Source organism: Juglans microcarpa x Juglans regia, chromosome 7D (genome assembly GCF_004785595.1).
Source record: "Juglans microcarpa x Juglans regia isolate MS1-56 chromosome 7D, Jm3101_v1.0, whole genome shotgun sequence".
Lineage (NCBI taxonomy): Eukaryota > Viridiplantae > Streptophyta > Magnoliopsida > Fagales > Juglandaceae > Juglans > Juglans microcarpa x Juglans regia.
In genome coordinates, this window is record NC_054606.1 from 19,225,418 (window position 1) to 19,297,506 (window position 72,089).

At 36.4% G+C, this 72,089-nt stretch overlaps 3 protein-coding genes and 1 non-coding gene across 4 annotated transcripts; 2 read left to right on the forward strand and 2 right to left on the reverse strand.

Annotated features, from left to right (window-relative positions):
• Nucleotides 1-4,452: 4,452 nt before the first annotated feature.
• LOC121238836 (bifunctional nitrilase/nitrile hydratase NIT4A-like) lies at nucleotides 4,453-17,088 on the reverse strand. Its single transcript, XM_041135888.1, has 6 exons — nucleotides 17,029-17,088; nucleotides 16,766-16,994; nucleotides 16,441-16,626; nucleotides 7,071-7,364; nucleotides 5,597-5,878; nucleotides 4,453-4,878 (listed from the first exon to the last, which is right to left on the reverse strand). The coding sequence occupies exons 2-6, from the start codon at nucleotides 16,905-16,907 to the stop codon at nucleotides 4,700-4,702; spliced, it is 1,083 nt and encodes a 360-aa protein (XP_040991822.1). The 5' UTR covers nucleotides 16,908-16,994; nucleotides 17,029-17,088; the 3' UTR covers nucleotides 4,453-4,699.
• Nucleotides 17,089-18,063: 975 nt separating this feature from the next.
• Nucleotides 18,064-29,514, forward strand: LOC121238838 (bifunctional nitrilase/nitrile hydratase NIT4A). Its single transcript, XM_041135889.1, has 6 exons — nucleotides 18,064-18,155; nucleotides 18,190-18,418; nucleotides 18,987-19,166; nucleotides 26,454-26,747; nucleotides 27,488-27,769; nucleotides 29,046-29,514. Exons 2-6 carry the CDS (start codon nucleotides 18,277-18,279, stop codon nucleotides 29,195-29,197), a joined length of 1,050 nt encoding a protein of 349 aa, XP_040991823.1. The 5' UTR covers nucleotides 18,064-18,155; nucleotides 18,190-18,276; the 3' UTR covers nucleotides 29,198-29,514.
• Nucleotides 29,515-32,104: 2,590 nt separating this feature from the next.
• Nucleotides 32,105-35,702, reverse strand: LOC121239736 (uncharacterized protein At5g41620-like). The gene is made up of 3 exons (XM_041137041.1): nucleotides 34,742-35,702; nucleotides 34,405-34,530; nucleotides 32,105-33,844 (listed from the first exon to the last, which is right to left on the reverse strand). The coding sequence occupies exons 1-3, from the start codon at nucleotides 35,192-35,194 to the stop codon at nucleotides 32,432-32,434; spliced, it is 1,992 nt and encodes a 663-aa protein (XP_040992975.1). The 5' UTR covers nucleotides 35,195-35,702; the 3' UTR covers nucleotides 32,105-32,431.
• A 13,229-nt stretch (nucleotides 35,703-48,931) lies between these two features.
• TRNAQ-CUG lies at nucleotides 48,932-49,000 on the forward strand. The gene has a single exon. It is a non-coding gene; the product is annotated as a tRNA-Gln (tRNA).
• Nucleotides 49,001-72,089: the final 23,089 nt, after the last annotated feature.

Here is a 72,089-nt window from a genome sequence, read left to right on the forward strand (position 1 = left end):
AGTTTCTAAACTCGAAATACATCTTAAAAAAAAAAATGAGATCATAAGCTTGTAGTTGTACATCTTTCTATCAAGATAAGATCATTTAGATTAGTGGTGGGCAACTGAGATTATAAAACCTATAAAATAAATATGAAAAAAATTAGAATATAAATATTATATACATATATAAAAAACTACAAATAATTAAGAGATAAAGCTAACAAAATAATGACACTATGAGATCATAAGCTTGTAGTTGTAGACCATTCTATCAAGATGAGATCATTGAGATTTGGGGTGGGAAAGTGAGATTATAAAATCTAAAAAAAAAAAAAGGAGAAAAATTAGAATTACAAACATTATATACATATGTAAAAACTTACAAATAATTAAGAGACAAAGTTAACAAACCAATGACAATGGTGGATCAAAGTCATATTGGGGCCAATGTAGATTGAGAAGTAGTTTCATTTTTCAAAGTAGTCCCTACAACAATTGAATATAACACAATATATTATAAGTAAAAGCAAACTAATGAATTTAGAGTAATTATCGGATCCAAGCTAATCATCACCTTCCTCTTCCTCAGCCTTCTCAAAGTCTACCACATTCGGAATATGAATTGACTTCCATTTGATCCAATTTTGAGTGCAAATCAAAGCATACACATTACTATGAGATAATGAACTCTAAATGAATCAAATATGCTCCCCAGGTACAAAAGGCGGACTCTGAGGCCATGGTGGAAATGGGGATGGCCAAAATACAGTAGGCTATCTCTCCAAAGATGAGATACTTGATGGCATTAACCTTCCACCAACCTAATATATCAAAATGCCATGTAAACGGGTGCATATCCATTGCCAAGTATCTACCCAAGTTTGATTGGCCGTATGAAGTCTTCTAATACTTGGAAACATGCTCATGCCTCTCGGCATACCTACGCCTTTTTGCCATCCTGATTTCGAAAGGAGATGATGCGATAGGTGTAAGTTCCGGAATATTAATACCCCTGAATGAGTCATCATACAATCTACCAAGGGTTTCTTTATTCTTTGACTCAATATGATCCGCTCATACATTCTTGTTGGTATTTTCCAAGTCATACACCATAGCATCGATTTTGTATTGTGATAAAAAACAATAGCTACATATAGGAAAATGTTGATCTTACTCAAATCTTCTCAATACTTCTCATAATTAAGCCTCATGCTCATTAATCCGCAAATTAGGATCAACACTCTCGCACATTTCATTCAATTGTTCTTTCACCTGACAAGCTTGCTGATAATATTCATTAGATGTAACGTACAAAGACTTGAAAATGGTGCATTTCACCTCATAGGAAAGTCTAAAAACTTTTACAAAGACTGCACATTACCCCAATCATCATTAGTGGGCTGCCCTGATCTCCCGTCATCCTCAAAGTGGTTAATATATTATATATCCTCGTCACCCATGAGGTCAAAGGTCTTTCTATACTGTTGGGTTGTCACCAATATCAAGAAAGTTGAATTTCATCTTGTACAAACATCAAAACACAACCCTTCTTGCATTCAATACTTGTAGCTCGAACAAACACCACGACTTTCTCAAGCCTAGCCAGTGAACATCTCACAGGCCTCACTGCACTTCTAACTCATGCAATCGACTCATGAACATTTTTCAAACTGCTAGTCATAATAAGATTGAAGACATGTGCAACACATTGAACATGTAAACACTCACCACCATTGATTGACTTATTGTCCTCTCTAAGCTTATTCTTAATATACCTAAATGTGATATCATTAGAAGAGGTATTGTCAACCGTTACTGTCAATACCCGCTCAAAACCCCACTCCTTTATTGCAATCTCCAACTCCTTCTCAATGGTCTCACCTTTGTGATTGAGAATTAAACAAAACTTGAGAATATTTTTGTATAATTGCCAATCACAATCTACAAAATGGGCAATCAAAGACTTATAGTTCAAGTTTTGGACCGATGTCCATGTATCAATCGTGAGACAAACTCTTTGACCCCTCAATTGGTTTCTCAATAAATCTTTTTGTACATCGTATAATTCAATAATATCATACACCACTGTGTAGCAAGAAAGATTGTTAAACATAGGTTCCAAGAACATAGAATATGCATGGAACCCTTCACCCTCCACAAACGAAAAGGGTAGCTCGTCTATTATGACTACAAGCTAAGTGACTCTGGCACGCCTCCGAATCATACATAGTATACCCCTTCAACGTTCCCCTAGTACTTCCATCCGCCATATTTTTAAGCCTAATCTCTAATCTAGATTGACTCTTTTCTTGTAAATAATGTCTAATTGGACTCTTCTTGCATTGTTCTTCTAAGTGGACTTTAAATTGGGATGTACTCTGTATTTTGTAAGAACATCCATACACTTTGCCATAATGGTTACATTTGACTTTTGGATTATTGTGTGAAGTAATTCCATACAATGGAAGGGGTTTTCTTCATTGGTGGGCCCATGTGTTTAGGGGTAGGGGTTGGTGTAGGGGTAGTAGTAGTGGTAGTGGTAAGGGTAGAGGTATGGGTAGGGGAGTTAACACTAGTCCTAGTATTCGTACTTGACTCACTATCCATGGAGTCACAAACTCACAAATACCTAACATGATGCAAAAATCACATAACAATTAAAATCATACAATCATATAAATTAAAATTGATTGGGGTTTCAATTTTGAAATAGTATGAGGTTTTAAAAGTGAAACCCTAAAATTACTTGAGGTTTCAAAATCGAAACCCCAAATCATATTACGTTAGGTATTTAGTATAAGCCCCTAACGTAATTTAGAGTTTCAATAAGAAAATCTAACATAAATTAGGGTTTCGAATTGAAACCCTTATCAATCCCAAATTCCAATCAACGATTCAAATCAGTACACACAATCCGATCTTCCACAGAGCACAAAACATAATCCCATTCTCCAAATCCATTGGACAATCTCATATTCTATAGTCCAATCCATTTCAAAAATATAAAATAAATCGAGACTGGAGTTTTGGAATACTTACAGAGATGGAGAGAGAAGAAGGTTCAGTGCTTGGAGACGGCTTGAGCTGTGGATGGGGATAGCGACAACGATGATGAGAGTGGCTGAGACTTGAGAGGAGAGTACAACAAGCAAGAGAGAGACAAAGACATAGGGGTCTAAGAGTGTGAGAGAGACTGAGAGTTTTGGATATGGGACTTGAGACACGAGGGGGGGGGGGGGGGGACATTAGGCTTAATTAAACAACTTTGTTTTGGGGATAGCTAAATAAACATCGTTTCATTATAAGTCTATTTATATATATATATATAAATATTTATATATATAAGTGGATGGACGGGAGGATTATACTAGTAGGCCTGGGCCTAGCCCCGCCCCCATCCCCCACTGGGCTCATATATATATGGGTGGATGCCTCGCCGCCTGCATCTGACAAATAGAGCCACCACCTGATCCACGTAGCCGGATAGTGGAGGGCGGGCAGAAAGGGTGCAAGGCCCTACCGCCCACCCCTGTCCTTTACAATATGGAAACTTCAAAACATATAAAATGCATGTATCATACATTAGTTTATGGCTATAGTATATGCATTAGTAACTCATGACTCTTTTAAATCCTCTTAAGTTCTTGCAATGAGTGTTTAGAATTCAAATCCACAACAAACTACTCCATCACCATCGTTAAGACCTCTAAAACAAGAACATGAACATGTGTCACAATCATTTTGTGGGCCTGCATTATTGAATGTGTGGACATGTGACAAAATATATGGCCAATGGCTACATCACACCATTATCTATCCTCTTATTTTTCCAAGTGATTGCACGAGATAGATACAAAGACAAGATTGCAATGTTGCGATGCTTTTATTAAGAACTCAATCAATACTGGTGTAATCAGCACACTGGACTTTACTAGTGTCTTATATATATTTTTCTCATCTGTTTTGTGGGAAATGGGAATACAGCTTTGATTAGATTCAACTTATCTAAGGTTATTTCTATCATTCATCTCGAACTTTGACACCATCTACCTTGACGTTATCGTATTAACACTTTACTGCACTCGGGTTGCGAATAATTATGAGTTGGACGCTTTAGACGTTCGTATCACTGCACAATGTTTTCTCCAAGTATCTTCATAATAATATCCAACCATAAATGAGTTTTGGAAATAGATCGATTGACATCTTTTATCTGCCTGATTATGGCTGGCATGGACAGTCTCTGTCATTAACCTCCACCAAAGCAAACATCAATTCAGATCTGAACCAGAATCTGTTCCATGAAAATTTACCAAAGATGGTGAAATTGTGTACGGCAGAGTGCTGCTGAGTTCTGACAAGTTGTCATTTATATGTGAATTGCATGAAGAGACGTTGGAACTGAATCAAACATGAATGGGTCCAAATTTAGACAAAGATATCCAAGCATGCATATGCTGCAAAGTTGCATTCTTCCATCCAAAGTAACTTATAATAATAATAATAATAAAAGAAAAACCAAACTAAATAGGTTCAGGGTTTAAGTTTTGAAAAGTGGTACATGTTGCAAAGGTTACAGGAAGTAAAACCATATCTTATTTGTTTATTTTTACCAACAGAATAACTTACGCCATCTGCAAGGAAGACATGTCATCTGTCGTGGAAGATAAAACATTGAACATATACATCTGCAAACGGTAATAAAGAGGTTGCCTTATCAGTGCCCGCCCTTCCTATTATTGATGGCAGGTGATCCATTATAACTACTTGTGAGCGCCTTCATGAAAGTAACCGGTTTTGTTGGATGGTCCCTCACAATCAAGCTTAGCACTTCTGGTTTTGAATAGTGTCCAACCACATCAAAATCAAATTTTGCCCGTGCTATTTCTCCAAGATCTGCATCTTTTTTTTTTTTTACCAATCCATTAAAATCAGCGCTAAGTCGCTAACCTTAACCTTTTGCACAACTAAATGTACCAACAAAAAGGGAAAAAAAAAAAAACCAGAACTGCACTTGTCTGGGTGTGGTATGATTGCGTAAATCAGATTGAAAAAGTTTAAACCATAAGAACTTCCATTAAGATTAAGATTAAGATGAATGATGGCGTGCTCCACCAAGGATAATAATGTCAACATTGGTCACTGCACCGTCCAACTCTAAGGTTGATATTTCAGAGGTTTACTGTTTTCTAAATGAAAAACCAAGAAGAATTGGAATGGCTGCAAAAAAGCACGCATCTTCCTCAAACACTGATGAACTAACCATCATCTTTTAAAAGCAGGTTGCTTGGAAAATAATTGTTTTCACCTAAAATAATATTAAACTACAAAACTTGCACACATGCATGCACTTATGGGCACACGAACTTGAACAAGATTCACCTCCAATGTTTTCTGAGAATATGCTTCTTATAATGGGAAAAATAACTCATGTAGATGCCATGCTTACAAGAAATAGAGATATTATTTTGGAGAATATATATATATATATATATATATATATATATATATATATATCAGGAGCCCAAAATGTTATTTATTGAGTGACGGTGTGAACTCTTATGAATAACACAAGAAGGAAAGTTTGAGGAAAGCATATACAACAGTGACATACCTAGATCTGCTGAGATGAGTGCCTCCCCATCATAATTGGGTCCTGCCAGAACAGCCCCTGATGGCGATATAATGACACTGCCTCCAGCACAGACAACAGAATCTGGTATGAGCTCCTCCTCTGTTCCTGAAAATACATACTCTGGAGGAGAGGGGTAATCTTTCCTTCGACAGAATTGGATGGCAGATAAAACAAAACATCCACCCTCAAGGGCAACATGGATCATTGATGATTGCCATATGGGACTGGCATCAGCCGTAGGTGCACAATATATTTCAATGCCTAGAAAACAAAGTGTTATGTATTCCACAGGGAAAAACATCATACAGTACGAATACCTACTTTCAGATTCAACATTTTCCACAAAAATTGCTTCAGATGGCATTCAATCATTAAGAAGAAATTACAAGGAGCTGGAGCACATGATTTAACAACATATATATCTGGTAATACACTTAAATAGGATAGACCTAGCCTGAGAGTTATTAATATTTGACCAAAAAAAGGCCAAGATTGGAGAGGGCAAACGAAGGTTGCACTATTGCCCGCATGGACCTGGGCAGAACAATGTTGGTCTCCAAAGTCGAACAACCCAAGCATGCAGCAAATTTGAGTCCCAACAATGTGACGTTCTAAAAATATTTACGTCCAAAGTACTTGAACACCTGGGATCTAGTTAAATCCAACAAATGCACACACCCAACCACATGCATATGTGAATGCTCATGTGTGCGTCCTTGTTGAGTTTTGTGGAGCCTCGCTCAGTCCGCTCGGGCAGAGCATTCAAGTCGCTCGAGCGGAGACGTTATCAAGAGTTCGCTCGTGAGCCGCTCCACAAATGGCTCGAGCGGATGCGATACAAAGAGTTCGCTCGTTACTCGCTCAACAGGTCACTCGAGCGGAGTTCAGACAGAGAGTTCGCTTGTGAGCCGCTCGAGCAAACGGCCAGTAGAAAGTTCGCTCGATGCGCGCTCGACAAGCTACTCGAGCAAATATCGCAGATTGTGAGAAATTAGGATTTTTCGACATGTAACCATATATATATATATATGTATTTTTTATACTGTGGCCATACATTGAGCACAGTAATTCGCCTCAAACACTGTACCTTGTGATTCCTCAAGATAATAAAATCCTCTACAACTCCATGGACTTAAGCAAGTTGCCGAACCACGTAAAATTTGTATCATGTGATTGATTGATTGTTTTTCTCATTTACTTTCATTATTGTTATCATTTTTCACAACAGTCCGAACACAGCATAGCCAGTAATTGCATCAACAAGGTGGCTAATAGTTTCTTGAAATTCTGCGGTTGCTCCAGGCCTCATATCAATTAATCTCTCTAAAATTGCATCGTCGTAAATAAACAATCAAACCAGCTATCGGTTACCAACCTATAATATAAAAAAATGATGAAAAAGAAGCTTGAAAAATGTGACAAAATATTCATATTATTGTTCTTTGCCACAAACCTTTAGCATACATGGCTGTCCTTAGAAGTGGCATTCTGTTTTCCCAACAAATGGCAGCTCCTATTTTTCCGATTTGAGTACTAAAAACTTGAATTGTCGATCCATCTCCAAATCCCCAGATGATACGCTCCAATGCTGCTGGCATAACCTTCCTGTGCTTTCCCAGGTAACCACCTTGAGAATCAAAGAATAGAACAGTACAATAGAGTGTATATCCATCTCTCTCTATCACACCCATTACCAAATGCACCTTATACTTTCCAGCCATTACTGCCAAACGATCAACTTCAGGACCTGCATTGTATCAAACAAATCAATGAAAATTGTGAATAAATTATATACACAGATATGACAAATAAAACTTAAGCCTCCAAAGAGTATCAACAATGAAATCAGCAAACAAGTCATGCTTATTATATATTTTTTCATTTAATAGATACGCTGCTACTTAATAGTGCCCGTTTGAACTACTCACTACTCACACATTCCATACAAGACCTGAATTCTTCGGCTTGTGATACTGACCAAAATCAAATCTTTAGTCACCGTACATAAACTTGAGCTAATTAATCTTATTCAATACTTCGCATATATGGCCCAAACTTCCTTCACTTGAGCTTGTGAAAAGTTCCTGAAGGAAACCTTTCACATCTCAAATGCACAGATACCATAACACCTTAAAAACTCTTGAAAACGCCGATGCTGGTTTGCATTTGTGGCATTGGCTACGGTTCTAATGACGTCTTCTCTATGGTTCCAATAACAGAATTGTCAGTAAACTTAGCTTGAGGGATAACAAAAGCCCATGTCTTCACATGATTTCCAACAAGGAACCTCGAAAAGTTACCCAACATATGACTGACTAATTCCTTAATTTACCCATCCTCCAAGAACCATTTGTTTTAGGTGTAAGCAAGACAGGGATAGCACAAGGGCTTTTGCTCTTGCACACCAAACCTATGGCAATCAACTCCACAACCTGCCTTCATGCTTCTGATGGATGACAATCCTTGGGGTACTTCATGATTCATCATTAACTAGCTCCAATGAGAGTATTGACATTTAGGTCCTGTTTTTTTTTTTTTTTTTTTTACAAGTGTAAAAAAAAAAACTTGTAAAAAAAAAAAAAAAAAAAAAAAACTCAAAAAGGCCCCACATAAGCTTCCCCATCCAATGCTTATAATAGGGAAGAGCTACAGTGCTTCCCCAAATTTAGGGAAGTGCAGTAGCTTATGTTAATATTCTTTTATGAATATTTAATTCATCCTCACTCTATGTGAACTGGCCTCTTTTTTTCTCTACTGTTAACAAGCCAACCCACGCTTCAAAAAAAGAAATTCCACATTCTCGTAATGCCCCCGCCCTCCCCCCCGACTTCCCTTTTCCCCAAGACTCCCTCTCTCTGTCTTGTATTCCCTTTCTTCTTCCAGCCGCCCCCCTCCCCACAAATTTCCACTTAGAAACCGCCATATATGAAAAGTTCTCTGAAGCTCGAACTAATCGAAAGGGTTTGAATCTTTATCATCATTGGTAAGATATCTCCATCTCCAGATTTATTCACTTATTCCATGTTGTATTTTGCGGCAAATTTCATCTCAGTGGGTGCTAATATTGTTCACTCTCTATAGAAAATTAGCTTGAGACTTGAGTTTGTTCATTTTCTACAATTGTTTAAAGAGGCTTGAAAAGGTAATTTTTATAAAAAGAATTATATCCAAAAGTATGTATTGCTGGTTTTGCAAGAGAAATTGGGTATTGTGATTTTACTTTGTAATTTAAATCAGCCTTCCAAGAGCCTTTGGTGACCAGAAAAATTACGTTCTAAGAATTAATAAGCGGGTAAGCAAGGTTATACTAAAATATTGGTGTGATTGGTATTATTTTTTTCTATGAAAGCAAGAGATGGAAAGTCTTGTTCTAAATTCTACCTTAGGTTGATTAGGACGCTAAGGAAATTTTATAAATAATTGATATAATAAATCTGATAATTACACAAACTTGTATAAGATTGAATATCAGTTTTTCAGTTGACATTCTTGATTGTTGCTAAAGTAAATCTTTGATGTTTGACCTAAAAATTGTGAAAAGAGTGTAAGGTTATTTCTAAGAAATTAAAGACTATATTGTTGCCTTAAGAAGAACTGATACTCTTAAAGTAACTAGATATTCAAATCCTATTTTGTAAGATTATTCTAATGATGGAAAATACAATTATGGTTATGTATTTTGCTATCTAATAGAATTATTTTATAGAGAAATATGAACCAAATCCCTTACTGCTTTATGTGCAATAGAGACTAAATTTGTGGTATGCTTTGAGACCATAGTGTATGGTATCTGACTGAGGAAATTTATCTTATGACTTGAAATTGTTGACTTATAGTCAAGCCGCTAAAAAAGTATTACAAGAATTCCTCATAATATTTTTTTCTAATTGATAAGTACTTAATGAAATTTTAAATATCTAAGTGTTAAAGAGAAAGTACAGAAACAAATATGTCCATAATAATAGTGTGTTAATAATTATATTTTAAAGGACATGTTGAAAAGATTGGTCATATGTTTATACCCAAGATGTGAACATGTTAAAGAAATCATTGATATGCTAAGTATTTTGTTACTGGACATTAAAATATATCTATTATGGTTGTTTCTGTTTTCTTGCCTTTCTAGTTTATATGTACATTAAATCGTGTAGATGAATGATAACAAGATAATGTCTACAATAGACATGAATTGGATCCCAAGGCATTACAGTATTAGCTTTAATTGTCACAATTAAAGATCATGTTGAATTATGTTACTGGTGTTGTGGTAGATAGAAGGAAATTTGTTAGTCATATAACAGAAGACCGTCATGATTCACATTGGTAGTTGGTTTGACATTGATATTACAGAACTTATGTAATGTATTCTGAGCTATAAAAGTTTTATGGAAATGAATTTGAGCATTATGGTTAATTTCATGTAATAAACCCATGAACGGAAAATATAATTTTATTTGCGTATGAGCCAAGTGAGAGAATGTAAAAGTTTTATTTAAACTCTATGTCTTATTCACCCATATCCTGATGAGTTTAGAATAACTCAATACTTATCACTTAATTGATGAGTCACAATGGCATAAGATTAACTCCCATGAGATAAGATTAATTCTATATCTAATCATAGTGGGACACAAAGTCTCTAGATTTCTTGATGGTCATAAGTCTATAAATAGTACTGGGGGGTTAAGGGTTGTCACCTACAACATCATTGTGCCTCTAGCCATTGGGAGACACTCGAAGAGTTGTTAGGGTGATCATTATCTCATAGTCAGTAAAATTCTTCATCGAATTAGATATAGAGAAAAGTACGTCTTTTAATTATTATTATTTTATTATTATGGATCATAGAAATCAAATATCCGATTATTAATGTTCATGTTAAAATATGTAACATTTGGTATCAGAGCTTTAGGTTATAGATTTTTTATAGTCTTGATAAAATATAGATTTGATATATTATCATATATTAATTTAACACCATAATACCATGTACTTCTTCCATTTTATGTTGATATATTATTGTAAAAGAAAAACTCTCATGTGATTGTTCACTATTCTACGAGGTATTGATGCATCTGCTTCAATCTTTGCTTGGGCTTTATTTTATTTTCTCCCTCATTGATTGCACTGTGTTGGTAGTTGAGGAGATGCTGCATGTGTTGAAAGTATTTGGTGTAAGATAGCCGAAGTCCCTTACTGGTGATTTGGGACGTATGACAGCTTTAAAAGGCAGCATAAAGGGGCTGAGAAGCCCCGATCGGCTAATGAGAATTTTCTTTGGGTTTCTGTTGATACAAAAAAAAAAAAAAAAAAATTAGAGAGATTGAGCCACTGAGTGGGGACTAGAGGGGGTGGCACAAGGTGGTCGGAGTGCCATGTTGGCACCCCGGGATGGGAAACCGCCACCACCACCATATAGATTCTCGGTATGGTAGCTAAATCCATCTCTGAGATGAGTTTTTTAGAAAACAATACTATAAAGTCCAATATTTGGTGTTGAGAGAAGGCTGAGAACCTCCTCGTCGACACCTATGTAACAGCGGTAGAGGGCTTTAAAGCCCACTAGCCGCAGCGGTATTCTAGTAAAAACAAAAAAAAAAAAGGCAGTGAGTTTGATGTCGGTGGCGGGAGGAGGCCGGGTTCACTATGTTGTCCTCTCCTTGCTGCGACGCCCAGAGTTGGAAGAACTTTGGTGCGGCGGGTGCTAAAGGAAGAAGAAAGAGCCTATGATTTTTTCTTTCAAAACAGAAGGGTTGGGCTATAGAGTCGGGCAATGGGTTATAGCCCAATCCGAGATAAAGAAAAGAAAATCCAATGGGCCAGTATAAATGGGCAACCCAATAAAAGAAAGAAAAAATAAATAAATTTTATTTTCTTTTATGTGCATGTTGTTATTGTTAAATACATGTATGAATTCTTTAATATTTATTTTGTCTCTTATTTCAATTATTATGCCATATATAATTTTTTTATGCAATATGGGGCAAATGATTTACACCAAAATTAAAGAAAATATTGATTGCCCAAAGGTACAAAATTTTCTTAAATTTTGATAAAAAAAAAATCATTAAACTCCATAGTAAGGTGGATATACTGGAGTGAATAATTTTGTATGTCAAGATCTACTTATAAATGAGGATTTTAATGATACTACTAGTTCATTCATCAAAAGTTTATCCATTAAAGTAAAACTAGAGTGAACAATTTGTGTCAAAATCTACTCTCAAATGAGGATTTTGATAACACTACTAGTTCATTCATTAAAGTAAAGTTGGAGTGAACAATTTGTGTATCAAGATCTACTTTCAAATGAGGATTTTGATGAGACTACTATTTCATCCATCAAAGTAAAGTTGAGGTGAACAATTTGTATGCCAGAATTTACTTCCAAATGAGAATTCTGATGATACAACTAGTTCATCCACAAAATTTAAAATTGGAGGAAATATTTTGTGTGTTCGGATTCACTCCTAAATGAGGGATCTCGATGACACTATTAGTTCATCTATAATGGATTAAATTCTATTATTGTTTATGAGTATCGAACTCAAAGCATTAATGTGATTAAAATGTTTTTCTTGTAATAAGTATACAAATATCTTAACAAGGTTTCCTGTACAAAATATACTCTAGTTTAGAGAAACATGAGCATGCCAAATTTACACTAAGACTAGTTTTAGACTTTGGTTTATCTATTATAAATCTAATATCAATTATTATTGAGAATAGTGATAAGGTTCAGAAAAGTACAATGCTTAAAAAGATTGAATTAATTACTACATATCAAACTATAGTAGTTTCTTAGTTTTGTACATAATAGTTTGCTTCAGAGACATTATTATTTCATTAAAGTAATAAGATATTAACAAGTTGGTAGCATGGCTGTTAGCCAGATATAAATTTATTTTGCTAATTTGTATGAAAAATCATTTGTATCTTTTGAGAAATGAATGAAATGATGGTGATGAAAAAATAAGAATTATGTCAATTGAAATTTGAAAGAAATAAAGGCACATAAAGATTTAAGTGCCTTAAGCATAAGATATCATTCGAAGGGAAGGGTAAACCTTTTTTTGTATAAGTTTCAAATCAGATCTTATACGTATTTATACATTCTTATTAGATTAAACTCAAGTGTAAATGTTTATATTTATTTTATCTATACAAGTTTCAAATCAAACTCTATAAATATTCATACTTATTTTAGTGGTTGAATTTGAGTACAAATGTTCAAATTTTTAAATTGTTTCAAAATGTCATTTATGTTTGTTCTATTTTTCCTTTCAATAAAATTTTTATTTGTTATGCCTTCATAATAGTATTTTTGTTAAAAATTTTTCCTTTTCAGTTATGAGGCATGTATTGAAACTAAATGAAAAATGATTTATGAAAACTCTTTACAATTTGTGGCATAGAATTTGAAACATAATTTGTAACATAAAAGTTTATAAAATATCTCCAAGAAAAATTATAAAGATTAATAAATAAAATATTTTCTGCATTTAGATTTTTTAATCTCAGGATGTGTGTTGATTTATATAAAATGAAAGCAAATCAAACATATCAAGAAAATATGGTACAAGGAATATAGAATTTCTTGAAATAATGCTTATAGATGCGTGTAAACCTTTTTTTCATTATTTTTATTGATGATTTTCATGGTATAAATGTATTTATCTGCTACATGAGAAGTCTTAAGTCATTAGTAATTCTTGAGATACTTCTCATGGGGAGGAATTACAGTTAGATAGAAATGTGAAAATCATTCAATTGGATTGAAGTAGTCATGAGTGCCAGGAAAAGTATTATAAGTCAAGCTATAACCGTAACCTATTTTGTTAAATTCTTGGAAAGATGTGCAATAAAATTATCAAAGATAATAACATATATCTTAAATTGTGTTCCTAGTAAATAGTCTCAAAGATTTATTTTGGATTGTGGAGTGATGGGATACTTGATTTAAGGCATATACATGTATGAATAGTCAATCTAAAGTAAGACTTTACAATCCAAATGAAAGAAAATTGGATTGTATAATAGTTCATGGGTACATTATTGATTACTCAGGGAGATCCAAATAATTTAGGTTAAATTGTTTTTATTTATAGTTTGAATTTTGAGAAAATTGAAATGTCAAATTTCTTATGGTTGGAAAAATCAGTGAGAGTATAGAAATTAGGGATGCGACTGTTGTGAAGTACATTCTTATACTTCGAAAATGTTTATAGTTTATTTTATGATTATCTTAATGATAATATGAAACAATAATCAAATGATCATCTACCTCATCAGAGAAGCACCGTTGAAGAATTGGCCATGGAGACATCAGAACAGGTAACGTCATGTGATCTTCTTGATTTGATTTTTTGTTAGGTTATGTGGTATATTTTCAAAAGTTAAATTTAACATAGAAATAAATGAAGATTCGCATATGTTTTCACAAGTTATATAAATAAGTGATTTCATAAAAGATTGATGCATAACAGAGTGATTGAAATCCATGAATCAATATAAAATCTGTAATTTCATCTAAATTTTCTGAAATGTATAAAAAGCTGAATGTAAATGAGTATTGGAGACAAAACTCTGACTTTAAAGATAATGTTAAACAATATAAAGTCATATTTGTAATTAAGGATTTCACTCATAAATGAACATTGATTAGAAAGATATTTCTAATAAACCTAGAAGAACTCATTAATGATCACTATGGAATTAATAGCTCATTATAGTCTAGAGTTATATCAAATAGATGTAAAAATAATTATAGAATGAAAGTCTAAAGTCTACAAGAAACGAATAAAATGATGACTTAAAAAATGTAATAGATTTTTTAAAAATTGGTATATGAAATCTGATAATACCAATATTGTTTTTGGATTTAAGAAAAATATTTATTGTTAATTTATATACCCTAATATTAGCGTGAGTGTATTTGTATTTATGGTCATACAAGTATATGACTTTTTGGCCAGTATGAACCGTGGTTTGTAGTATGACATTAAAATGATGTATCTAAATAACTTTAAGAATGAAATTTATGAATGAGGCATCATTCGTAATTGAGATTGAATTTTAATACCAAGACGATGACTGTTAGGATTGTCTTAGTATGGTTGCATAGAGTTTTGGAAGATTTTACATGAAAAATTATTGTTCAATAGATGCCTTAAAAATAAAATGTGACATGCTCAATATTTTACAGTGTCCTCGAATTAATTAAGTTCTTAAGGAAATTTTATACGTGATTGCTATAATAAATCTGATGATTGCACAAATTTGTATAAGGTTGAATATCAGTTTTTCAGTTGGCATTCTTGGTTGTTGCCAAAATAATTCAAAGATGTTTGACCTAAAAGATGTGAAAAAAGTACAAGGTTATTTACAATAAATTAAAGACTACATTGTTGCCTTAAGAAAAATTGATGCTGTTAAGATAAATGGATATTCAAACTCTATTTTGTAGAATTACTCTAATGATGAAAAATACAGTTATGGTTATATATTTTGTTATCTAGTAAAGTTATTTTATGGAAAAGTATAAAGCAAATCTCTTACTGCTTCATGTGTAATAGAGACTGAGTTTGTAGTATGTTTTGAGGCCATAGTGTATGGTATCTGACTAAAGAAATTTATCTTAAGAATTGGAATTGTCGACTTATAGCCAAGCCGCTAATAAAGTATTGCAAGAATTCCTCAAAGTATTTTTTCCCGAATGATAAGTATTTAATTGAATTTTAAATACCTAAGTATTAAGAACAAAGTACAGAAAAAAATATGTCCATAACAATAGTGTGTTAATAATTATATTTTAAAGAAAATGTTAAAAAGATGGGTCATATGTTTATACCCATGATGTGAACATGTTGAAGAGATCATTGATATATTGAGTATTTTGTTACTGGACATTGAAATATATATATTATGATTATTTCTGTTTTCTTGTCTTTTCATTTTATATGTACATCAAATCATGTAGATGAATGATGACAAGATAATGCCTAAAATAGATATGAATTGGAACCCAATGCATTATAGTATTAGGCTTAATTTTCCCAATTAAAGATTGTGCTGAATTAAGTTATTGGTGTTGTGGTACATGGAAAGGAATTTGTTGGTCATATAGTAGAGAACTGTTATGTCTCGTATTGGTAGTTAGTTTGACATTGATATTACGGAATTCATGTAATGTATTCTGATCTATGAAATTTCTCTGGAAATGAATTTACGCAGTATGATTAATTTCCTGTAATAAACTCATAAACGGAAAATATTATTTTATGGGCGTATAAGCCAAGTGGAAGAATGTAAAAGTTTTATTTAAATTCTATATCCCACATACTCATATCCTGATGGGTTTAGAATAGCTCAATACTTATCACTTAATTGATGAGTCACAATAGTATAAGATTAACTCTGATGAGATAAGATTAAACTTTATATCTAATCACAGTGAGACAAAAAGTCTCTAGATTTCTTGATGGTCATAAGTCTATAAATAGTACTGAGGGGTTAAGAATTGTCACCTACAATATCATTGTACCTCTAGTCATTAGGATACACTTAGAGGTAAAGTTATTAAGATGATCATTCTCTCATAATCAGTAAAATTCTTCACCAAATTAGAGAATGAGAAATGTATGTTTTTTAATTATTATTATTTTATTATTATGAATTATAAAAAATGGAACATCCGATTATTAAGGTTCATATTAAAATATGAAACACAGGCTGCCTATGAAATTCCATCTTCCGGGTGTTAACAAATAAGTAATCCATCCAATCAGGATTCAGAACACATGGACACACACACACAGTCTCACCTGGTACATTGATGGCTGATGCATGATACCTGCGGAACTCCTCTTTGCCCTTGGCAGTTCGATTATCAATGGTAACACCGAAATCGAAAGTGCATCCCCGCGGATAACCACCCACGAATGCTTCTGGAAACACAACCAGCTGGGATCCATGCCCGGCCGCTTCAGCCAGCAACCTCTCGGCCTTATCTGCAAGTTCCATCAGAAATTGAAGCTAGCACCATTATCACTACAAACATCGTCATCTCAACTAGAAACATTACACTAGAAGAGAGAGGCAGTTTGAGCAAGAGGTAACAAGTGATCAAGGAGAAGATAGAAGAGGGACCTAGAGTGGCGGGGGTGTCGTAGAAGACAGTGGAGGCCTGGACCACAGTGGCTCGGACCGTGGGTGCAGATGGTTCGGCTCCCATGTCGACCTCCGGGAACAGAGGCCCGTCATGGACAGGCGGCACGGGCACTAGCGCCATGTCTTTTTGGTTGTTGGGCTTGCAAATTGGATGAACTGTGAGAAGTGCCAGATTTCTCACTCAACTCATTATTATGGCTGCTTTTGCCTTTTGCTCTACAGAAAATACTTTGAACTTGAGCCGTTTGGAAAATTGGAGGTTTGAATTTGTGGTGCGTGCTGGAGGTGTCTAGAACTAGAATATTATGATCGGGTTAAATGCTTAATCAAATTAGTATTCAAAAGCTTTAAGACGGTTAGATACTAATTTAGTTAAACCTTTAATTCTCAGGATTGTAACAGAATCAATCATTGATACAAAAGCCATATGATTGTTAGATATTAATTTGGTTATATTTTTAATCCTCAAAATCATAACATAGAAGTTACCTTGTCAGGGCTTGAACACCGATTTCTTTCCGACGCAATATATTTCACAAACACATAATTTAAAATGAGAGTATTTTTGTAAAGTGGTAATATTTTTATAAAATATTTTACTAAAATGAAAATCAAAATTCAAAACAAAAGAGAAAAAGAAATTCAAAACAGATTTTAAAAACTAAATTTTGAAAAAAGAAATTAAATTTTTGGAAAGAACAAAACCTAAATTTAAAATTAAGATTTAAAATATGTTGATAAGGTAAAGGAGAAAAGCTAGGGTAAGGTCGCAAATATGCCCCAGTACTCCTAATTCGCGATTCCCTTCACTCATAATTAATAAAATTAACAAGTTTTTGGACCAACCGATAAAATTAAATATTCACTAAATAAAAAAAAATGTTTACAATTCATAAGTTATTTTTAATATTATAACCATTATCAATATTAATATAGAGAAAATCTATATATTATGTTATTAAATCAGATAGTGTGAAAATAGAAATGATTTAACTATAAAAATCTTATAAAAGTAAATGTATAAATTGACGTAATTTAATGTAAAATTATTTATAATATAAAGTATATTTATTGTTTCACATCAAGACATATCATTTTGCAAGCGATGACGGAAAACAAATCATCTCATCTAATCATTATAATTTTTTGAAACTCTCAAATAAAATATAAAAAATAATTTATTTTTTTAAAATTTTCAAAATAAAAATCATATTTTAATAATATTTTATTTAATCTTTAATTTTTATTTGATCTCCTCTAAAAAAAAAAAAAAATGCCTAGGTCTCTTAAATTGGTGCTCAAGTCCACAAGGTAACTTCTGGACACCTCCCGCACTAACCACAATTTCAAACCTCCAATTTTCCAAACGGCTCAAGTTCAAAGTATTTTCTGTGGAGCAAAAGGCGAAAGCAGCCATAATAGTGAGTCGAGTGAGAAATCTGGCACTTCTCACAGTTCATCCAATTTGCAAGCCCAACAACCAAAAAGACATGGCCCTAACGACCGCTCCGCCTGTCCATGACGGGCCGCTTTTCCAGGAGGTCGACATGGGCGCCGAACCATCTGCACCCACGGTCCGAGCCACTGTGGTCCAGGCCTCCACTGTCTTCTACGACACCCCCGCCACTCTAGGTCCCTCTTCTATCCTCTCCTTCACTCGTTACCTCTTGGCTTCCTCAAACTGCCTTGCTCTTGAATTTTGTTGGATTTCTATGTAGATAAATTGAGATTCTGGAAAAAGGGAAAAAAGAAAAAAAGCTGTTACTTAATGTAGTCTTAAATTACTGTGTTGCTTGGTTGACATGATCGTTACCCACTTTTCAGAACTTGATCAGTGGTAGCCACAAAAATTGATAAATATAATTTTCAATTTCCTTTAGTCATTTACTTAATGTAGTCTTAAATTACTGTGTTGCTTGGTTGACATGATCGTTACCCACTTTTCAGAACTTGATCAGTGGTAGCCACAAAAATTGATAAATATAATTTTCAATTTCCTTTAGTCATTTTCTCTGTATCCTGGGCAATGAATTAAGTGGAGGGTGATTTTGTTTAGCCAATCCTTCATTGTTTGTCATGTATGTTTGAAAGACATTGAATAATTTATCTCTTGCGTGCGAGATAGTGTAATGTTTCTAGTTGAGATGAAGATGTTTGTAGTGCTAGTGGTGCTGGCTTCAATTTCTGATCGAACTTACAGATAAGGCCGAGAGGTTGCTGGCTGAAGCGGCTGGGCATGGGTCCCAGCTGGTTGTGTTTCCAGAAGCATTTGTGGGTGGTTATCCGCGGGGATCCACTTTCGGTGTTACCATTGGGAATCGAACTGCCAAGGGCAAAGAGGACTTCCGCAGGTATCATGCATCAGCCATCGATGTACCAGGTGAGACTCTGTGTGTGTGTGTGTGTGTGTGTCCATGTGTCCTGATTGGATGGATTACTTATTTGTTAACACCCGGAAGATGGAATTTCGTAGGCTGCCTGATTCATTTGAATTTTGTTTTGGACTGACATTATTGGTTCTAATGAATACTATAATTTGATGAAGCGAAGAGAATCTCCTTCTGTTCTTTTTTTGTTTCTGTGAATATCCTATTATTGATAGAATTGGTCCGGAGTACTTTGGTCCAACTTTTTAGTTGTATCTTACTTATTTAACACCTGGAAGATGGAATTTCGTAGGCTGCCTGATTCATTTGAATTTTGTTTTGGACTGAAATTATTGGTTCTAATGAATACTATAATTTGATGAAGCGAAGAGAATCTCCTTCTGTTCTTTTTTTGTTTCTGTGAATATCCTATTATTGATAGAATTGGTCCGGAGTACTTTGGTCCAACCTTTTAGTTGTATCTTACGTATTTGTTAACACCCGGAAGATGGAATTTCGTAGGCTGCCTGATTCATTTGAATTTTGTTTTGGACTGAAATTGATCTAGAGGAAGTTTGACTTCTGGTAATCACATAACATTTTAAGTAATTATTGGTTTTAATGAATACTATAATTTGATGAAGCGAAGAGAATCTCCTTCTGTTCTTTTTTTGTTTCTGTGAATATCCTATTATTGATAGAATTGGTCCGGAGTACATTGGTCCCAACTTTTTAGTTGTATCTTTCTTTCTTAAGGAAATTTTTGTCTCTATCTGTATTTGATGTTAAGAAATGAGAGTAGTAGGAATCCGGTGATAGAGGTATTGGACGTAAGTCTTGTACCCTTATTGTTTTCACCCATGGAGACTCAAAGGTATCATTTATCATCCATCAAGCCTCATTAGAGTGACCTTTACTACTGACCAAACCCCTCTGGTGGATGTATGCCAGCTTCTTTTGGTTCCTGCATGTGAATGCTAGGCAAATATTTTGGATCAAACTAGGTCTTTTTGTGTTTTTCACTTGTAATTGAATAATGAATGCAGGTTCTGGGTTGGCGGATTCATAGTAGTTCTGAGTAAGATACAGATCTAAATTTATTTTCAAAATTGCATTAGATTTGAGAAATCCTGCCTATAATATTACTAAAGCAAAGTACAAGTTTTTATGAGACCCAGATTCCAATGTCTTCTCAACCAGAGAACAAACTGAATTGTGTGCATGGTTTTCTATTTGCTTGTGCAAAACAAAATCAGCACACATACACACACCCACACTCTGATGCAGGAGCATCTAAGCCCAAAGCAAAGAATGCCCCTAGTTTAAGTTATCCAGCCCATTAGCTTCTTAATCTTCTATTTTTTTTTTTCAATATCATGTGACTTCTAATGAAGTTGGCTGGTTAAGATTTATTTGTTCTATGAAAGATGAAGGGCTATGATTCTGGTTTTAATATAGGCCACCCTTGTGCCTTTAGATGTATCTCACATTCTTTTGGTTAGACCATGGTGATATGACAATGACATGATCCATCACTCTAGAACCAACCATTCCTCATTCTAAACAGGTAAAAAAAACTATACATTGCATCCTCTCAGGCAAGAAGACACTAGTTCCAACTTCCTCTAAACATAATAAGATTAATACTTTCTTGATTGCTGCCAAGTTTGAAGCTATGAGTCAAGATGTGGGAGTTATGTGTGCATTTGTTTTCAAGGTTGGGAAGGAAGCTTTAGTGTTTAAGTTTGATGATTATGCTCCAAAGATTCTACGGCTATTAGAGCATTGGCATTGAATTTCTAACTTTTCCCAAAATTTTAGGGAATTAGGCCACTTTTCTAGTTTTGTCAAATACAGCCCGCATTCAAATTTCTGTTATTTTCCATATAACAGTCGAATGTTATTTCTTTATCTTCTTCTTCTTCTTTTTTTTTTTGGCTAATTGTCATATTTTTCAAATGGTTTTATTTAGTCATGCATTTATGAAAAATACATAGCCAATCATAGGAACTTATAATTTTAAATTTCACATATTGTGTTGTTTTAATCTTAATTGTAATTTTTATGTTGCCCAAAAAAGGAAAAGGGAAAAAAATCTTTGCATATAGTGAACTTTATGTAGCCGGACTTTATTGTAATATTTATTTATTTCTAAGGGTTCAACACTATCTTTTTGTGATGATCACAAATTATGTTTGTTATTCTAGTCTTTAGAAAAAGGCAAACTGCAAGAAAGAAAAGGTGTTAAAGTGTAATGCCTTGAACCCAAAACTACAAACAGATAGAATCATTCATAATTTAGAGTCCGTATTTGCGAAATTTCAAAAAACAGTTTTTAAGCTATCTCCCAACAAATGAATAAAAATAAACATCAAAAGTTTCACTTCCAAGGTTCAGTCAGAGCAATTAAAATTTAAATATTTACATGACATATAGTCCAAACAAAATTTATTGAAAATAAAAATACAACTACAGTAAGAACTCTCTGTACCACAAGAGAAAATACAAGCTGATGACCATCTAGCCACAAGGCCTCCAATCCGAAGTCTATGAACTCAAATCTATAACCTCAAGAGAAATAACCTTCTACTACTCTGAAAGATGAATATGGATATACAGTGGTGAGCTGCGAAATGCTCAGTAAGTAGCAATTTAATGGGGTGGGGGAAATGGCAATTTAATTATAAATAAATATTTACAAATCCCAAATTAAAAGGCACTGAACAATACCAAATTTTACCCAACCAATATATTTCAACCAAACACATAATTCAAGGCCACATGATAAGAGGGAAATCACTAATATACCACAAAGATCTCATGCCACTAAGACATCATGATTCATGCCACAAGGGGCATCAAACATGTCACAGAGGCATTTATATCACGAGCTCAAGAATAAATAGCATGCTCACATGAGTTCCTAAAATTCATAAACAGCATAAATGTATGTATAGGCATTTCTCCATCTATTCCGACATATTCCATTTACAAAATTTGCTCAGTTCCTCACATTTAATTTCAAAATAGCATAGAAATGTGCACATAGCCAAAGTTTATACAAATTTGAATCACAAGTCCAAAGTGCACAAATTCAAGCAATAGCAACTGATTTTTATCAGAAACCCATTAAAGAGCCACTTACTTGTCTGCTAGTCAAAGTAATAAGCACGATGGTCCTTTAACAACAGTAAGAACCTAATTCAAGACCGATAAAATACATCACTCCTACACTAAAAGAGTTCCCATTTAACTCTTTAAATCAGCATAATCTTTAATAAGAGGAATTTATTCCTTATCCAAGCCTTGAATGAGATTTGCATTAAATTTTTTTACCTAGAATCAAATCTGGACAGCCCCTGGATATGCTTAAAAAAATTGTTCTCACTAACTATAAAACCCCAAATTTCTAGATTACAAAACGCATTGCTGGGCAGCACATAGCCAAGATTACAAAACGCATTACAAACCCCAAATTTATTGTTCTCAATGTAATAAGGTCTAAACTCAGCCATATAAATAGTTACTTCAACAGTGATTAATTCTAAGAGCCAATTCCTAATAATCTTCTTGAATTTAATATACAAATCATAATGATGTCATTGTCTACATGTCAGACAACCGGATACACATTTAAAAATTCTACAAACCACTTCCAACCAGCCCATGTAGTGCTCCTCATTACAACCACAAATTGAAATACCAATCACACTAACATTTTAGTATAACCTGCCAAGCCACTTATTAATTTCTCAGAACGTAAGTTTCTCGTCACCAAAGGCTCTTGGAAGGCTTTAAATTACAAAAGTTAAATCACAATACCCGATTTCTCTTGTAAAACCAGCAATACATACTTTTGATATAATTCTTTTTTACAAAAATTACCTTTTCAAGCTTGTTTAAACAATTGTAGAAAATGAACAGACTCTAGTCTCAAGCTAGTTTTTTATTGAGAATGAACAATATTAGCGCCCACTGAGATGAAATTTGCCGCAAAATACAACATGGAATAAGTGAATAAATCTGGAGGAGAAATCTTACCAGGGATGATGAAGATTCAAACCCTTCGAGTAGAGCACGATTTTTTCGAGCTTCAATGGTGAGTGTGTGTGTGTGTGTGGAAAAGAGAGAGAGAGAGAGAGAGTGAGCTTCATATGTGGCAGTTTCTAAGTGGAACGGTGTGAGAAGTTTTTGGGGGGAACATTAGGGTCTCAGAGGAGGGAAAAAAGAAGGATTGATAGAATGAAAAAAAAGAAATTGGGGGGGGGGGGGGCTGGAAGAAGAAAGTGAATGAGAGAGAGAGAGAGAGAGAGAGAGAGTCTTGGGGAAAGGGAAGTCGGGGGGGGGGGGGGGGGGAGGGTATTTCGGGAATGTGGAAGTTCTTTTTTCGGAGTGTGGGTTGGGTTGTTACAACAGTAGAGAAAAAGCGAGGCCAGTGCACATAGAGGTAGGAAGAATTAAATATTCATAAAAAAAAATATTAACATAAGCTGCTGCTCTTCCCTAAATTTGGGGAAGCACTGTAGCTCTTCCCTATTATAAGGAATGGATGGGGAAGCTTATGTGGGGTCTTTTTGGGCTTTCTATCTAAATTTTAAGGAATATTGGTTTTAGGGACCTAAATGTCAATACTCTCATGGGGGCTAGTTAATGATGAATCATGAAGTACCACAAGGTTGTCATCCATCGGAGGCATTCAGCATGCTTTTGATTTAGTATCAAGAGTAGCTTTGCCAAATCTGCCATCTTAAAGAATGCCACCTATGCAGCGAGCTGAAATGTTAAGGCAGGTTGAGAAGTTGATTGCCATAGGTTTGGTGTGCGAGAGCAAAAGCCGTTGTGCTATCCTTGTCTTGCTTACACACCTAAAAAAGATGGTTCTTGGAGGATGGGTAAATTGAGGAATTAGTCAGTCATATCTTGGGTAACTTGTTGAGGTCCCTTGCTCGAAATCACATGAAGACATGGGCTTTTGTTATCCCTCAAGCTAAGTTTACTTACAATTCTGTAATTAGAACCATAGAGAAGACATCATTTGAACCATAGCCTATGCCACAATAGCAAACCAGCATCGAGGTGTTCAAGTGTGTTATGGTATCCATGCATTTGAGAGGTGAAAGGTTTCCTTCAGGAACTTTTCACAAGCTTAAGTGAAGGAAGTTTGGGCCATGCAAAGTGTTGAATAAGATTTGCTCTGTTAGAGGACATGGTTGTAATGAGTGTAAACTGTGAGGGTATAAATGTCAATTGTATGTAGTGTATATATATGATGGTACATCAATGAATAAAGTAAGTATTTGTCACATGTGTTTCTACATGGTATTAGAGATCCCTATTGTCAGATGGTGGTAAGTGGTGTACGGTGGTTCACGCCAAAATCGAGTTCATTGTTGTCTGAACTCGTCGGAGTGTTTTCCGGTGTAGTATCTGACTTTTGTGGCCAGATCTAAGCTCACCAATGTTTGTAGCTGCCAGATCTGAGTTCGTCGTCGTCATCTTTCCCGCATCCCGGTGGCTTCTCTCTTCGTCGTCGGCGGCCCGTAGGTATTTGAAGTTGTTTCCGGTGTCGTCTTCAGTACTGGGCACTAGGGGTGAACTCGCTGTCATTTTCTATGATTATCGGGAAGTTTTCCGTTGTGATCGGCCACTGGAAAGGGTCTTCGTCACGGGAAAAAGTTAAAGCCCCGGAGTGTTTGGTTGCAGTTATAAGCTATACAATCCTCAAGTGTAAATAACCAAAACCTAGAGTAAGAGTTTATTCCTATCCGGAATAACACCTGTTTGGTTACGCAGATAAGGTAATACCCAAATCCCTTATTCTTAGTTAGGATAACCTAATCCATGTTCTTAAGGACAACAACAGGCCGATACCGATACAGACCGATACAGGCCTGATTCTAGGCAGATACAGACCGGTTCCAAGCCGTACATGCCTATTTCAACCGACACAGACCGATTTAGTTTGATACAACGCAAAAATTTGGTTATTCAGGTTGATTTTTCGGGTACTTGAGTTGGGTTTCTAGTTTTCCTAATCATATTCCCTGGTTTTTCATACATATTTCATATTCTGTGTGAATTTTCTATCTGCAAGTGGAATTGTGATATTTTTCTGCTCCTATGGCAACTAAATTTGAGTCACAGTCACTTGCATCAAACTTCAATATACCTATGACTTCCGTGAAATTGGATGGAAAGAACTATATGCTATGGTCAAAATCTGTTACAAGAAAGGCAAGGGACTTTCTAGCCACATGGTTGATCCAAAACATGACTCAAATAACTCTACATTTGCTCAATGGGAGCAAGAGGATGCTCAAATCTTGTCCTTGATGTTGACCAGTATTGAGCCTAATATTTGCTCTAGTTTGATCAATTCTGACACTGCCCAAGAGGTGTAGAGCCATCTCAAGCATATGTATTCAGGTGCTGGGATTACAACCCGTATTTATGAGCTATGTAAGCAGTTCTTTGGGTTGGAACAAAGTACTTTGGGCCTGGAAGAGTATTATTCTTAAGTGATGAGCATATGTGAAGAACTCAAGATGTATCAACCTATCACTTCTGATGTTTCATTTATGCTACAACAATGTGAAGAGTTTAATGTTGTTCGGTTTCTTCTTGGTTTAAAACCTGAATACGAGTCTGTGTGTTCTCAAATTTTGTCAAGTCCACAACTTCCTTCATTTCCTGATGTGTTCTCCCGACTTCAACATGCCATATTATCTGGGCACGGATCTCGGTTGTCTTCTGATCCAATTAATGAGAGATCTACTTTGGTTGCCTCTTATGTTGCTCCTGTTAGGCGTGGAGGCCGAGGTAGTAGAGGTGCACTTGGGGGACGTGATGCCAAAAGTAATCGCACTCAAGGTTGAGAGCCTCGTAAGTGCACCCATTGTGGTCGCACTAACCATTCGGTGGGCTATTGTTGGGATCTACATGGTAGATCATCTGGGTCTACTAATCAGGCCCTTTGCCAAGATGCTACATCACAGTCAACGAGTTCCAACCCAGCTCCAGATATGATTAGTATATCGAAGGATTAGTATATCGAAGGATGGTATGATTAGCAGATATGCTACATCACAGTCAACGAGTTCCAAAGAATTCAGGTCTTGTATGTAATGTGTGAGTAGTGAGTAGTTCAAATGGACACTATTAAGTAGCAGCATATCTATTAAATGAAAATAAATATAATAAGCATAAGTTGTTGCTGATTTCATTGTTGATACTCTTTAGAGGCTTAAGTTTTATTTGTATAGTTATTCACAATTTTCACTGATTTGTTTGATACAATGCAGGTCCTGAAGTTGACCTTTTGGCAGCAATGGCTGGAAAGTATAAGGTGCATTTGGTAATGGGTGTGATAGAGAGAGATGGATATACACTCTACTGTACTGTTCTATTCTTTGATTCTCAAGGTGGTTACCTGGGAAAGCACAGGAAGGTTATGCCAACAGCATTGGAGCGTATCATCTGGGGATTTGGAGATGGATCGACAATTCCAGTTTTTAGTACTCAAATCGGAAAAATAGGAGCTGCCATTTGTTGGGAAAACAGAATGCCACTTCTAAGGACAGCCATGTATGCTAAAGGTTTGTAGCAAAGAACAATAATATGAATATTTTGTCACATTTTTCAAGCTTCTTTTTCATCATTTTTTTATCTTATAGGTTGGTAACCGATAGCTGGTTTGATTGTTTATTTACAATGATGCTATTTTAGAGAGATTAATTGATATGAGGCCTGGAGCAACCGCAGAATTTCAAGAAAGTATTAGCCACCTTGTTGATGCAATTACTGGCTATGCTGTGTTTGGACGCACGCATGTGCGTTCACATATGCATTTGGTTGGGTGTGTGGATTTGTTGGATTTAACCAGATCCCAGGTGTTCAAGTACTCTGGACATAAATGTTTTTAGAACGTCACATTGCTGGGGCTCAAATTTGCTGCATGCTTGGGTTGTTCAACTTTGGAGACCAACATTGTTCTGCCCAGGTCCATGCGGGCAATGGTGCAACCTTCGTTTGCCCTCTCCAATCTTGGCTTTTCTTTGATCAAATTTTAATAGCTCTCAGGCCAGGTCTATCCTATTTAAGTGTATTACCAGATATATGTTGTTAAATCATGTGCTCCAGCACCTTGTAATTTCTTCTTAATGATTGAATGCCATCTGAAGCAATTTTTGTGGAAAATATTGAATCTGAAAGTAGGTATTCGTACTGTATGATGTTTTTTCTCTGTGGAAATTATATCATCCCTGTCTTGTTGCGTGATATTTAGTTTTAGACATCTTTTATGTTTAGGTTTAATACATAACACTTTGTTTTCTAGGCATTGAAATATACTGTGCACCTACGGCTGATGCCAGGCCCATATGGCAACCATCAATGACCCATGTTGCCCTTGAGGGTGGATGTTATGTTTTATCTGCCAACCAATTCTGTCGAAGGAAAGATTACCCCCCTCCTCCAGAGTATGTATTTTCAGGAACAGAGGAGGAGCTCATACCAGATTCTGTTGTCTGTGCTGGAGGCAGTGTCATTATATCGCCATCAGGGGCTGTTCTGGCAGGACCCAATTATGATGGGGAGGCACTCATCTCAGCAGATCTAGGTATGTCACTGTTGTATATGCTTTCCTCAAACTTTCCTTCTTGTGTTGTTCATAAGAGTTCACACCATCACTCAAATAACATTTTGGGTTCCTGATTTAAAAATTGCCGAACTGTTTCAAGAGTAAAAAATACTGTTGCCTAAGAATCTCTCTCTTTGTATCCATCTTAGTTTAGGAGTGATAGAAAGGATGCCAAGTGAAAGAGACGGAAAGAAACCATCTAGGACAGATTCTATCCCTAAGTGTTAGGATGCAACGATAAGACCTAAAAAAGCCATCTGGACTGGATGCTATACTTTGTTCTTTCTTTCTTTTTTCTCCTTTTGTCAGTACTCTCACCTTTTGCAGAGGGTAAAATTAATTAGAAGCATATTCTCAGAAAACATTGGAGGTGAATCCTATTCAAGTTCGTGTGCCCATAAGTGCATGCATGTGTGCAAGTTTTGTAGTTTAAATATTATTTTAGGTGAAAATATAATGCTATGGAATGATTGAAAACAATTATTTTCCAAGCAACCTGGTTTTAAAAGACGATGGTTCATCAGTGTGAGCAAGTTGCGTGCTTTTTTGCAGCCATTCCAATTCTTCTTGGTTTTTCATTTAGAAAACAGTAAACCTCTGAAATATCAACCTTAGAGTTGTACGGTGCAGTGACCAATGTTGACATTATTATCCTTGGCGGAGCACACCATCGTTCATCTTAGGCCCCATTTGAATTCAAAGATGAGTTGAAATGATTTTAAATGAGTTGAATAAAAATATTATTAGAATATTATTTTTAATATTATTATTGTTTTGTGATTTGAAAAAGTTGAATTGTTTATTATATTTGTGTGAGAATTTGGGAAAGTTATAATGATGAGATGAGATGAGTTGATGAGTTGAGGTGAATTTCGAATCCAAACGGGGCCTTAATCTTAATCTTAATGGAAATTCTTATGGTTTAAACTTTTCCAATCTGATTTACGTAATCTTTTTTGGTAAAAATATTAGCTGTTGAAAATTCAATCTGTCTTTACAATTAATTTCTCTCTGACTTTGTGCCCCCCTTTTCTGTTGTCTCTTTTAGAGCCTTGCGTCTCCTTTTTCTTTCTTTTTTTGTCCTTGTATAGTTGCAAGTTATATTAACTTGGTCTGGACAGAGCATGCCACACCCAGAAAAGTGCAGTTCTGTTTTTTTTTTCTTTTTTGTTGGTACATATAGTTGTGCAAAAGGTTAAGGTTAGCGACTTAGCTCTGATTTTAATGGATTGGAAAAAATAAAAAAACGATGCAGATCTTGGAGAAATAGCACGGGCAAAATTTGATTTTGATGTGGTTGGACACTATTCAAGGCCAGAAGTGCTAAGCTTGATTGTGAGGGACCATCCAACAAAACCGGTTACTTTCACATCAGCATCAGAGGAAACTGAAGGCGGTCACAAGTAATTATAATGTTCACCAGCCGGCATTAATGGTACTTCTGCAAAATATGGGCCTTGTCATAAATAATAGGAAGGGCACTGGTAATGACACCCTCTTTATTACCGTTTGCCGATGTATATGTTCAATGCTGTTGTATCTTCCTGCACAGACATGTCTTTCTTGCATAGCATAAGTTATTCTGTTGGTACAAATCAATATCGTTGTTATTCAATAATTACCAACAAATAATATATGGTTTTACTTCCTGTAACGTTAACAACATGTACCACTTTTCAAAACTTAAACCCTGAACCTATTTAGTTTGATTTCCTTTTTCTTTTGCTTGGGTTCCTTTTTATTATTATTATAAGAAAATTTCTACATACATAAAAAGATTGCACAAAATAAACTCACAAACTGATGTGACTTTATGAAATCCTTTAGATCTACTTTATAATAAAAATAATTTTACAATCTTATGTATTATATCAAACCACGTTAGTTTGTATATTTATTTTTATATAATCACTTTGTGACTAAAGTATTTTCCTTATTTATAATTTACTTCGAATGGAAGAATGCAATTTTGCAGCATATGCATGCATGGATGTCTGTCTAAATTTGGACTCATTCATATGTGATTCTATTCCAACGTCCCTTCATACAGTTCTCATATAAATGACAACTTGTCAGAACTCGGCAGCACTCTGCCTTAACCCCCAGTACACAATTTCACCATCTTTGGTAAATTTTCCTGGAACAGATTCTGCTCCAGATCTGATTTGATGTTTGCTTTGGTGAAGGTTAATCCTTTGTGTCTGACAGAGACTGTCCATGCCATAGTGAAAAATTAGAGGAATGTTATGCAGCCACTATTTTTTTTTTTTTTTTTTTTTTAATAGAATGTGGGGATAGAGTAGTGAATAGTGACTGATGAGAGAATTTTTCAAAAAATTATTGTTTGGTTTGGTTGAGGTTGCTGTGCTTTGTGAGGGAACAAAACCAGGCAGATGATAAAGATGTCAATCTATCCCACAACTCCTTTATGGTTTTCTATATTATGAAGGTACTTAGAGAAAACATTGTGTAGTGATAATGAGTGGAAGGTTTGGTGTTGGTTACTCTCATAATTATTCGCAACCTGAGTGGAGTCAAAAGAGTTAATACGATAACGTCGAGGTAGATGGTGTCAAGTTTCGAGTTGAATGATGGAAATAACCCAAGATAAGTTGAATCTAGGCAAAGGTGTATACCCATTTCCCACCACTGAATAAAGAGAACTTCCAAGGGGTGAAGACCCCTACCCTTTAATTAGTGCAAGACATTGACAAGTCGAAGAGGGACAGTAACGCCAGGGGGTAATGTAAAAGAAAAAGGGGACATTCATGCACAGAGAGATCTTTCCTTGCACGCATTTTGTCTGGGCATAGCCAAGCTCTAGGCTAACATGTTGCCCACCTTAATTTGTTTTGGCTGAATGCTGAGTTTGAGTGCGTGTAGATAGAGCCAAATGATCTCACCTCATCACTTGCATCCAAACTCCAGCATGTCATTCAATCATCTCGACCTTCTTCTCTCTATTCAAACAATGAATGCAATATTAATTTAAACACACGAATAAAATTGTATTTTCTGTCATCAAATTATCAAACATCCCCTACTTTGTACTCCAAACTATTAAATCTAGCAAACTAACCTTTTGTACTCACCATTAAGATGCGACCATCAAAATTTTATTTTATTTTATTTTTTTCTTCTTCAAAATTGAGAGTAACTTGCATTAATCAGAAGAGGTCCATAGTACAAAGCACACAGACTGGAAGTAAATAAAGCGGAAATTGAAAATGAAATTTACAAAGGTGCACTAGGAGGATCCTTCCCACTGTGGAAGTTCAAAAGACATTTTGGGATCTTGATACTGGGTACATCTCCAAACATCAAGTTTGCAGACGCCCATTCCGCAATTGAATGTGCATGTCAGTTCTGAGTTCGATGAATTTTAACTGCTCTTCAGACTTCAAACTTGTTAAGCAGCATCCTTGCATCTCTGATCAGGCCTTCACCTTTTTTTCATTCATTTTAATAGTAAATAGTGTGTTAGTTTTTGGTAGTTCGAGGATGCAATATTTCAGTTCTAATAATTTGAGATGAAAAGTGTAATGCGAATAGTAGTTCGAGAGTGCGAATTATATATATATATTTTTTCCCTTAAAAAATGTTTGTTTTTTTAAATAGAAGAAATACCTGAACGAATTTATGAGAATAAGCTCACATGCATGAATATACAAAATTAAGAAGGAAAAAGAAGATACCGTTCTTTTTCTTTTCTTTTTTTTTCCTTTTTTTTTTTTTTTTTTTTTTTTTTTTTTGTGGGAAGTTAGGCAGAGAAGATATCATCGGAAAGTTAGGCATACAAGATAACATAAACATTGGATTCAATAAATAACTTACACAAAATCCAAAAATGGTTAGCTTGCCCCTATCCCTAAAACGCAAGAATATATACATTTCTAACCAAATGTTAGGCTGGCTCCATGTTAGGGTATCTGGCAGATGCTATCATTTTAATCAAACTGTGTATGATCCAAATAGACTCTGCCAATGCCTCTTGCAGATGCTATCATTGAATCAAAAATGATATATGACCATTCAATATGGGCATCATGTGGACTCCAAACATTGAACAGATCTCATGAAATTTGAAGGATCAAGGTGCCAAAATTCTACTTCTAACTAGGCAAAAAAGAATAACTTCTTCCAAGATGTACTCATGGAAGAAGATCTACTTTTCTCTCCTTGAATCAAACCATCTTCAGATGCTCTTGGGAAGCCGAGATAATCATTGTTTCCCTTCATTTAACTTTGGTTTGATCCTTTTTGTAATTCTTCTCACCATTAAAATGAAACTAAAACCTCTTTTACACATAAAGATAGATGGCTTTAGCCAACATTAAATTAAAATGGTTTGAATTCACATTTTCCTCTGCTCAAGATTACACAGAACCATCTATAAATGAAAACTTACTGCAAAATTCAGGTACTCTTGGCCTATAGCAGGCTTTGTACAGAAAAATTATACTGGACCCGTACAGCTTTGTATGAGATCCTATTTACATTTTCGCTTTCTATATATCGGCGACTCGTTGGCACAAACATACGGGGCATCAGGATGCTTTGAACACTTCAAGAACATGCAAGCAATGCATAGGTCAGGGGAAGAACATGACAAGGGAAAATGTTTTGTTATATTGAACTAGTTTAAGTCTGAAATTTGCCTCTTGTTCCTGCGACCTTAGGCATCAAATCCTCTCCCTGTAACACCATTGAACTTTCCCAGGCATCGTTGCTTGGAGCTTGCAAAGCCAAGAATTCACCCCACTGCCTGGGTGGACTATCAAAGCTTTGGACCAAGGCTATTCTTGGACCAGATAAAATACGATCACTAAGACCCTTAATAGAGACATCCCTGCCATTTTCATCATCATCATCTAGTGTTCGAGCTCGTGGAAACACCTCAGATAATCTTTCCTGATCGAACCCATTTGAATTTTCCCGAATTTTAGGAACTAACTCCCGATTTGTACCATTGGAAATTCCCCTGTTTAAGCAAATGCTTCCCCATTGAATCTTCTCAGAGAGAGACTTCCTCCCTTTTGGTTCTTTATCGACTGAAACCTTTCTTGAATCATCTTGAGCATCATCTCCGCGAACATAACCCCATTTGTAGCTCTTGTTGGTATTGTCCATGTTCAATTCAATGGAATGAAGATCACTTTCAGCCGAGTCATCTCCTTCACAGTAACCTTCTCCATCTGCCACTTCACCTTCATCCTCTTCTTTCTCCACGTTTTGGGATGACCCAAAATTAATCCTTTTCAAGTAAGCCTCAAGCTCTTTGATCTTTTCGAACTTTGGAGACCCATCACCGTTTTCTTTACCTACTTTGGTTCTCAAGTAGGCCTCAAGCTCATTTCTAAGCTTATCCACAGCTGCATTCTTCTCCTCAAACTGATATTTGGCTTCTGAGAGCTTCATCTGGACTCTCTCTTCACGCAATACATCAGCCAGCTGAAGCATTTCCCTTTCCTTTTCCACTTCTTCCCGAGCTTTAGCCGATTCTTTCTTTAGTTCTTCTACTTGTGCCCTGTCTTCACCCATGCCTCTGGCTAACTCATCACAAACTTGCTCCAAAATCTCCTTTGCTCTCTTCTCCCTCTCAAGCTCCTTCATTGACTTTGACAGGGATGCCTTTGTATCTGCAAGTTCTTTACCAAGCTTCTTGTTCAATCTCTCTGTTTGTCTTCTTAGCTTCTTCTCAACCTCAAGTTCTTCTGCTAGGCATGCAACGGCATCACGAATCCTTTCTCGTTCTTTGATCTTCCAAGTTGCCTTTTCTCCCGCAAAATGTTGCATGAGGTACTCAATCTCTTTGCTGTTAGACCTTTGCTCCCGGATCAATTGGTCCACCTGGCTGCGAGCGCGATCAAGCTCAATGCGCAGGGCTGAGACAACTGATCTACCTGATGAATGCTGCTCTTGAAGGCCCCAAACATGATTCAGAACTTTTAGAAGCTCCTTGGATGTTGTTAGGCCATTACTGACCTCCTTCAAACGGGTCTTGATTTCAGTCAAACCTCTGCGATGAATCTTGCCCAAGGAATGACTTTCAATCTGCATTTGTGAAGCATATCCTTCTTACTACCAAAACTTATCAAGAGTCGATATACGTCATTCTCTAACAAACACAGCTAATGAACTTGAATGCAAGCTCAAACGTATAGTGTTTCTCTCCAAAGAAATATGCGTATGCACATAAATAATTACAAACGTAGGCACAAACTTAGAGTGGACATGTCAAATACTCGAGAGAAAAAAACAAACAGAAAATTAAAGGCAGAAGACTTGATGATGAGTTTTCAAGAGCCTTCTGTGGAACTTTCAAGACGTGATTTCCGTTATTTCAAAAGCTTTAAAAAACGAAACGGTGGTGTTTAACATTTTTTGGATCACTTTTTTCTCAAGTCTTCAGAAACAAGTGAAAATGACAGAAAACTAGCTAATGGACCACTCACTGTGAGGAAAAAGTTGTGTGTATGGCCGACTTTGGAAAATGACTCCAAACACGATATCTATGTCACTATCATATTATATTTTTCTCTTCTTTTTTTTTTTTTCTGAAAAGCTTTTTCATGTGACTCCCTGCATGCGATAAATGAACAGCATTGGCCTACCTCCACCAAACCAGCACTGCTAATGGAGTCCAGCGCTCCCAAACAATACTCAGTCAACTGCGGCTTGTGAGAAATGGCTGATATTCTTCTCTGGTGACTGCCACCACCTCCAGATCGCTCCATTCTCTGTATAACATACAGAAAACAAAAATAATAGACAAATACAAGTCACTTCGACGTTATAATCACTGAATATACAACTTTCCCAACTAAAAAAAAACTAATGCTGTGTACAAGATCAGATTCAATGGTAGAGAAAGGACTATTTTGAGTGTTGGAAATCCCAATGCCAATGCCTGAATCTAAAACGCAAGTCCAAAAGTAATAGAAAACCCACCTCTGAAATGGGACTACGACATGGATCTGACAAATGGCGGGACAATTTAGGCTCTTTCTGTCGGCTTGAAAGTTCTTTCTTTTGATCCTTCAGTGCCTCTGAGCCTTTCTTCACCGGCAGCGAAGGGACCTCGTTGATTTCCCATAATGTCGCAGCCAGTTTCCGCGCAGACACCGACAGTAGGTCCTTCCCTCTACCACCGACAACGCCACCTTTAGAAGTCGGACGCTTGGGAAATTCATCGTTCTCCATCGCCAAAGAAGGCGATCTATCGCTTGTCTTCCACGTCGGGACCTGAGTGCTCGAACCGCCCCGCTTTCCGACCAGAATTGCACGCTTGAACCGGTACTTACGGACCAACGAAGAAGACGACGAAGATGAACAGCCTCTCTTTCTGATCTTGCTCACACTCCCTGTCCTTGCTCCCAAGTTGTTGTGGTTTTGCCAAGACATTGTATGTTAAAGGTTCATAAAACCCAAAAAAAAAAGATAGTACACCGGAGTTGTCGCTAAGAATCTTGAAGACCCAATTCTGGGATTTTCAAGCCTTTCAAGATTTGGGTTGGTGCTAAAGTCTTCATGAGGGGCACAAGAAGCTGATCCTCTTTTTTATTTTATTTATGGCAAGTATTGGGGGACTGTTGTCCTAGAGTTTAGCAAAGAAAAGTGGGTGTCAAAGATTCTGGTTGTGGGAGCATTTGACAGTCTTTAAAGATCTAAGGGGACCTAGAAAGTGCGAGGAGAGAGACCTGTCAAAAAAGATGGAGAATTTGGAATGGAGGTTTTGATTGAAGGAAATCAAAGGGACTTCGACTACCCTCCCCACCTTTGGCTGCCCTTTGCTTTGTTTCAGAAATCTTGAGAGGGAAAGAGAGATTGAAAAGCAGGGTTAATGAGAGAGAGAGAGAGAGAGAGAGTTAATGAGAGTTGGAAATGCTAGCCTACATATGTTCGATGTTGTCGGGTTGGGTTTAGGTTGTGTTTGGTTAAAAAGAAAGATAAGAGGACGTGGCCGACACGTGAGCCTAAGTGCATTCAATCAGGGACGTGCATGTGAATGGAATGGAATGGACGGTCAGAATCTTGACTAGGTTCTTGGTACAGTTCATTTTCTTTAATTTAAATACAGTTAATTTAATACAATTTTTAAGTAATTTTATATGTTTAATGGAAAGTTATTTAAATTGTATTTTCTTTATTAATAGGTGTGATTTATAAAATCTAGAATAAAATTTATTTTCTAAATTAATTATTAAATAGTCTACCAATGGAATGATGTTCAAATAATACATTAAATTTATAAAGTATTTTTTGTTATAAAAATATATTTATTATATAACATGAAGACACGTCAATTTTTAAAACTTGATTTTGTAAAATTTATACGTAGATCTAACATTTCTCAAAGGACAATACTAGGGAGATCAAGAATGGTGCCTCCACATTGTATCGACAAGTGTAAATATACTTTTCTATTTTTATTTTTAAAGTTTTTTTGTCAACCATTTTTTAAACATCTTTAAAAAATAAAATTATTTATAATGGCAGGTAGGAATACCACATGCCCATATTCTAAAATAATATTTATAATTTTAAAAATATGAAATCTTGTAATAGAATGATAACATCCTTGATTGTGTGATGTATTTCTGAAGACATCTTGTTATAGGATTAGCTACTTTAATTAAACCCTAATATTCTGGCAGCTGGAATGTTCTTTTTGTTTGACAACCTCATGTATTGCAATATTTAATTAATATTAATATTAATATTAATAATATGGATCCTTCCTTGATCCTCCACAAAATGATAATGTGTAATCAATCATTACTCCCTAAGCACATTGTTTATGCCTAAGTAGAAGAGGGAAACCCACTTGCAGTTGAAAGGGTTAGGGGAACAACATGGACACATGTGGAGATGTTGACCAAATTATACTCATATTATTATTCTTTTTACAGGAATTGACTCATACTATGACAATGCACATAAATTACTATTATATATATATATATGGAATAATGCTACATACAGTTGTAGAGTGCGAAAATGATGCGCAATAGCTTTAAAAATGAGTGAGATTTACTATTAAAAAATTAATTTTTTTTCATGTAAAATTCGTATTTACTAACTTTTTTTCAAATAAATTACATAACGCTCACGCACTTCACAACAACAAATATTATTTCTCACACATATATATGTGTGTGTGTGTTCAGATTTGGTATTAACGGGGTGGCTCATCTAAGGCAAAAAGTTAAAGTGAGACATTTCATTTTTAATTTATTTAAAATTGATTATTATATTCAAGATGAAATAATAATATAATAATAATTATTATTATTATAGCTGATTGCAGTAGGTCAATAATATTCTCTGTGCAAATTGCACTACACGCATTTGGAGAAGAATCTATCTTTTTAAAATGTAATTTAATTACTATTTCAATTGGGGTATTAGTCTCCATTGGCAAGAATTCTTTTAACACTTTTAATCATGGAAATAAATCTAAACCATTAACATTAGGATATTCACCATGTTTTCAATTTTTTTTCAAAATTAACACAATAGTTTTCAAATTGTTATCCTGATTATAGTTTTTAAGTATTAAATAAAAATTTACTTAAATAATACTTAAAGTAATTTTTTTGTTTAATTCTGAAAGTAATCAATTCTTTAATTATTAATTCTAAAGTAAATAAAGTAGTCAATTCTGAAAGGTTCTTCTGATGACCGTTGTATTGTTTAATTATTAATATTTTTGTCAAATTAATTTTTTTCAAACAGGTTATATCTTTTACAAGAAATATGGGTTTTATTTCCAATACAGTTGCAATTCTTTAAGTGAAGTTAAAGAAAACTAAATCCAGTTTTTTTCTTTTGAATTTTTCAAATAAAAAATAAGACCCTTTAGCTTATCTATAGCAACATCAATATGCATACCTTTAAAATCCATCTCAACCAATCATTATAATTTTTTTAAATTTTAACATAAAATATAATAAGTAATTCAACTTTTTCAAATTCTAAAATAATAATAATAATAATAAATAATATTCTAACAATATTTTATTATCTCAACTCAACTCAGTTCAACATCCAAACATAACAATTTTAATCATTGAGTTAACACTGAATCCAACATTTTCAATTTCATATATTGCTAAGCATGTTGCCATTGGGCTTTTACCATCGGCCAGATTGCATAGCCTTGCTTTCTCACCCAGAGAGTAAGGAATAATTATATTTAGAAGTTTTTACGCTACATATCATTCACATGATATAATTTAATTTGAAATATAAATTTAAAAAATTGCATCTTTTAAATTAAATTATATCATATGAGTAGTGAGTGAAGTAAAGGATTTCAAATAATACTATTCCGAGAGTCATGAGAGCCAACATCATTCAAATCTCCACTTTATTGTCAAGTACATATGCATACATCTCTTTAATTATAGGAAAATTCTATAAATCACATTCTTATCTCACTTTTATCCTACTATGATGAGGTGTCATTGTCTATCAACCTTTATATTCAGAAAAATTCTATACACCATAATATCATCTTACTTCCATCTCATTACATAAGATATGACACATTTATTACCATTGGATGCAATATCTTACGTAGTGAGATGATAGTGAAATAAGGGTTTGATATATAACATTACTCTTATATTTATTCTTTAAGAAAATAAAAGATCATCTAAGAGTGATAAAAGTATCATATTTTATATAGTAGGATGAAAGTAAGATAAGGGTGTAGTTCGTAGCATTACTTCTTATTATAAAATGTCTATCGGCATATGAATAGTATTTTGTATTTGATTGGAAAAAATTACCTCTTTATCCTTGAGGTTTTAAAATATTTTTTGTTTGATGGACAAAATCAACTATCCTTAAGGTTTACATTGAGATGATTGGTGCCTCTTGTTTTGTTTTTTCATCTTTTGTTAATGTCTATTTTACCTTAACTAAATTGAATTTTTTCTAAATTACATTTTGCCCCTAAGATTTATTTTTGCACATTTTGGCGACTCCCTTGTCCTATGACCAGCTTAGGATTAGGATTATGTGGGATTTTTATTCGAGTAACACCATATGGTATGACCATCTTAGGATTAGGATTATGTGGGATTTTTATTCGAGTAACACCATATGGTATGAGTTATTTAGAAATAAGACGATCCAACAGTTTTTTTTTATCCATTAAAAATGTGGATCAATCACAAGGGTTAGCGTAATGTAAAAAATAATTTGCGATTATTGTTCCATTCTAGTTTACGATCTCATTAGTTTAATTCAAAGCATTCAACCTTCAAGATCATCTTCATATATACAAACAAAGTATACGTAGGCATGTGTCTTGCAAGAAAGGATGTCAAAACTAACTGGTCCCTTCTGTTTTATATTCTCATTAATTTAATTCCAAATATTCAACCTTCAAGATTATATTCATATATGCAAACAATGTAGATTTAGGCATTTTTTTACCATATATATGAGAAATAACAATCATTATTTCTCATTTTTTTACCATATAAAAAATGCAGCAATACTTTTACCTGGGCATATGTGCCTCTTATACACTTTATGATCTATATGCTAATATCCTTGCTAAATCCCATCAACCTATTCAGTCTTGATTATGTTCAAAAGTAATATTGCTAGAACTTGTTTTATATTGAACCTAATCATTCAATATATATTGATCCCTACAAAACCGCTTTTGGATATTTTTTCCTAGTATTTATTGGGTTCCTAAAAATACTTAGAAGAACTTTTAATAATATTCCTCCATTCTCACCCAAACACAATTCATCTTTATTAAATCAATTTTTGATAAAATTAATCAAACCAAGTTAATCTATCACAATGTTTACATATTAAACTTGATCTCCGAAGAAAAATGGGGAACACGTCCCTATATTGTCAAGAAAATCCCTGGTTCAGATATTTCCTATTGTTTCTATGACTAAATTGAAACCTAATTCAAATTCATGTTATTCTAGAATATTGAGATGCTTCATTCATGGTTTATTAATTTTGATAAAAAAAAAAAAAATTCAATTCCAAATGCCCTCTATGATTTATGAGATGGTGGACATAGTTTGGCTCCATTTCGAAAATTTTTCCTAATAAACTCAATAGTGTTGTTAAATATTTTGTCATTGTTTACAAGATTGATCAACATGGTCAGAAATTCCTTTTTTCCCTTCACTTCTGCAGGAAATAAAAAGTTTCCTAGATTTTGAAGTGGAGTTATGCAAAGAAAAATGGTATCCTTGTTTGCAATTAATTTGTTAAGTGGTGGGATAGATTTCCTCATACCAAGACATGATTGATAATGTTAATAGAGATTTTTCTCTAATTTCTCCCAATATAAGAAGTATTGAAAATTTTCCTATAGATTTTCGCACTACTAAAGCATTGGTTCAAGAGTCTCTATATCCTATTCCTGAAGCAAAATAACAACTTGCTTCATCTAAAAAATGAAGTAAATATGCTAAGTCCAAGAATAAGTCTTTTTTCCAAGAACTTAAAAAAATAAATTTAATTTATCTGTTGAAGAAGTCCCTCCAGGACGATGATGATATGAAGAAGTCCCTCCAGGACGATGATGATATGAAGAAGTCCCTCCAGGACGATGATGATAATTCTGATGGTGAGTGTAAGGCATCCTTTGAATCCTTTGTTGATAATACTGATCCTTATGATGACATATTTAGACATGATCTAGAAACCACTCCAAGGTTATCTAGAGATTGATCCCCTATTTTAATTATTGACGTTGGCACCAACCAACAAAAACTACTACAATTAGTGCTTAAGACCCCATGATACCTACTACTGTTCATCCTGAGAATTATTGTACTAGTAAGCTACTCTTTGGAAAGTGTGAGAAGGCAAGGTATTGTTTTGGAGAGACAACTGGGCAGAGAATGGGTCATTATATATTCAGCATCCAATTAGCAAATTCCCAAAATTGTCATTGAAGGAATGTAAATTGGAGAAGAGTTGGAACATTGAGTTGTTTACGCGACTAGTAGGCACAAAAAAAAAGAAGAAATCCTCCTTTAGCTGGGACAAAGTAAATCGGGTGATGATAGGTTGCTTTGGTTGAAAAATCCGAATGGTAAATTTACTACGTCTTCGGCATGGCAGTGTGTAAGACCCAATGCAACAGAGTTCTCTTGGGCGAAATGGGTGTGGCATCCGACAATTCCTAAGAAAATTTTAGTGACCATGTGGAAGGCCATGCATGATTGCTTAGTTGTGGACGATCGGATTCGCAAAGTGGGTATTTCTATTGTCTCACGTTGCAACTATTGTTCTACATGTGGTTATGAGGATCAATGTCATGTGCTTGCAAGAGGGGAGTTTGCTGAGTAGGTATGGAATATTTGTAGCTTGCAGGTTGGGATGTCGACCATGGTTGGGCGAAACTGGAGGAATAGAGTCAATTGTTGGCATCGACGTGCGAGAGGATCGACGTACTCTAGGAAGTTACTTGGGATTATCCCATCGGTAACTACCTGGAGATTATGGTGGAGACGTTGTAAAGCACAGATGAAAGGAATTTTAGAATCGATGATTCTGTGTGGTGCTCTATCAAACACTGGCTTGCATGGATTGCTTTGAAATTTAAGGAAACAAACGAGCTCACTCGGCGGGATGAGGAGATGATTTGTGGCTTAAATTTGCAAATAAAACAACCAAAAAAAGTGGTGGTGAAACAAGTTGCATGGTCTCGTCCAAAAAGGGGATGATTTAAACTGAATGTAGATAGGAGTTCAATGGAAAATCCAGGGCCCTCGAGTGTTGGTGGCATAGTGAGAAATGATTGAGGTGAACTGGTGTGTGGATTTGCGTATGCTACAGGCAATAGTTTGAATAGTGTGGCTAAGGTTATGGGACTGCTTTATGGCCTTCAACATGTGTGCTCCTTGGGTATAACAGATGTGAAAATTGAGATGGACTCACTACTTGTCATCCAATGGTTAAAAACTAAGAGGTGTGGATTATGGTACTTGGAGGATTATTGGGAAGAGATTCTTGAATGACTGGAAGGAATCAGTTACTTAATCAAGCATGTTTACATAGAAATAAATGCAGCGGCGGATGGTTTGGCTCGTTTGGGAGCTAATGGTCAAAATGGCATGTGGAGATCTCACTCAGATATCCCTGTGTTACTAAAAGGAATTATTAGATTAGATAAGGGAGGTTTCCCTTATCCTAGGAAAGTTAGGTAATTTTTTTTATTGGTTATAAGTGAGTTTGATGGTGTTACCACGGTATTCCTCTACCATAAGTGAGGGTTTTAATAAAATTTGGGAGGAGTCACTATTGGACATGTGGCTCTAACTTTTTTTTTTTTTTTTTAAAAAGCCACTCTTTGCCTATATAAGGAGGACTTGGCTTTGTTGAGATGAAGGACCTTATTACGAGAGCCGTTAGGAAAATCAGAACCTAATTAGAACCCTTATCTTCTCTTGCTTTCTAACTCTTCCATTGTAATTCCTAAATATTTTCATGTATTTTTGTTGATCCGAAATGGAGAACAAGTGTTTTAATTGATAATTTGTTAGTATTTTGATTATTTTATCTTGTTTACCTTCTTTCCGCCTCTATTATTTGTTTACTTACTTGCAATTTGTACTCTAGTCATCTGGTCATCGTTATTTGTTTTCACTCGAGTTATCTAGTCCTCCATATTTATTTACATATTTGTACTCTAGTAATCTGGTCTCCTCCGACTCCAGTTATCTGGTCACTCAACTTTCTTGCACCCTATTTCTCTATTTTTTCGTGTTTTCCGCCCTCTTTTGGTAATATATATATATATATATATATATATATATATATATATATATATATGTATATAGTATATATATGTGTGTAAGCATTTGGCTTCACTTTTCGTTTTAGAATCTTCACTAATTTTTCCTAATGGAACTAAAACATGCATTATTTTAGGAGATTGAGATCGATATTTTATTGCATTAATACTACTTTCAATACAACTTTTCCCAGAACGTGTTTGTGATAAAGATTTAAGAGTTAATGTGAATGCATTATTTTGCAAATTTTTCCATCACCATAAAGGACAAGAAAATAATGAACAAACATGTTGTATGACTCCAAAACAAAAAGATAGATATAGCCTTAGGACATGAGTCAGCCCTATCACATAGCACTAGATTTGGATTGTGACACTCACATTATAAAGTGAAAAATGCTACTACGTGACTTACATCTAATAGCCTTTTTTGGACACCTTGTTGTTTTCCTATCATGTTATACCCATTATTATATATATATATATATATATATATATATATATATATATCCTTGTCCTCTTATGTCATTAACATTTGAATCATATTTTTTTTTTTTACCGCACTCATGATAAGTTCATTAAAAATACTCTTGTCAGAAATGTTCTGTCTACTTTCAATAATTCGAAAAAATACTCCACTTTTTAAGTCATGAACTTCTTGTTGAAGTATCTACGCATCATCGTAATATAAGAGTCATTTGTTCTTGATGATTATATCAGAGGAGTGCAATCAATGATAATTGAAAGTACCTATTTTACTTCTTTCATTTTACTTATAATTATGTTTTTAATTTCAAATGCTAACATACATACACACACATATATACATATCAGTTTATTTTGTATCTTTTGTCCTAGATAATAGGTGTGAATTTCACCATCGTTACAAGAAAAATAAACATTTGTGATGAATTATTTGAGACAAAAATAATTATTTGTGACGAAAACATACTCATTTTAATAGAAAATAATCATTTTTACAGGAAACAGATGGCCACAAATAAGTAGTTTTCTTGTCGTAACTTAAAGAATTATGAAAAAAAATATTATTAAATATAAAAAAAATGAGTTAAGAAAAATGAAAAATAATAAGGATTAATTATTTTCCTTCCAAGTTTTGTATTTTCATTGCTTATAATGGTCTTTAAATTATTATTATTATTTGTCAATTTGAGTTGGAATCATTTTTTTTCTTCTCAATAATGGTCTTTATTGTTAGAAGAAGGTATCATTATTATAGCATTTTCTTTGGATGTTAGCAAACTGTTGCCATATCAAGCTAGTTTGCTCTTCAAACTTGGACCACCTTAAGACATCTCACATTAAAACAAAAGAAAATACTTACCCACCAACTAGTTATTAATTGATATCAATGGCTTCTTATGATGCATACAAATTAAGCATCCATAAAATTAAAAATCTTTTTTTTTTTTTACAAATTTTTAATGTAAGTTTATATGTGAATTCAATGAATTTGTGCTACTGACAAAACAAGTTAAGTGACATTATTCTTATAATAAAATACATTTTGATTAGATCTATTATCTATATAATTTCTTGTTGGATTTTGCCCACCATGCAATGAATCTAAGAACTTCCACTTACTAGGTATATTATATATGAGAAATGCTCTAGCCACAAAATGATTATACAAAAATAATCTCACAAACTGATATGGCTTGATGTGGTTTGTTAGATTGTAACGTTACTTTTATTGTAAGCGGATCAGACAGATCATATGAAATTACGTCAATTTATAAGATTACTTTTGTATAATTTTTTTGTAGATATAACATTCCTCATTATATATAACATGAAAACACAATGGATTATGGGAAAAAAGAAAACACAATGGATTATGGGAAAAAAGGAAAAAAAAAATCTCATAAAATTTTAATTCCTTGTGAGTACCTGAGAGGTCAAGAATTTTTGGAGATGCCATTTAAATTCTATGAATTTAAGATGATATAGAACGATCTTCCTGCGAAAGAATATGGATAATTGGCTAAGTTCTCCGGTACGGAGTACTACATGTAGGCCATCAGTGCATCTCACTCTTTTATTCAATCGGTCATACTCTTGGCCGGACTGGGCCCCAGAATTGACTCTAGTTTTGAGTATTTGTCTCCGACCATTTTCTACAATTTTTTTTTTCTCTTTAATAATTTTCACAATTTAAGAAAATAACTATCGAAAATTCTCTGCTCTATTACTTTTTTTCTTTTCCCTTAGCAAACCTAATATATACCAATTGAGGTAGAACTCATCTTATAAAAGTATTTATATAAGAGAGAGTGCTTCTCTCAATATAAAGCCACTAGCAGAATCACTACTAGCTGATGTGGGACTATCCCAACCTGCATACTCGACCCTCCCCTCGGAGGTCTCTTGCAGCGACTCCACAAACCTACCAAACCAAGGGACCCTTGCCAGGAGTGGCCCTACTCACCTATATATATATATATATATATATATATATATATATATATATATTATTAGACAGTTATAAGATATAAAAGTAAAAAGAGTTTGAGATCCTGACAATTATCTCAAACAAGTTAATACAACACAATTATCTCCACATTTCCTACAAGGGGGAGTCATCTGAAGTGGTTTTGTTGTAGTTCAAAAATCAGACTGCAATATTATGAAAAGTTGTTGTAGATTGTTTGTTTAGGATACTGACGGCATATGAAACTCATGCGCCACTCGTTTGAGCGATATTCTTCTAGAGGTTGAAGGATCATCAATTGAGGAGTCTTGTGGTGTTGCGTGCGATACATGACAATCGTAGATGGACAGAAAGGAGTATATCAACTCATCTTCGTGCTAAAGATGGAAAACAAGAAAAACAATAGAAAATGTTCGTTAAACAATTCTAGAGAGCACCGAAGAGTAGGAGGGAGGGAGGAGTTGAAGCTTCACCCCCTCTACGAAGATGGGAGAATCTTTTTTAAGAGATGGGTAAGATTTTGGGAGAGAGAGAAAGCCTTAGGCTCGGTTTGGATAGACAGTTCAGATGAGATGATATATTTTAAATAATAATGAGATTTTTTGAGTTAAGATAAAATGAAATAATTTATAAAGAATTGTAAGTTTAGATAGTGAGATGAGATGAGATAGTTTTAACTTTTTGAATTTGAAAAAGGTGTGGGTCCCACGATATTTATAGAGTACCCGAATCTTTACTGTTTTGAACTGTTCACTATCAGTTTACACTGTTTATTTACTGTTTATTTAAGTGGATGTTTTCAAAACTTAGAAATGCAATACAATGTTTGGATAAACAAAATTTCGGGATTGTACAGCCCAGATGAGATGCTTTGGTCATTCAAATCAGGCCTTAAAATGTTAAACGAGTCTCGATCTTGTTCTCAACTCTATTACTTATTAAATATTATATTATTTAAAAGAAAAATATTTAGAATGTATAAAGATTCAATGAAAATAAATTTATAAATTGACATAATTTGACGTGATATATTAACTTGTAAAATATATTTAACTTATCATATCAAATCACATTATAATTTTGTTTAGTAAAATCTGGCCTTAAATTTATGAGATCTCATTAATACATTATATATATATTTTTATTTTTTTTAAATAATGAAAAATATTTAAAATTTGAAAATCATGTGAAATCTTAACATGATTGGTCGGATACCTCATTCATGTTGGCCCACCTACCTGCATTTTTTCCCGTTAATTTGACAGCCAATCACGTGGTCTTATCTTCGGCAGAAGAATACAGGATTCATGGGCCATCAATATTCAGTTTCGTACAATTTTTTTTTTAATTTTTTAATTTTGGAGGGAGAGAGAGATGGTGGTCCAAGTATCACTGGGATTTTGGGCCCTAAAAGGCCCTTGATTTCATAACTGCACAGCAGCGTTCTGTTCAATGCTTATCAAACTGAAATTCCAACTTGTCTTAACTTTTTTTTTAAACAAAAAAAAAAAAAAAGGAAAAAAGCTGTCTTCTTTATTGTGCTGAAAATATGTTTTGGATCTGTTTTCTTCGTGGAATTCTAATATTATTTTTAGATTATGCTTTGGAAAAATGTGAGAAAGCATGATCCTTCTGCAGAATGTATACTGGAAGTTAGGAACCAGGTGGGGGACAATTTAGTTGTATTGCTTCACTCATCACGAGTTAATTTTTCTAGGTGCATCCTTTTTGTTTTTTGAAAGGATCTGTATGTATAGAACGTGTACAGATTATTTTCTTAGTTCTGTTATTTATAAGTCAGTACGACAGTACTCAAATTATAATTTATTAGCAGGCTCCCATACTCGTGATGTACTGTTTCGTGTGTCAATAAACAGCTTATTTATGTCTTGAATTTGCTATGATAGTGTCGGATCCTTTAAGTCACGATTATTGCTATAAGTATAAAGAGGTTTTACAAAAGTGTATTCATAAATTGATGTGATTTTATGTGATATATTAGATTTATTTTATAATAAAATTGACTAATTTATAATCTGATGTGCCACTTCAACTTCAATCCCTTAATTTATTAATTTATTTTTGTGAAATTCATTTGCGATTAAAACATTTCTCTCAAATCATATTATATGAGATTTTTTCTTGGAATTAATTTTCTATTTAGGTTGTTTGTGGTCTGCTAGCGTGTTATAATTTTCTATGTTTTGCAGAATTCAAAAGAGCATTGAGCGGGAATGAAAAAAACATCGTACACTAACGTTGTATTTTTGTCCTTTGTTCTTTTATTTATTTTCCAGCTAGACACAAACTTTGAGGTACAAAGATTATGGTACATTAAAGAAGTAGACAGTTGTTCATAATTAGAAACATCTGGAGGAGAAAAAGGAGAAAAGGGCGTTGGAACTTTGAAAGCCATAAATAAACAAATAACGGTTGTATAAATTGAATTGAGATGATAAAATATTGTTAAAATATTATTTTTTAATATTATTATTATTTTAAAATTTGAAAAAGTTAAATTATTTATTATATTTTATATTAAAATTTAAAAAAATTATAATGATGAATTGAGATAAATTGAAATGGGTTGATGATCCAAACGAAATCTCGAGTGCCAAGTTCAAAACTAAGAGTTCTCTTCTTATATTCTGCATATTATTTAAAAATATATAATTTTATTTTTTTATCCTAAATTATGAGAATAAAAAGATAAAATTATATATTTTTAAGTGGCATGCAGGAATATTGAACTTATGTTTAGAATTTTTTCAAAAGTAATTCTCTGTCCTTCACTTGAAACCAATTTGTTCAAAAAAAAAATTCTACTGATTATCCTCACACCACATATTATACATAATTTTTTAATTTTTTTCTCTTACTAAATATATGATATATGGATGATGAGTAAAAAAAATCAATTAGTTTAAAAGAATATAATAAAAAAATAAAAAAATGGGCCAATTTATAAATTAACTCTACGAATTTATAGAAGAAGATCAGCTAGATTTTCTGATCTGAATTCGAAAATTTTAAAGTGAAGTGTCGGTGCGAGTTTCTCAGATTGTATTAATTACTCGATAAACATTGATATTTCAATCACTTATCCACTTACGGTTATGGCATATTTGCTGAACTTCATGTTGTAGATGGGGTTGTTGCCTTCCCAAATACTCAAGTTGGTTTGGGCACTTAAGTATTTATTCGATTTTGAAAAATTAAATGTAAATATTATAAAGTTAAAAAAATTATTTGAAAATTATTTGTGTTTTAAAGTTTATTAAAGTTGTATTAATTTTATGTTTTATTTTAAAGTCTGTAAAAGTTGTAATGATTTTTGTATTTATATAATGATTAAATGAAAAAATTAAAAGGTAAAAAGAATTTTGTGTGTGAGTGATATTTGTGAACGAAATTATGAGAAGTTTGGAGGAATTCAGGCCTCATTTGGATAGTGAGATGAGATGATTTTAGATGAAAGTTGAATAAAATATTGTTAGAATATTATTTTTTAATATTATTATTGTTTTCAGATTTAAAAAAGTTGAATTGTTTATTATATTTTGTATGAAAATTTTAAAAAATTATAATGATGAAATGAGGTGAGATAAAACTGTTTCTGTATTTAAACAAGGCTCATGTTGTGTCTGACAGGTTTGGAGGGTGAGATGAGGATTCTGTATTTTATTTGAAAGTTTAAAATATTATATTTTAATATTATTATTATTTTAAGATTTGAAAAATGTGAATTGAGATTTAAAAAATGTGAATTGTTTATTATATTTTGTATTACGGTTTGAAAAATATGTAATGATGAGAGTATAATTTTGTCTCTCAACTCAGCCCAAATCTGCCTGCCTTGTTTCTGGTCTTATTCTATTCCAACATCCAATTCACTGTCATGGTCTAGTGGTCAGGACATTGGACTCTGAATCCAGTAACCCGAGTTCAAATCTCGGTGGGACCTGTTTTGTCGTTTTTCTTCCCTATTTATTTATTTCATTTCATATTGGGCTTTAATAAGCTGATATAAAAGAATGAATTTTTCTCCCACTCATTTATAAAAAAAACAAGTGTCTTTTAAGCAATTAATAAACACATTTTTTTTAATGTCTAATTTAAAAAATTGTCTTCTATGTTTCATTAAAATACGTGCTTCTCACTAGCACAAGTCATTAAAATTGTCTTGTGTGCTTCTCACAAGAAATAATATCGCTATTTTGATTAATATTTCATCCCTCTCTCATGAGTCACGAGTGTTTATTATGTCAAATTAAATAGAAACTCATTTAAACATATTAAATTAGTTTCATAAGAAATAATAACATTTAAGATATAAAAATAACATGCTAAGACATATTCAACTTCTAATAATAAAAAATGTAGAAATATTAAAAGAGAGATCAGATACAGTTTTAAAATATGTAATCTCGCATATAGTATTTAAAAAGTAGTGAAGTGTATTGCTAAAAAGTGAAATTTTTATGTACATTTTAAATGTCTTTTTTTTTTTTTAAGAGAAAGAATACCCGAAACTTAAGTCACTGTATATAGAAAATATTTCGGAGACTAGAAAAGGTAACTCACCAGAACTGAGAAGTGAGAGGAGGAGTGGGGAAGTCATGAGTGAACTCAGCCCCAATGCTCTCCAAGAAAAGCCCTAGCTGTCAAACTCTTCCCATCTATTGCAGGAATGCTCGATGGCGCTAACCACCCTCCTCTCACATTGAAATCAGTCATCACCCAATCCCTCTGAAAACTTCATGAAAAAAAAAAAAAAAAGTAAAAAAAAAAACCTTAAAACGACAACAACAGTAGTACGTACGTACATTAATGATTCCTGTTCCTGTTGCAGAAATCATATCTTATATATATGAGCCGATGTTGTTTTTTAGCAGCAGTAACTGAAGCGAGGCATCATGTTCTCTTGGCTGCGGAGGTCGGAGAAGGTGATGCTAATGAGGAGCTAGGTTCCCAGGCCTACACAGACGGCCGATGAGGTGGCAAAGCTTGCGGCCATTTTTGTCGATGAAGTGACTGAGTCAGAGCTAGCTGTATTTGGGTGAGAGAGTTTTAGTTCTTTTAGCTAAGATTAATCACGATCTGTCAAATGTGATAGAGATTTTTGCACGTGGCGGATACATTGCATGATTGGATGGGCCGTAGTTCAATGATATTGTGCCACGTAGGACTGGAGAGGATAAAGTGGGTTCAGTGCTTGACCGGATACTGACTCTGACAAGGTTTTCATTGAATTTAGTATTTTTTTTTTTTTCTCAGGCTTCGATAATAAAAGTTGTAATAAACTGAAAACCTTTCCACTATCCCATTTCAATTTACATTGTGAGATTTTGATTAAAGGTATGCTTTGATACATGTTGTTGGAGATGGCTCATTTCACGAGCTCTCAAAGCTTTGAAGTAATAATTTTGTATCTATTAATGTTCCTTTTATTATCCACTCTGAAGCTTGTGAAGAATGCATCAAATCAGTAATGACTACCTGGGAACCCCCTTTTATGATGATCTTCTTGAAGTGTTTTGAACATGCTTCCTTTACTTCTATAAATGTTGCCATGGCTTTTCACCTTGGTTCGGGTTGCAACTATGTGAGTACTCTGTTACTATAAATTCAATTAATCCATTATGTGCTCTACAGATTGTAGATGGGTTACTGGCAGTAGGTCTCATTGCTACATCGAATGTGATTGAGTAGTGCTTTGGAGAAGGGGAGACCAGCTGGGGCTGTTGTTCAGAGTTTTCCAATCCCATGCATTACAATGATCACTATATGCTTTGAGGACTTTGGAGATAAATTGATCAGTGGCTATATTGTGGGACTCATGGATGATCTGGTTTATGTAGAACCAAAGGTTATCCATTGCTATAACAACAAACCGTTGGAATTTGTATATGTCTTGTGCCAAAATATTCAGGTTGGTTGCAAGGTCAAGGATTAACAAAATCAGGGCTAGTAATATTTGGACATCCTACAGGAGATATCTAAGGGCTATAGTGATTGTCTCCATAAGATCCGGGAGTAATTAGGACATTTCAGGCATAAATGAGAGGTTGTTTCCTCTTCCACTTGGTAGATGGGACAAAGCACTTGATCTTCATTTAGAGACCACAACTTCTTCAAAGTTAAGGAGTGATGTAAAGGGTTAGGACCATTGAATTTAGTAACTTTATTTTTTTTTTCCCCCTAAACAAGCTCGATGTATTATAATTAAGGAATACAAAAATACATAAGGGCAGGGGCCCCACCAAATACCATTTCTTAACTAGTGCAACACTATATAAAAAGAAAAAAAAGAGAAAAGGGCATTTATAAAAACAAATAAATGTTTCTTATCCTTCCCTACTAAGAGGGAGCTGTACAAAATGGTGGTTTTTATATAATCCGAGAGAGGTATTATAGTTCCATGACTGTAGGCCATGGTGATTGTAGTGACTGCATTTTGTCTTGAAATGGTTGTTGGGAAGTCCATTGCCTTGTCCTCATGATCTTGTGGCCAAATAGGATAACTCTTATAATAAAAAATTAGATAAAAAATTCTAATGCCATCACGCTATACGTTGTCGAAAACTCCACGCTCTCCCAAAGGAATACATGTGATTCTCGCACCAGGGGCAAAAGTAAAAAAAGTGGGGCTTATTGGTTGTGGCAGAGAGAGACTGCCAAGGGACCAAAGAGGAGGTGGTGATCGTCGGGCTTCAATTGTTCGAATATTTTGCTAAACACTTTAGATATAAGTCAGATCTGAATGATTTGATGGTGGCGAATCCGTTGGTCCGGCGCGTGTGGAGAGAAAAGCTCGCGTGGTTGGTGGCACGTGAGGCCTATGCATGGCGATTATCATAAAATTGCCACTTCTCTCCGAAATGATTGGCGGCCTCAGAGCCTTCTCGTACCATGCATATCTCTCGAATGTTGTCAAAAAAATTACATATCTATCTTTTTCTGCATTGGAGGAAACAAAACAACTAAGAAAATGGAGTTAATTTTATGGACAAAGTAGGTAGATGGAGAAATAGGAGAAGGAGGAGGAGGAGAAAGCCGAGATTTCCCCCTCCTCACTGGCAAAAAAATCAGATCTAGACTTTTGGAAACTTTTCACAAAGAGAGAGAGAGAGATGCGCAAGTTTTTAATCATTGAATTTAGTATCTACTTGTAAGTGTTAGTTTAATTGTTGAGAGAGGAAATAATACTAGAGTAATTCTATATAAAAATAAAAAATGCATAACCGTCGCGTAATCGTTTTGAAAAATAATTGGGTCTATTATGAAAAAATTGATTTTTTTCATGTAGGTCTCATATTTTATTCACTTTTTTCAAAGCGATTACGCGGCAGTTGTACAATTTACGGTTGTAAATATCTTTTCTCATTATATTATATATCTTGTACATGTCCTCTATTTTTAATGTGAGTAATGATTTATACAAATTTCAAATAGATAAATTTTATAGTTCATTTATAAAAAAGTATACCTCACCATAAAAAAAAGTGAAAAAAAAATCTATTCTTTATTATTGAAAGCTACATTTTACGAAGTGCTTGCGCACGAAACTTATCTATCTGCAAAATGTTCCTAACGTTACCTTTTTAACATATATCTAGAAAACATTATCATTCGACCTACATTTCATTATTTCCAATTACAATAGTTACCGTGGCATGTTATAAATACTTTTTAAAGCCAATCGTATTAATATAAGTTTATTTAAAATATGATAAATTAATTTATGATATTTGCTAAAAGAAAGTTCACAAAAAAAAGACTACCCAAAAATATATGAGCTTTGTAAAAAAAAAAAATAATAATAATAAATTCTTATTTTTTTTTCAAAACTTGCGGAAATTCAATTATTGTAATTAACAAAAATTCTTTTTATGGACCACTAGTTTCTCCATGTCCAAGTCCCATCGACTGAAAAAAATATCAATGATTTCACAATTTAATGATATTTGATCCTTTGTGTTTAAATAAAATGGTAAAAATGACAAATTATATATTGATTAGATATATATGTGTGGTGTAAGGCGTCCTTGTAGCATTTATCTTAAAACAATATGTCAAATATCCTTTATGAAAAGAGTAGTTATTATATTGTTAAGCCGGTGTAAGAAACATATCATTTACATCACTTAAATAGTAATATTTAATTTGTAATATTCAAATTTTAAAATTTTTTTTTGAAATCAAATTATATCTTATAAACACATTACTAAGGGCTTGTTTGGAAAGTAAGATGATCCCATATCATATTAAAACTTCTCATGATTTTATTCCCAAACATACGAAAATACAAATATTTTTCAATTTTAAATATTCACATTTTTCATCTAATCATTACGATTTTTCTAAACTTCTAAACAAAACGTACAAACAATACTACTTTTTCAAATTTTAAAATAAAAATTATATTATAACAATATTTTAATTTTATAATATTTTTATTCAATTTTTTTTTCATTTATTAAAATTTAATAAAATATCTTAACTCAAATTATTTTATTACTATTTACAAAATTCTTATCTCATTTCACTTTTTAAACATATCCTAAATGTGTTATCCACACCAAGTTATAAAAAGAATTTTTAGGAAATATATGACTTAAGTATTCAATTAATTCAATTTATTGTTGAATTGGGAACAAGACAAAAAAAAAAAAAAAAAAAAAAACACCACATCTGTTTATTGGATCCCACATGATATTGGGCCTACATTCTTAAATGCATATAACCCTTCATTTAATGTTTCCACACGTCGCTATCTTGATCACTTTCCATGACGTCCCCGAATTTCTCTTTATTCCTTTACTTATATAATATATATATATATATATATATATATATATTCATCTAGCTTCTCTATCACTCTTGTCTACTTCATCATCCACAATTTGATTGAAACATTAAACGTAACACGTAACCAAAAAATACAAACCACAAAACTGCAAAACAAAAATCTAAGACTTGCTGATTTCACAATCCGATTAGAGCAGGCTTGACTTTCTTCGCAACTTTCCTTTCTTATTATTAATAAGATAGTGCGCTTGAGCGTTTATGACTGAAAAACTTTATCTTCCATACCCTTCTTTGTAAAGAAATTGCTTAAGCGGCTTTAACAACAATTATTGAACCACCAAAATCTACTCAAAGCCCTCCATTTGATTAACTTAAGTAGAAGAATCATGATCAGCTAGCTCCTGAAAATTAGTTTCAAGTGTAGGGACATTTATCACCCCAATAAGCCCAAACCCAAGCCGAAGGAAGAAGCCTTAAGAGTATCAGGTTAAGATGATGGAGGGTTGTTTGCAGTATGGATTGACTTGATAACCACTGACTCGATAAGATAGGACTATTGACCCAAGGAAATGGCAATAAGCTTATCATATTGTTGAATAATTCCCTATTGGTATCAATGTCAATCACTTGAACCGATAAGGGAAACCATGAGATTGGATTGATATTCCATACTTATCATTAATGTTCACACCTATATATTGGACAAAAGGTGGTAATCTCAAGTAAATCTGTCATCCAATACCTTCACATTAAATTTAGCTTTCTAGTCATTAACTTAGGTATCAGAGGTGCATCGGGCACACCGTGCCGCCCCTTGTTATTGTTGCAGAGTAAATGTCTTGGTCAACAATGGGTGGAACACATCTCCAACAATGGCATTGTCTGTGGGATCTGTGAAATTTCTAGATCTCTGAAGACCAACATGATTTCTACATGCCAACAACCATGCTTTCTAAAACAACCAGAGACTAGGAAATAAGTTCAGTAGACATGGCACGACTAGCAAGGATGGAAGAAAAGTTGAAGAAAGCAATAGCTACGATGGAGGACCTCACAAGGGAGAATGAAGACCAGATGCGCCGTAAAACCGAACTTAGTGAGGCCATGATGCCAAGCCAGAGCGAGCAGCCAGAAGGGGAGGTGCAAAGTGCCAGAGGAAAGAACGAAGAGGAATTGGAGAAAAGAGATTACACGACGAGTTGCGTAGCCTCGTTGATAAGTATGAAGAGATGGCCAAGAAGGTGGGAGGATCGTCCTCTATTGAGCAGCTGCTTAACTGCACTGACTTGTCCTATAGTGCATAGGTAATGACCATCCTACTTCCCTCGAAATTTAAAATACCGCAAATAGAGATGTATGATAGATCCTGGGACCTAGTGGACCACTTGGAGAACTTTAAAGCACACATGACACTCCACAATTTTTATGAAGAAATAGCTTGTTGCACCCTCCCTTTGACATTGAAGGGCATGTCACGAGGTTGGTTAGGAGCACTACGACCCAGGTCAATTGATAACTTTCATGAATTAGCGAAGTAATTCCTAACACAATTTATGGTCAATAGAAGGCAACGATGACCATTAGTGTATCTTCTGACTATCAAATAGAAGGAAGATGAGAGTTTAAAGGCATACTTGACCTGCTTTAACAAAGAGAGGTTGACCACTGACGACTAGGATGAGAAGATAACGTTGGCCGCCGTTCTAGGGGATGTGTGGCCCAGGAGCCCATTTATGGCAGGATTGGCGCGGAAGGCTCCATTAACCCTAAGGAAATTCATGGACAGAGATGATGATTTTGTTAACATGGAGGATACTTTGCAGGCCCTAATCGAACCAAGAAAGGGCAAGATGAATGCAAAGAACAAAAACTCTAGCAGAATAAGAGAGTGGAGACCTGGCCCCAATTCCCAAGAAGCTAGAAAGACAAGCACTACCACACAAACATAGCTCTATGTTAATTCACAACAACCTCAGTGTATAGCCAAAGATTCTGCGGGTAAAGAAGAACCAAGGCAAGTAAGAAGAGGTTAGCAGTTTTGCAAATATCATCAGTTAAACAGCAACTGGATAGAAGATTGCTAACAATGAAAAATAGGGTATATGAGTTCACAGGGAGTGGTGAGTTAGAGTGAATGCTCGCCAAACATAAGGAGAGGGGAGGAGGGAGAACGAAGCACACGGTGAAGCAGTAGTCCAAAAAGGTGACGACCAACAAGAGAAGATGGCCACAGTGCCCCTCCCCAAAACCCTAACCAAGAAGAAGCGCCCTTAGGAGAGATCCGTACGATAGCTGGAGGATTTGTAGGAGGTGGAATGTCCACCTCTAGTTCACATGGCAAATAGGTTGTCCAAACACCCCTGATGTTAGGGTATGGTGGCCATCTCTTTTGAAGAAGAGGATTGCGAAAGGGTCTTGTACCCGCATGAAGATGCACTGGTGGTAACTACACCACCAGACGAATTTTGGTCAGCAATAGAATTTAAGCAAACATCCTATTTTGGGAGGCCTTCGTCAAGATGGGCATCGACTCGAGAAGACTACGATCATCACCCACCGCGCTAAAGGGATTTTCTGGTGACGCAATACAGTCTATGGGTGTCGTAACTTTACCTATTACTGTAGGAAAATGAGCCTTAGTAACCACCACATTGACTGAATTCTTGGTGGTCAAAGCCACATCGTCCTATAACGTCATAGTGGGACGCCCAACCTTGAACAACCTGAGGGCTGTCACATCTATCTATCACCTCAAGATGAAATTTTCCACAGAAGTTGGAACGGGGGAAGTATGAGGCGAGCAAGCTCTAGCTCGAGAATGCTACTTCCAAGAACTCAAGGCGGGCAGTCCTAACATCCGCACAGTCGAAGATTGTGCCGAGAAGGAGCCACCACCTCCATCACTGATTCTAGTTGATTGCAATGTGGAGACACATGACAAAGAGAATCTGCATCAAGCCGATGCCAACGAACTGCTATAGCTGGTGAGCTTGCAGTCAGGGCAACCAAAATCGCCAGATGCCACAACTCAGGTTAGCACAAGACTCCCCTCTGAAATCAAGGAAGCCTTAAAATAACTCTTAATTGAGCATAGAGACGTATTTGCATGGAGTCATTAAGACATGCCTAGTATCGACAACACGGTTATTGAACATAGGCTGTGTGTCGACCCCACATGTAAGACGATCTGCCAGAGGAGGAGGTGGTTCAGCACGAAGAAATACACAGCCATAGTTGACGAAATGGACCGTCTCCTCGCTGCAAGAATCATTAGGGAGGCACACTACCCCAAGTGGCTATCCGATGCCGTCTTAGTCAAAAAAGCCAATGACAAATAGAGAATGTGTGTGGACTTCACCGAGCTAAATAAGGTGTGCCCAAAGGACAGTTTCTCATTGCCGTGAATCAAAATCATTGTCGATTCAACGATGGATCACAGAATGTTAAGCTTTATGGATGCGTACTCGGAATATAATTAGATTCAAATGAATCGAGCAAATGAGGAAAATAATTCATTCATAACGGGTAGCAGACTGTACTGCTATCAAGTCATACCCTTTGGTTTGAAAAATGCCAGAGCAACCTATTAAAGGCTCATAAACCGAATGTTCAAAAAATAGATAGGGCGAACCGTGGAAGTCTACGTCGACGACTTACTAGTGAAAAGTAAAGAGTCTGCCCAACATCTGGCAGACTTAAGGGAAGCTTTCACTATTCTACACCAATGCAAGATGAAGTTAAAAATCGAGCGAAATGTGCTTTTGGGGTAGACTCAGGAATACTTGTACGCTTCATAGTGCCGAAAAGAGGAATTGAGGCTAACAAAGAAAAGATTAGTGCGATCATGAACATGAATCCGTCGTGGAACATAGGCGAGACCTAGTGGCTAGCTGGACAAGTGGCAGCCTTAAACATGTTCGTCTCTAGATCCATGAAAAAAATGCCTGCCATTCTTTAAGGTCTTTTGCAAAGTACATCTTTGGAACAACGAGTGTGACCGGGAGTTCCAAGAGTATAAGCAATGCATATCCAACCTACCCCTGCTAAAACAGCCCATGCCATGTCAGCAGTCTTGGTTAAGGAAGAGGGAGCCACTCAATTGCCAGTATACTACACGAGTCATGCCCCGAGTTGAGGTACCCCGCATGGAGATGTTTTCATTCACCCTACTAACGACTACTAGGTGACTACGACCATACTTGCAAGCTCACCTGATCAGGGTAGTAGCAAAAAGCCCTCTAAGGAAGATATTTTAGAAACCATATTCCTATGGAGGACTGGCGGGCTAGGCAATTGAGCTTAGTGAATTCGACATAGATTGCCTACCGAGAGGTGGAGTAAAGGGACAAGCCCTGGCAGATTTCATCGTTGAGTTTACTGGTTTCCCCCTAGAAAGTGACAACCGTCCTAGTGGGGAAACCTTGGTAGATTTTTGTCGGTGGCTCCTCTTACCGTATTCGCAAGGGAGTAGGGATACACATAATCTGCTACTTGGGCCAAGAGCATCACCACATGGCAAGGCTAACCTTCAAAACTACCAACAATGAAGCTGAATATGAGGCCTTGATAGTTGGGCTCTCCATTGCCGAGCCATTAAGGGCAACAAAAGTTGAGGTGAACGCAAACTCCCAAGTGATCGTCAACCAGGTGCGAGGAGCGTACGTTGCCAAGGGAAACAAATTAAAGAAATATTTACATCAGGCCTGGGAAATTCAAGACCAATTCTTTCATTTCAATATCACACAAATACCTAGAGAAGCCAGCTTAGTAGTAGACAGGCTGGCTTAAGCAACTTCAGGGATCAACGACCTCACCCGGTCGTGCGAGGCAGAGCGTAGAATCATCGAAGTCCCAGTGATAGGGGCGGAAACATATGGAGTAGAACTAAAAGAGCCAGAGTGGGCTAAAGAGATAGCAAAGTACATAGATACGGGCAAACTTATGACATATAAGGAATAAGAAAATGAGATTAGAAGGAGGCCTGCACTGTCTACTAGAGTCCACGACATCCTCTATAAGCAAGGTTTCACAATGCCCCTACTAAGGTGCGTCTCGCCACAGGAGGCCTAGTACATCTTGGCATAAATGCATGAAGGAGTGTATGGGAATCATTCGGGAGGAAGGGCCTTGGTGAGGAAAGTCATGAGGATGGGGGTATTATTGGGCTAATGCCCTTACAAGCACAAAGGAGTTTGCAAGGAAGTGAGTCAAGTGCCAAGTGTTCACCCTAGTACCACAACACCCACCAAAAGAACTAACTCCCACCATGGCCCCATGGTCATTTGTTCAATGAGGGGTCGACTTGATGGGACCCTTACCACTCGAAAAGGGGGGGAGTGAAGTTTGTAGTGGTCACCGTGAATTATTTCACCAAATGGGTGGAAGCGGAACCCTTAGTGAAGATTCTAAGGGGAAAATGGGCAGAAGAGCTCTTAAAGGTCCTATGGGCTTATAGAACAACGATAAAGACCCTAACAGGGGAAACCCCTTTCACCTTGGCTTATGGAAGTGAAGTCGTGGCTCTAGTGCAGGGCGGGTTGGCCACCTACTGTACTCGCCACTTCAATCCACCGGACAACGACCAAGTACTAAAGGAGCACCTCGACCTCCTAGATGAAGAGAGGGAAAACACCAAGGTTCAAGTAGTCCTTAGTAAAAGAAGAATGGAACGCTACTTCAATAAAAGAGTTAAGCCCAGAACGTTCAAAGTAGGTAACCTGGTACTAAAGGAGACAGGAATAACTACGTAGGTGAAAGGAAAGATGGCCCCAGATGGGAAGAACCATATGCCAACAACCCACTAGGCTCTTATCACCTAAGAGACCCTCCAAACAGGCGTGCAGGTCCAAAGACCCCACGACCCTCAAAACGGGCACGCAAGTCCAAAGAACCTACAACCCTTAAAACAGGTGAGCAGGTCCAAAGACCCTACGACCCCCCTAAATAAATGGGCCTGTAGGTCCAAAGACCTTTAGACCCTTAAATGGGCATGCAGGTCCAAAGACCCTGCGACCCTCCAAACTAGCGTGCAGGTCCAAAGTCCCTGTGACCCTCAAAATGGCCTTGGGCACAGGTACATAGGTCCAAAGACCTTGCAACCCTCCAGAAGGGCACGTAGGTCCAAAGACCCCGTGACCTTCAAAACAGGAAAGGGCGCAAGCGCACAGGTCCAAAAACTCTACGACCCTTCAAATGGGCACACAGATTCAAAGACCTCGCAACCCTCGTCCACCAAAGTTAAGTCCAAAGATTTGCAATGATGAAATGGACGTGCAGGTTAAACAACCTCGTGACCCTCAATATTCTTATACACAAAATATGAGTGCAACACCAAGTATACAAAGGACAAGCAATATCTAGATACTTAAAAGTAGAATTTATACAAACCTCAAATGAAAAATATAGAAGTTCTACAAGCTCATAAAAGGTCTAGGAGGGTGGAGTAGCAGAGACCGAATGGGGGAACGCATGGGGCATAACGTTGTGCCCCAGCGTGTCAACAAACTGGCGTGAGATCTGGTCAGGCATAAACGAATCAGGGTTCAACCACCTTAAATCAGATTGGGGATTCTTCAACAAAAAAGACTTGAGCCGTGCCAAGCTAGCCTCGTAGCCATAGCAAAAAGCCCGGTTACAGACAAACTTGGCCATCGTGAGTTGGGGGGATAGTCGAACAAGTTCTTCCTTCAAGGAGGCCTTCTCTAACTTCAACTCCAGCACTTTTTGGTCTTGAGCTTTAACCTTCGCATTGAGATGCAACAAGGAGTCACCCAACTTCTTCTAGTTTTGGTCCACCCATTCTTGATCCTTCTTCATTGCTGCATGCCTTTGGGAAAGCTCTTCCAAAGACCCTTGGTTTTAGAGAGCTCGAGATAGACTCACTGCCTAGCTTTTTCGCCAATCACCACGGCCTTAGAAAGTTTGATCTAGTGACAGTTAGCACTAGCTAGCTCCTTCTGGGAGGAGTCTAGTTCCTCCCTAAGACTAAACAGTTGCGCCTGAGCAGAATCCCGTTTCGGCTTTAACAAGGTTAACGCGAAACAGTCTTGGGTGTTGACCTCCCTCGCCCGCATGAACTCGTGTCTGAGGCTGGAGACCTCTTCACTAAGAATGTCCAAATCACCCTCTAATGAGTGGACATAACTGTCCAACTGCTCAAGGAGAATCTCCTACTTAGCCTTCTCGGACTTTGGCATCTCAAACTCTTTCCTCACCCAAAAGCCAAACATACACCTCGACCGGATTTCTTCTTCCAAATCAACCCGATCTACAATGATCTAGATAGGCAACTCATCCACGCCCTACAAAAAGCAAACTGTCAAAGAAACTACGCAAAGATAAGAGAAGAACAAAAAAGGACGAGGCTAAGATAAAAATACCATACCCAAGAAAGGAAAACCGGTCAACCATGTCACCAAAGGGATTGCTCCTTAAGGGGCGAGAGGGAACTGGATGCCTTTCCCTTGGGAACCTGGCATTGAGTTGTCTAGTGTGATGAAAGTAGAAGAAATACTGCCCTCAGGGCCAAGACTAGACTCCTCTATGGGGCGAGTAGGTTCCTCTGTGGCAAGATTAGTTAGGGTAGGTTCCTCCTTGCCCCCACCTTCTCTTACAATAATTCCCTCCTTGAGAATGAAGAGGGACCCTCCATCACCCCCGAAGGATGGATCAAAGGGAGAAGGGACGGAAACCCGCTCCCCACGCACTTCCAAATCGGTTGGTGGTGTCTGACCCCCTGAGATAGTAGTTGAAAGAGAGCTTAGAGTGGCTTCCCTCTCCCCTAAACCCTTTTGGGAGCTAGGGGCGACCAGTTGTTCCCTCTCCCGACCTTGGTCCTTGCTCACCGGTGGTGTGGGGACCTCTAAAGGCATTGAGATAGAAAGACCTAGAGAAAAGGCAGCGTAGATGTCCGCATCCTTTTATTCTTCTCCATGCGCCTAGTCGACAAAAGGAATAATGGGGAGCTCAAAGGAGGGAGAGTGAGTGGTACCAAGCTCCCAAAAAGGGGGGTCAAAGTCAAAAGTTGCAACCAAGTCAGTAAGCATTTGGCCCACCAAGACAACAAGATCGTCGTAGGCAAAGGAAGTCCCATGCATTAACGATTGTCCAATCACGAAAGGTGAGGTCGACGAAGGATGGTCATCGACACGAGTAGAACCCTCTGCGCCCAGTGTGGTGCCACTTTGGGCCAAGGATGGCTCGGACACCCAACTGTTCCAATGAGGAACCATATGTTCTTCTTCTACTTGATCAATAGTGCATCGAGCGAGAACGTTTGTTCGCTTTCTTAAGAGGAATTGTGGCAGACCTTTTCTTCACAGGAGAAACTACCGCCTTTGTAAAAAACAAATGACCACTAACATGGGAGCGATCGATATTGGCGGGGGTTAAGAGGGCCTTACTCCAAATGGCATCCTCATTCTCTTGGACCCAAGCGAAACCATGTCAACACGGGATTGTTCCCACTCAGACAAAGTACTTGTCATCTCTTTATCATCAAGAACCCTACACCAATTGGTGTTAATCAGGAATTCGCCTTGAAGTTGGGGAACTACCAACCTTGATCGAAATAAAGAAAAATTTCATTTGCCATTGGTTAGCATTGGAATGATGACTCTCAAACTGTGCTAGATGTCGTGAACATGTATGAAAGCTGCATATGTTACCCGTTGAGCCCCTAATTGAATAAACTATTAGGAACTCTCGGACAGTCAAATCTAGATACTCCTCCTAAATAGGCTATAGAAACATTCACCATACGATGCAACTGCACAGTAGGACCCTCTAGGCACAATAAGACCTTCACGAAATTAAGAACGTCCTGCACGTGGCAACAAAAGGAAAGCCTTAAACCATGAACAAGAGCACAAGCTGGCAAAGCCACCTTTTCACCTAAACCTTCCTCGTCGACGACACCCCATTGAGAAAGTTCAAGATTCACAGAATCTAGAACCTTAGGAGTTCCATAACTTACTGAGGTCCTTAAGGGTAAGGATGGAGCGCCAATCAACCCCTCGTAATAGAGAATATCCCTTTGAATGGAGGATTTTGGAGTTGAAGAAGAGGTGTCGTGAACAGGGGTGTTGTGAGTGGGAAGTTGAGAGGAACTCTGCTAGGCCATCTTCACTAATTTTTGAAATTGGGAAGCAACGAAAGCTAAGGTTTTAGTGGAGGAATAAGAGAGAGTTTTAATGCAAGAATGTGAAAGATAGAAGGAGGAAAAGAAAAAACAAAGAAAGAAATTATAACAAAGAGAAAAAGGTGCACCGGTTACTTGCTTAAGTGGGAAAATAAAGAGGCTGATAGCGGCATCATTAGACGATCTAATGATGTGACGGGCAAATAGTGTTGGAACAGTTACGACTTCTCCAAAGTGTGGGGACATGTGTCGTGAAGTGGGGTAGTCATTAAAATCCCCGAGGTCTCAAGGATGTGAACTAACAAGCAGGGTACCTAATTAATTCCTCCCCAAGGTGAACCTTAGTCCTTCCACTTATTTAATTCCCTCCACGTCCACACAACGGGAATTAGTGGGGTAATTGGAGGGACATATATCACTCCAATGAGCCTAAACCCAATGAGGGAGCCCAAAGAGTATTAGGTTAAGATGATGGAGGATTATTTGAAATATGGATTGACGCGATAACCACCGACTCGATAAGATAGGATAACTGACCCATGGAAACAACAATAAGCTTATCATATTGTTGAATAATTCCCTATTAGTATCAATGTCAATCGCTTGAACCGATAAGGGAAACCAGGAGATTGGATTGATATCCCGTACTTATCGCTAACATTCACACCTATATATTGGGTAGGAGATGGTAATCTTAGGTAACTCTCTCATCCAATACCTTCACATGAAACCCAGCTTTCTAGTCATTAACTTAGGCATCAGAGGTGCATTGGGCACACCGTGTCACCCCTTGTTATTGCTGTACAGTAAACGTCTTGGTCAACGACGGGTGGAACATGTCTCCAACACCAAGTAAAAGGAATGAACGATGGAATGCTAGGAATACATAGAAGTAGTTGCATGTTTTTGTGAATAGTAGATTAGAAACGATAGATGGACTGTATTAGTCACGACGTGCCAGGATGACCATGAGTTAAGTTAGAATCGAGTTGGAGGATAAGATGACAACTTTAAGCTTTGTTAGTAAGGATTGTAGTATGGGATGTACAAGTACTACATGATGGGTTGGATTTAAGTACTTGGAAATGACTTGAGCATGTCAATCCTTCATTGACAAGACGTGAGGATGAAGGTGCTATGCAAGGAGTGTTTGAAGTAGTGAACATGTACGAAGGTATGAAGACGATGCAAGGATAAGCATGAACGGATTTGTATCGACTGTAAGCAAATTCTGAGGACGAAATTTTTAGAAGGAGGGAAGATTGTGACCTAACACAACTTTTTCTCTCGATTGGTTACGAGTCTTGCTTTTGCGTTTTAAATCTGAACTTGAATTTTAAATTTGGCAGATGATTTTTAAATGGAGCTCAATGTTTTAAAGTCTTTGAAACATTTTAAATGTCCAGAACTATTTTAAATAGGTATTTTTAGTGTTATTGGAACAAGCCTAATTTTAAAGTGAGCCTTTTTATATTTTTGGCCCCGAAAATAATATAGTTTTATTAGATTATTTTATTTAAATGATTTTAGTTCTTTAAGAGTATTATTGAATATTTATTATTTCATTTTATGTTAAAAACTCTATGATATAGATGGATTTATTTCTCTTAGAAATATTTATAAAACTCATCATTTTATTTTATGATGAAAGATTATATTTTTAGAATTTAAGTTGGGTTTTAAATTAGTCCCATTGTATTTCTATTTCTTTTTCTATTACTTAGTTATTTTTAAGTGTTTAAATCTCTATTGTCGGATCTAGGTTAGGGACCCCTAGATGAAGGGTTGGGATTAAATCCCAAAAATCCTAACTTTTTCCCTCATTCTTCCTTCTTCCCTCTCTCTCCTCCCTCCCCTCCACGCCGTTGCCATTTTCTAGCCCGATCACTTTTCTCCAGCACTGCCCACCGCAGTCGTCACAACCCAATCGTGCCACACCGTCGGCACCTCGTCTCCGACCACCCTTTCCTCCTCCCTAACTCCACATCTCCCCCTCTCTCTCTCCCTCTTCCTCCCCCAGCCTCAACCCTAAGATCCCCCCTTTCTTTTGATTTACCAAAAGTCGCCACCGCGAGGGATGCTGCAAGCCACCAGCGTAGCCACCCACGATAGCAAGGCTACCACCCTCCGCCATACCCACCATCGTGCGCTTGAGGCCTCTCTCTCGCACTCCTTCATTGTTCCTCTCGGGCTCAGCCCCTTTCTCCTTCCAGAGTCGCCTTGGGCCACCACTCCACGCCAAGCAACCACCACTCACCTAACCTCTTCCCCTTTATAGATCCATGCCTCTCTCTGTCTCCTTTGTTTCTCTCTGCCACGGCCTCCCTGCTGTCATGCGCTGCCTCCAGCCACGGCCTCAGCCATGCCATGGCACCCCCATCACTAGCCCCTATTCCCTAGCCACCAGAGTCTCTCATAACCTTCCCACCACAGTATTTTCCTCTCAGCTTATCCTCCACCCCATGGCCTTTCCACCAACACCCACGATCACCATTGCTTAGCCACCTCATAGCCATCTCATAGCCCTTGCCACAACATGCACAACCCTGTAGCACCATTCAAAACTCTCCCAAGGTAGTCCAACAGCCACGGTAACCCTTTAGTTGCCAAACCCTAGTCGCAGCCCCCTTCAAACAACCTTATTTTAGGGTCACGATAGTGACCACCAATGGGCAATCACCGCCCAAACCAGCAGCTTTTGACACCACAAGGAATTTTCTGATAGCAAGCGGCATGACATTTCAGCCTCGATGTATGGTATACTCTCTCTCTTTTCCCTCGATAATTTATTGTGTTTGTGAAGCTTGATTTTTGTTGTGAACTGTACTATTGTTGTGAAGAGTGTGGTGTTGTAAATCATAAACTGTGTGCTGTTGTGGTGATGTGTTATGAAGTGTGGGATGGTTGCATAGTTGTGGAGTGTTCTATGGATGGTGATTTGAAGTGTTGGGAACTGTGAACGGTGCTTTGTGGAATAGTTTGTATTGTGGCTGTAAGTAGTGTGAAGTGATGTAGTTGTGCAAGTGTGACGTAGTTAGTGTTATAGCAGTGTACTATGAAGTGATGGGGGTTAAATATAGAGTTGTGCTGTGAGAAGAATGGGGTGATTGAGTAGTTGTGCAGTGGTCGGATGCCATGTGAAGTGATGGGATCACAATGCACTTTGGAAGTGGTTGGGAATTGTATAAAGTGTTGGGATAGTTGTGTAGTTTGTGAAGTGACATGATGTCAAGTGAAGTGTTGGGATTCTGAAGGTTGGGAAGATTGTGAAGCGTGATGATTGTATGGATTTGAGTTGAACATTAGTGTCAGGTGTATGGAGCATGTTTATACGAGCAAGCGTTTTAGTGGATTATATGTTGATCTTAGGTGATAAAAGGGGTAGGGTACATGTGTAAATTGGTTGGACACATGTGCCAGACAAACTTACCATATCTAATGGATAGTTTTTCTTAAGTATGAGTGCATGATGTTTAAGCCTCAAGGTTGGCCTAAAGTTATGAATTATGCTTGGTTGGGATTACGATGAAGTGTTGGTTATTGTGTATGAACGAAGGAAGAGATGTATGTATTGGCTAAGGTTGAGATGTATAACTTAGTTGGTTCAAGTTATGCACTGGGATGGATGATAGGAAGAGTGTGATGAACGTGATTGTGTATCTTAACCTTGGAAGTGAATCATGGAGGTTCACTTTAAAGGATAAATACTAGAAGTAGAATGCTATGTTTTGAAAAGGTGACCTCAAGTGGGTCCCAAGCTATGAGTTGAGAATTTAGGAAACGTGATAGAGGAAAGCATGAAAGATGGACTTGGATAGAAGAGTACGTCTGCGTGAAGGAAGTCCAGGTGGAGGATAGTTGATATATTTTCTAAGTTTTAGTTGCTTATGCACTTGAGAAAAGAGAATGATGTTAAGAACTTAAGGTTATGTATGCATGTAAGTTTTCATATGGCACGCACATGAATGGACTGCATAAAATGAGAATGGCATGGAGTCCAGGTAAGTATTATGTTCATACTCTTATGGAGTTTTCTAAGTGATATGAAATGAAAATGAAATGCTTTTATGAAAAATATTCTTTTATGCAATGAAAGAAAATGAAATGATGTTTTATGAAAGAATGTTAGGTATAAATGTTTGAAGGTATATGTATGTAAATGCTCTCTTTTGCAACCCCTATTTATGCACCCAAAGTGATAGTTGTATGCATGTGAATGAATGTTGTACGTAGTAGCTATTGTCTTTATTTTCTATGAAATGAAATGAGATGTTGAGGTTTACGCTTGATGCTTTGAACTGATGTTTAAATGACATGATGGAAGTGTATTTAAATGACGTTACGAACTAATATTTAAATGATGCTATGAAAGGATGTTTAAAGAATGCTATGAAATAATGTTTACTGATGATATTTACGCTTATGCTTTTAAATGATGTTTACGAAATAAAACGGATTGATGATTGAAAAGAATGAAAAGGAAAGGACTAGATGAATGAATATTTTAATGTATGAAAATACGTAACAACCATGACTGAATGAATGAATGATGGTACTAATGAATTGTGTAGATTGCAATGCCGAGTAAGTAGTACAGGTAGTGCACCCAGTGCTACCCCCTGACTGAAAGGGATTCCAACCAGTGGCCATGGGCGGAATCCGGGTCCAAAATATCACTAACCCCAACACATTGGGCGTCACAGTGTGTACCGGCTAGAGAAAAGGTAAAAAGAGTTAAATTGAATGTTATGTAATCATTTAGCTCTTTATGAAGGATGTACAAGGTGTGAGGAATGTTTTATAAAAAATGAAAGCCTTTGTAAAGAAAAATCTCACCTTGTAATGTTTTCAAATGAAATGAATGCTTTATGTAAAGTATGTGGAGGAATTATGAATGCATGAATAAAAATCTATGTTAGTAGACTTTTACAGTATGAAGTAATACTTACTGAGTATTCGACTCACTTTATTTTTTATGCATGTCTCTCCCCCTCTTAAGGACAAAATGAGGAAGAAGCATCAGGAAAGACATGGCCCAAGGGAAGTGTGATAGAAACCTAGGTAGGTTTTTACGTAATGTATGAAAGTCAATTTCTAATATTATATTAAATCCCATTTACTCTAAAAGTTTCACTAAAATATGGAAGAGATAAATTAAATAATTCAATTTGTATTTCTACAAATACTGAAAATATATCTCTTTTCATGATGCAAGGCATTTGCATGTAGTTACTCTACCCACCTTGTTGTAGAAAGTTATTATCCTAGTATTGATGAGGGAAGATGTACAATCATGGGCTTTCCGATTTGGGGCCCTGAAATTGGGTGGGGAGGGCATCAATGCTGCTTAGATTAATGCTTGTGATAGTTTGACATATACAATATTCATGGATGATAGTGCACTATACGAGCTTTGGGACCTGGCTTGAAGTTTGAGTTATTTGAGATCATGGCATCTGGAAGGGATATTTTCAGTTCGTACTAGACTGGGCGTGGATCTAAGAAGCCCAACGATAAAGGAGAAAGAGGGCCTAGATCCCACAAGGGAAAAAGGATCGACATGGGAGAAGGGACAACACCTACTCTGACACAATCTTGTCCGGATGACCTGAAAGGACGCCACAATGCATTAAATGTATAGATACTGAGTGCAGACAGGAGAACCTGGTGGGAGGGACTATTCCTGGCAGAATGTCTAAGTAGTGGCTGCACTCACCCACCAGCTAGAGTGGACGTGACCAGGGAGAACCACGTTGCATTGAACGTGACGACATGGTACCTTGTATGGGAGACAGACGTCCATGACACAAGAAATGGGTCCCACCTAGGTAGGAATTATAAAATCTCAATCCCATGAAAAAAATGATTCTCATGTACTCTTACATACAAAAATTCTCTCTAAAGATCATAAAACTGACTTAGGCGTCAAAGGTGTCAGTCGACCCATCGAGCCCCTACATTTCCAGTGTTGTAGGAGTATCGAGCCAGTCACCCGTGTGTGAAACATGTCGTTGACAGTGGCATTGTCTGTGGGATCTTCGTAAAGTAACATGTCCTTTTCATGCGGGTGACAACGCGGAAACATGAAAGGAAATTTTGCATAAATGGAGGAGCGCATGAAGAGAACGGTGGCGGAGATGGAGAATCTCTGACAAGAGAATGAAGTCCCAAAGAGAATGAATGAAATGTTAGGAGTAGAGCTGAGCCAAGTCAAAACGAGCATGGCCGAATCATGGAGCGTCGGAGGAATAGTTGTCGGCAAATAAGAGAAAAGAAAGATGCATTCCAAACTTCATAGCTGCATGGACAAGTATGAGGAGATGGCCAAAAGGATGGGGCCATCGTCATCGGTTGACCAGTTACTTAGTAGTACGTACTTACCTTACAATACGAAGGTGATGGCAGCATCGCTGCTTCCGAAGTTCAATGTTCCCCAAATGGAGATGTACGATGGATCCAAGGATCCCTTGGATCATCTGGAGACCTTTAAAGCCCATATGACTCTTCATGGGTTCCCTGGAGAAGTAGCTTGCTGAGCCTTCCCACTAACGTTAAAAGGTTCGGCGAGAGGGTGATTTGGGGCTTTACCCCCAGGCTTGATCAATGGCTTTGGAGACTTGACCCGGCTGTTTCTAACACAATTTATGGTAACCAGAAGAATGAGGTGCCTCGCTGCTTATCTCCTAATTGTCAAACAATGAGAAGACAAAAGTATGAAGGCGTATTGAGCCTAATTCAACACTGAGTGTTCGACGACAGATGACCAGAACGAGAAAATCACACTAGTGGTACTCTTGGGAGGCATTTGGCCTCAGAACCCATTCATGATAGAGTTGGCAAGAAAAAGTCCCTTGACATTGCAGGAGTTTATGGATTGGGAGGACAGTTTAATCAATGCCAAAGACACTCTGAGGGCAGTGAAAGCCCCATGAAAGACCAAATTAGAACAAGCGAAAAGGAGGACCAACATATCGAGTCATATGAAAGCTTCGGAGAAACCTAAAAAGGGGCAAAAGTAGAACACGTTCTCGAGAGGACAAGGCACCATACACGCATACTCAAGTTTGAATGTGCAAGAAGAAAGCAAAGCAAAAACCTGAAAAGTTAACCACTATAACCAGGGAAGTTGTCGCTTTTGTACTTACCACCAGACAAAAAGCCACAACACTAAGGATTGCTACACCCTCAAGAATAAAATGGGAGAGTTGGAGAGTTTGGTTACCAAATATCCAACGAACCGTAGGCGGTTTTCTGAGCAAAGCAGGGGGCCGCCCCAAAAGCCACATGGTAGTGAGAGCCCCAAAAGGTGGAGAACGGATCAAGAAGCCACTCGCAACGCCCATCGCCAAGCCGCATCTCGCGGGAATAACCCCCTGGGTGAGATCTGCACCATAGCCGAGGATGGCCCCACCTCATCCAATAGAAAGGCATATGCTAGGAGCGCCCGATGTGAAGAAGTGTTTTCTGTGGAAAGACCTCTGGCTAAGCAGATAAGGCATCAAGGGACAACGATCATCTCGTTTGACAAGGAAGATAGCAAAGGGGCACTTTAACCCCACGACGATGCGCTCGTGGTAATTATGTTGGTTGCCAACTTCACGACCCAGAGAGTCCTGATAGACAACAAGAACACAATAGACATCCTCTTTCAGGATGCATTCACGAAGATGGGGATCGATCCTAGCCACCTACGCCCGACACCCATGCTGCTCAAAGGATTCTTGGGGGATGTAGTCCAGTCTGTGGGCACCATAACTTTGTCGGTATTGGCCCGTAAAGCTCTTAAAACTACCATAACAATGCCACAAGCTAGAGCAGACTCTTTGACAAGTAGAGCCAAACGAACCATTGGAACTAGTCACCTTGGATCCAGAGTGTCCCAAGAATAACATGAGACTTAAAACCAAGATGGAGCCAGAGATGAGGTGTTCGATGAAGTGACTCCTGACCGAGCACAAGACATGTTCGCCTAGGGTCACGAAGACTTGCCTTGGATAGAGAGCAAAGCAATTGAACATCATCTCTATGTGAACCCAGAGGCCAAGAAGGTTCAGCTTCAGCGTAGAGAAATATGTCGCCATAGATGATGAAGTTGACCATCTTCTAGCGACTGGATTTATCTGAGAAGTGAGTGGCTGTCTAACATGGTGTTGGTGAAAAATTTGAGTGGGAAGTAGAAGATGTGTGTTAACTTCATTGACCTAAATAAAGCCTGCCCGAATGACATCTTCCTTCTACCCCACATCGACCTGATAATGTATTCAACAGTGAGCCATTACGTGTTGAGTTTCATGGAAGCTTATTTAGGATATAACCAAATCCAAATGAACCCTGACGACGAGGAGAAAAATTAGTTCGTAATGCACCGTGGGCTGTATTACTATTGAGCAATGACGTTTGGACTAAAAAACACAAGAGCCACCTACCAAAGGTTGGTCAATCGCATGTTCAAAAGCTAGATAGACTGCAACATGAAGGTTTACGTGGATAATCTGCTTTTCAAAAGTAAGGAGCCCGAGCATCACCTAGCAAACCTGCAAGGCCTTCGCAGTACTATGCCTATAAAAGATGAAATTAAATCCAGCAAAGTGTGCCTTTGGGGTAGACTCGGGCAAGTTTCTGGGCTTCTTGGTCTCATAAAGAGGGATAGAAGCAAACCCAAAAAATGTCAAAGTTATAAAGGACATGTCAATGCCTTGGAATGTAAATAAAGCACATAGGGTAGCAGGATGGATAACCACCCTGAACCGGTTCATTTCCTAGTCGATGAACAAATGCCTACCGTTCTTCAAAGTATTGCGAAACGCACGAATACTACCGGGTGTTTGGAAAACTCAAGGAGTATCTGACCAACCTGCCACTCTTCAGGCAAGTAGAACCGAGAAAAGCTCTTAATCTATACCTGTCCGTTTTTCCATGCACAGTTTTGGCAGCTTTAGTGAGAATACGAAGGGCGTCCAAAACCTAGTGTGTTATACCAGTTGTGCCTTCCAGGGAGCACAGGCGAGATACCTCCGGATGGACATGCTGGTTTTCATGCTAGTAATAACAGCTTGGCGCTTAAGGCCATATTTTAAGGCCTACCCGATCAAGGTGATGATAG

Coding starts and splice junctions, on each gene's coding strand:
- LOC121238836 (XM_041135888.1), bottom strand. CDS start 16,907: ATGGCGCTAGTGCCCGTGCCGCCTGTCCATGACGGGCCTCTGTTCCCG. Junction 16,627..16,765: donor CGACACCCCCGCCACTCTAG/GTCCCTCTTCTA, acceptor TGGAACTTGCAG/ATAAGGCCGAGAGGTTGCTG. Junction 7,365..16,440: donor ATCAGCCATCAATGTACCAG/GTGAGACTGTGT, acceptor GATACAATGCAG/GTCCTGAAGTTGATCGTTTG.
- LOC121238838 (XM_041135889.1), top strand. CDS start 18,277: ATGGCCCTAACGACCGCTCCGCCTGTCCATGACGGGCCGCTTTTCCAG. Junction 18,419..18,986: donor CGACACCCCCGCCACTCTAG/GTCCCTCTTCTA, acceptor TCGAACTTACAG/ATAAGGCCGAGAGGTTGCTG. Junction 26,748..27,487: donor GACAGCCATGTATGCTAAAG/GTTTGTAGCAAA, acceptor TTTGTTTTCTAG/GCATTGAAATATACTGTGCA.
- LOC121239736 (XM_041137041.1), bottom strand. CDS start 35,194: ATGTCTTGGCAAAACCACAACAACTTGGGAGCAAGGACAGGGAGTGTG. Junction 34,531..34,741: donor GTCGTAGTCCCATTTCAGAG/GTGGGTTTTCTA, acceptor TATGTTATACAG/AGAATGGAGCGATCTGGAGG. Junction 33,845..34,404: donor GCAGTGCTGGTTTGGTGGAG/GTAGGCCAATGC, acceptor TCACAAATGCAG/ATTGAAAGTCATTCCTTGGG.